General features: G+C 33.3%; 9 protein-coding genes across 24 annotated transcripts; 3 read left to right on the forward strand and 6 right to left on the reverse strand.

Annotated features, from left to right (window-relative positions):
- Window positions 1–880: 880 nt before the first annotated feature.
- On the reverse strand, window positions 881–4069 carry LOC118029951 (dehydrodolichyl diphosphate synthase 6). Of its 10 annotated transcripts, none has more exons than XM_073408995.1 (3): window positions 3907–4069; window positions 3712–3783; window positions 881–2310 (listed from the first exon to the last, which is right to left on the reverse strand). In XM_073408995.1, exon 3 carries the CDS (start codon window positions 2303–2305, stop codon window positions 1190–1192), a length of 1116 nt encoding a protein of 371 aa, XP_073265096.1. In that variant the 5' UTR covers window positions 2306–2310; window positions 3712–3783; window positions 3907–4069; the 3' UTR covers window positions 881–1189. The 10 variants fall into 10 exon arrangements, with proteins under 10 accessions (XP_073265096.1, XP_034889843.1, XP_073265099.1 ...); XM_035033952.2 differs by having other exon boundaries at window positions 881–2335; XM_073408998.1 differs by having other exon boundaries at window positions 3888–4069.
- Window positions 4070–6586: 2517 nt separating this feature from the next.
- On the reverse strand, window positions 6587–10067 carry LOC118029949 (probable serine/threonine-protein kinase CST). Its single transcript, XM_035033947.2, has 6 exons — window positions 9771–10067; window positions 9282–9643; window positions 8654–8789; window positions 8414–8556; window positions 7422–7545; window positions 6587–7288 (listed from the first exon to the last, which is right to left on the reverse strand). The coding sequence occupies exons 1-6, from the start codon at window positions 9844–9846 to the stop codon at window positions 6810–6812; spliced, it is 1320 nt and encodes a 439-aa protein (XP_034889838.1). The 5' UTR covers window positions 9847–10067; the 3' UTR covers window positions 6587–6809.
- Window positions 10068–16517: 6450 nt separating this feature from the next.
- On the reverse strand, window positions 16518–20459 carry LOC118029948 (protein RKD5). The gene is made up of 5 exons (XM_035033944.2): window positions 20261–20459; window positions 19668–19917; window positions 18219–18466; window positions 17679–17896; window positions 16518–17434 (listed from the first exon to the last, which is right to left on the reverse strand). The coding sequence occupies exons 1-5, from the start codon at window positions 20310–20312 to the stop codon at window positions 17237–17239; spliced, it is 966 nt and encodes a 321-aa protein (XP_034889835.1). The 5' UTR covers window positions 20313–20459; the 3' UTR covers window positions 16518–17236.
- An 8213-nt stretch (window positions 20460–28672) lies between these two features.
- On the reverse strand, window positions 28673–30707 carry LOC118029946 (uncharacterized). Of its 3 annotated transcripts, none has more exons than XM_035033943.2 (2): window positions 30513–30707; window positions 28673–29539 (listed from the first exon to the last, which is right to left on the reverse strand). In XM_035033943.2, exon 2 carries the CDS (start codon window positions 29325–29327, stop codon window positions 28851–28853), a length of 477 nt encoding a protein of 158 aa, XP_034889834.1. In that variant the 5' UTR covers window positions 29328–29539; window positions 30513–30707; the 3' UTR covers window positions 28673–28850. The 3 variants fall into 3 exon arrangements, with proteins under 3 accessions (XP_034889834.1, XP_034889833.1, XP_073265675.1); XM_035033942.2 differs by having other exon boundaries at window positions 28673–29628; XM_073409574.1 differs by having other exon boundaries at window positions 28673–29791.
- Window positions 30708–32346: 1639 nt separating this feature from the next.
- Window positions 32347–35691, reverse strand: LOC118029945 (protein GET1). 2 transcript variants are annotated; one of them, XM_035033941.2, is made up of 7 exons: window positions 35496–35690; window positions 35287–35366; window positions 34498–34568; window positions 33845–33915; window positions 33681–33762; window positions 33385–33434; window positions 32347–32774 (listed from the first exon to the last, which is right to left on the reverse strand). In XM_035033941.2, the coding sequence occupies exons 1-7, from the start codon at window positions 35613–35615 to the stop codon at window positions 32703–32705; spliced, it is 546 nt and encodes a 181-aa protein (XP_034889832.1). In that variant the 5' UTR covers window positions 35616–35690; the 3' UTR covers window positions 32347–32702. The 2 variants fall into 2 exon arrangements, with proteins under 2 accessions (XP_034889832.1, XP_073265205.1); XM_073409104.1 differs by lacking the exon at window positions 33385–33434 and having other exon boundaries at window positions 35496–35691.
- Window positions 35692–41610: 5919 nt separating this feature from the next.
- On the forward strand, window positions 41611–43307 carry LOC118029944 (high mobility group B protein 3). The gene is made up of 8 exons (XM_035033940.2): window positions 41611–41734; window positions 41832–41886; window positions 42012–42113; window positions 42190–42247; window positions 42541–42585; window positions 42673–42753; window positions 42860–42943; window positions 43040–43307. Exons 2-8 carry the CDS (start codon window positions 41840–41842, stop codon window positions 43058–43060), a joined length of 438 nt encoding a protein of 145 aa, XP_034889831.1. The 5' UTR covers window positions 41611–41734; window positions 41832–41839; the 3' UTR covers window positions 43061–43307.
- A 2720-nt stretch (window positions 43308–46027) lies between these two features.
- On the forward strand, window positions 46028–48251 carry LOC118029943 (uncharacterized). Of its 2 annotated transcripts, none has more exons than XM_035033939.2 (6): window positions 46028–46224; window positions 46337–46424; window positions 46526–46616; window positions 47065–47149; window positions 47296–47452; window positions 47541–47795. In XM_035033939.2, exons 1-6 carry the CDS (start codon window positions 46177–46179, stop codon window positions 47549–47551), a joined length of 480 nt encoding a protein of 159 aa, XP_034889830.1. In that variant the 5' UTR covers window positions 46028–46176; the 3' UTR covers window positions 47552–47795. The 2 variants fall into 2 exon arrangements, with proteins under 2 accessions (XP_034889830.1, XP_034889829.1); XM_035033938.2 differs by lacking the exon at window positions 47541–47795 and adding an exon at window positions 47802–48251 and having other exon boundaries at window positions 46039–46224.
- Window positions 48252–48322: 71 nt separating this feature from the next.
- LOC118029942 (uncharacterized) lies at window positions 48323–58678 on the reverse strand. Its single transcript, XM_035033936.2, has 24 exons — window positions 58381–58678; window positions 56042–56172; window positions 55872–55956; window positions 55709–55762; window positions 55487–55578; window positions 55283–55386; window positions 54970–55042; window positions 54272–54665; window positions 53627–53950; window positions 53274–53471; window positions 53015–53110; window positions 52838–52898; window positions 52337–52461; window positions 51974–52220; window positions 51696–51847; window positions 51478–51602; window positions 50826–50949; window positions 50678–50736; window positions 50277–50373; window positions 50015–50198; window positions 49377–49478; window positions 49098–49213; window positions 48931–48990; window positions 48323–48635 (listed from the first exon to the last, which is right to left on the reverse strand). The coding sequence occupies exons 1-24, from the start codon at window positions 58420–58422 to the stop codon at window positions 48531–48533; spliced, it is 3150 nt and encodes a 1049-aa protein (XP_034889827.1). The 5' UTR covers window positions 58423–58678; the 3' UTR covers window positions 48323–48530.
- A 3896-nt stretch (window positions 58679–62574) lies between these two features.
- Window positions 62575–68341, forward strand: LOC118029941 (uncharacterized). 3 transcript variants are annotated; one of them, XM_035033935.2, is made up of 6 exons: window positions 62575–62930; window positions 63603–63801; window positions 64388–64464; window positions 64878–66605; window positions 66706–66874; window positions 67381–68341. In XM_035033935.2, the coding sequence occupies exons 2-6, from the start codon at window positions 63720–63722 to the stop codon at window positions 68019–68021; spliced, it is 2697 nt and encodes an 898-aa protein (XP_034889826.1). In that variant the 5' UTR covers window positions 62575–62930; window positions 63603–63719; the 3' UTR covers window positions 68022–68341. The 3 variants fall into 3 exon arrangements, with proteins under 3 accessions (XP_034889826.1, XP_073265202.1, XP_073265203.1); XM_073409101.1 differs by lacking the exon at window positions 62575–62930 and adding an exon at window positions 62965–63368; XM_073409102.1 differs by lacking the exon at window positions 62575–62930 and adding an exon at window positions 63386–63406.
- The last annotated feature ends 1009 nt before the right edge of the window (window positions 68342–69350 follow it).

Genomic DNA, 69350 nt, shown 5'->3' on the forward strand with positions numbered 1-69350 from the left:
AAGGTATAGCGGGAATAACAAAATTCTAAGTGATTTTAGCAGCACCCTTGAAACAACATAGAAGAAGAGTTGGATGTAACAGTCAAAAGGGGTCTTGCAAAGCATGTATAAGATGCCAAAAGGTCCTGTGCTTTGAGTTAGACCTGGCCCACTTTCGTTCAAGGTGTCATGTTGGTACAAAGTAAAGGGATTTGAGCACACGCTGGCTTTGGAGGGAGTTCGAGGTACCCTTAAACTTACGACAGACTAATGTAGCAAGAATATATAGGTGTAAATAATGAGCTATGTCCGTCTCTGTTGCCAGAAGCATGCAAGAAGACCAGGGGATTTATAGGACTCTGATTCATATACCTAGCTAGTATAGTGGGTAATCGAGCAGAGAGGTTAAAGGCTTTTATCTGTTTGAGACGGGGGAGATGCGTGCCAGACACATGCAACTATAACCAGTGGCAAATTAATGAACACATATTCAGTCTAAATTGATCTATCGCCAACTCCATTGCATCTGAGTGGGGAATGACACAACTTATATGAATGCAAGACTGAGTTATCTGATATATAGATCTTGCTGGTGTCACTTAGGAAAATGACTGTGCCTTTATGAACAATGAAAAATATATGAAATAAGATAAGGATAATCTTATGCAAAGATCCATCATACAAACACCATAATAATCAATGCCCAGATTATCTCAGACAAGAAAAGTATGCTCGATAGAATCAAGTACCCTGAGAAGAAAAAAAAATCCATGCTCTTCCAAATGCCTTGAAAAATCTTTGCTACCAAGGAAGATACAATTGCTATATAACAGATTCAAAGTACCTGACTCTGACTCTTGTACACAGCTTTATGTAGTCATCAAGTAAAGTTGGTGTTGAGTACTCTTGAACAGAATACAGATTTATTTCCATTTAGTATTCTCTCCCCTGCATATTCAAATGATAATGTCCATTGCAATTACATGATATAATCAGTAAACCCCCGGCTAAGAGATCATAGCTAATATTCAAGATATAATCAGTGTAATTTGGATGTGCCCAGGCATGGAAAATAAACTCTTTAGATTACAACAAAAGGGTGAGGCATCTGACTCTTGAGCTTCCCAGTTTCCCATAGAATTCAATCGCAGATGCACAACTACTGTAATATGAGAGAGAAGAGAGAATCTTCTGTAGTGCCAAAATTTGGTTAAAACTGCTTCTTTTTCTTCTCAAAATAAGAATAATTGCGCTGGAAGTCTAAGACTGCCCACACCAAGTGCCACAACCTCATATCTGGCCATAGTGCATTTGGAGAATACAGCAGGCAGTTACTAGTTTGCCAAAGTAGGAAGTTACTGAGGCGGGTCTCCCCAGAACTTCGGATCACAATGTCAGGATTGGGAGCTACTGACATATACATGTGGCTCTCAATGTCAACCACCTTTAATATCGAAAGATCCACCAGCAATTTCTCACTCTTTACATTTGGAATCACACCATCTCTGGTTCCACTTGCCTCCAATGATTGAACTTCACCCCATTTATCACAGGATCCATGGACACCATGCCCAACCACACCACTTTTTTTATCAGTCCTTTCTACTCCTTCAGCCACATCATTACAGAATGTGCTTGCCCTTGTTGCTCGTAATTCATTTGTTTGAACTCCAAACAATTCTTGAACACTGTGGCCAATGTCATCATCTATGCTTTTTCCATCTACTTCTTCAACCCTACCACTGAAACTTCTATGTGAGTTACAAGGTTGAATTTCCTCCAACTTATTTTTACAGGATTCATGGACAGCTTGCACAATCTCATCACATGAAGTATAGGCTATGCAGATCAAAAGCACACACTTGGTGTTGTTAGTAGTAGCCTTCATAACCTTTTCTGCTGCCACCCTGACAGGCTTGCTCAAAAGTTTCAAATTACCTATAAAATACACCCTGATACCATATTTGTTCACAAGGCTTTCTTCCTTGAGCAACCCTTCAATCTTCTCCAGAATAAGATCCATCAGGTTCTGAACCTCATCAGGCTTCCTTTTGAAATTCTCAATGCTGAAGGCATAAATAGTGACATAAGTTACTCCCAACTCATAGCAGTACTTAAGCATGGACATAAGAACTGAAAATCCTGCTCTGTGACCAGCACCTTCTTCCAATTTTTCCTTCTTAGCATATCTTCTATTTCCATCCATTATGAATGCAAAATGTTTGGGGATGGGACCCATAGATAGAATGCAAAACATGCATTTTCTGAAGAAACTACCCAAACTACCAAACAACTCACTTAATCTACTACCACGGTGTTTGTCCATTGAATCTAAAACAAGAATTGCAAGTGTCAACTGACCTATGCAAGAGAGAATGAAAATTAGTTGACTTTGGTGGAGTTGACCCCTCCAGAATCAGTAGAGAATTAGTGCAATATATAAAGAGAAGTTGCTCAAGTAAAAATACATAAATAGCAATGAGATTTAGCAAGCAGAAATGTATGTTTCATTCATTCTGCACAGCTCAAAAACATGGATTCCAAGTTCCAACACTTACATATAATGAACATCTTTGATGAGCTATGACAGGATAAATCACACCCATATGATTATTCTCTATGCTAAGTCAGTGCTTCAAATCCACAATATTAATGCAGAGACTACTATGATTCAGAGGTCACAAGACTAGCTACTGTGTTAGTAGCAAGTGGATTGGTCCTTTAGGCAATTTTGATATACAAGTAGAAAAGCAATACAAACAATTCATGCAACAACAAAGAAAACTAGGTTGAGGCCAATGCTAAATATGGCATCTTGAGTAACTCTTAAAGGCTAATTAGTCAAGAGAAAGAAACAGTTAACACTAAGTCAGATCCAGCAATCAATTGTAACCATAGAATCCCATGCACTTGTACTAAAAATAAGATAATTCACCACAAAAATAAAAGAAACCAATGAACTTCAGCATTTTAATAATGAGAACATCCAAAGTAACACAATCCTTATCCCTGAGGATATAACCACACCGCTTGAAAGCAAAAACCCAATTCCCCAATATACCAACAATAATATTTCCTAGTTCAAGCTAGCCATTTACATCCTTGCTTGAATAATCTAAAACAAAAATACTCATCTTGACACTTCATTTAACAGAAATAAAATTAAAGCCAACTAATCTTCTCCCAAAACAAGTTAGATTCTTAATTAAATGAAAATAAACGCAATTTTATATGGGCAACAACACCCGTAAAGTTGCAAACTTTAGATCAAAGTCTCAATCTTTAACATTACTATTCAAATCCCACATCAGCTTATCTCATTTAAGACCACCATGCCAACCTCAAAGTTCTAACACCATCGAAACAAGGAACATCCATAACGCATCAAAAACAACAGGATTACTTACTTCAATCTAACCTCTATATTCTTCCTTACATTAAGAAAATCCAAACTCGACTGAGCCCTAGTCCCTAACCAACTAATTAGAAAGAGAAAAAAAAAAAAAAAGGAGAGACAAATTGAATGCAATCAGACAAGCAAAGATAGAAACTTTGAATCAAAATCTCAATCTTTAACATTATTAGAGTAAACCCACTTCGAATGAACTCAATTAAGACCAACAAAACTACTTAAACAACAGTCACGCAAAGATTAAAGCACCAAATTAGACAACTTTAAATCACGAATATCAAAAAAAAAAAAAAGAAATATATATATATATAGGTTCTTACCTATGATCCGTGCAGATCAATATTGCAACCAGAGAAAATCAATCATGAATCTCCACGAACAGAACTTGGAGCCTGCGAATCCAATCAAACTAATATTAAAAACCTTAAAAACGGAGAGTAAAAAATAATTAATGTTATTTTAGTTTATTTGTGTGCACCGACAAGGAGAAACGGACAGGGACAAAAACAGGACACCTGGTAGTTAGCAACAGAGAAGAGAGAACCATTCGAATTATTATAGTGAAATTTTTGTAAAGACCACCTCTCGTCGATTCTCGGGAATTTCTCTCTCTGTGATGGTTGTGTGGAAGCGGGAAATTTCTTAATGGTTTATAATGTAAAGACTATAGAGTAGCCATGTTGTTGGCCAACGTAAATTTATAGATCGAAGGTTTTTTATTGTTATTATACTATAACATTTTTTTTTTCTTCATTCTTTCAAAAAATTATAAATTACATTTTAGATCAATATAATTTTAAAATTTATATAAAAAGATAAATCAACTCTTTTATTTATATATATATATATATATATATATAAACGCCCACAAATCAGTTAAATAAAATTTCTCTATATTCATACCCAATTTCTCTCTCAACAAAAAATAATTTTTTAACCCAAATAAAAATCTCATAACAATATATAATATTCATTTTCAAATTCCATGAAAGCACATATTCACTTTGAAGTAATTTGACATTTACTAGGAAAATACAAGCTCATAAACTATTTATTTTATCAAAAAAAAAATTCAATTCATAATCAAATAGGTCACATCATGTAGTACTTGTAATTTTGATTATCACAGACCATAAAGTTTTTCTACTAGGTATACAAAATGTAGGGTAAAATTTCTTGATGAAAAATAATTGAGCTTAAATATATATGATCTATTACCGAGTCCAAAAGATACTCATCTTTAGTTTAGCATATACTATATTGTGATGTTTGTAGATATTATAAAAATAATATAAATTATATTTTATAATTTTACTTAATAAATTGGGTTAAAATATGTTTTTTGATATGATATTAAAATTTAAATAACCTAGCGATTACAAGTTCGAATTTCACCATTCTTATTTATTTGATAAAAATTAAAAATAATATAATATGAATTTTTTATTTGAGAAATTATGTTAAAAAATAATATAAATTATATTTTTATATCTTATCTAATAATTTAAATTTTTAGATGAAATGATTCTTGAATAACATGTGTATATAGGTTGTCATGTGATGGTGGGAGATATGCATTTTTTTTCTTCATAGCTCAAATAGTTTCCTCACGTTTAATATAGTTTCTTGCTTGAAATGTTGTATGATCTCTTCACAATATAAAGATGTAATTGAGTTATTTTATTATTGTATCACTATTTTAAAATTGCTAAAAACAGAATGTTCATTTCATGGAAGGCTATATACACTTTTATCTTTGTAAATCAATTGGTTTCTCCAAAATTTAAACTTTTTTTGTCAGTATTTTTTTATAAATTACCAGTGACTAGAGGAGATAAGTTTTTTTGCCAATTAGGTATTTATTGATCTATTATGTCATACCCTCAATATTTATTTTTTGTTCCAAAAAAATATATAATATTTTATAAAAAAATTGTAAGATATGAATCTCTTTCGCACACCAAATTCTGCTCAGATTCACTCAATTTTGCTTCACCTAAACAGCTTTTTTAGCTTCATGCAACTTTGCTTCCATCACACTTTCAATTGCTTTTATGTATCAAACATTGCTTTTGTGTTACTTTATGTCTTCTTCTTTTTGTCATTTGTATTAATCTTGATATTTTTGTGTCAATCCGATTATATCAATTACTAACAGTGATCTCGTCTATTCTTTTAATTTTAATTAATAATAATCTCAGCATTAAATGTCAATGGACTTTGAGAAATTTTGACCAAACTAAAAGCTAGGTATTAGCTTTATGCAAGTTGTAGGGTTTGCTTTTATGTATCTTGTGCTTCTTTAGGTATTAAAGAAATGTATATTTAGAAGTGTGGTTGTTTTTTGTTTTATAAAATATTTTTTATTTAGAAATATATTAAAATAATATTTTTTTATTTAAAAGAAAATATATTTTTGATATTAGCACATCAAAATGATATAAAAACACCAAAAATATTAATTTAAAATAAAAATCAATAAAAAAAATTTCAAAAATATTTTTAGCCAATATCCTTTCCAAATACTTTAAAAAATGGACCACCATAACCTTGTATCATGTTTAATCACACTTGTTACCACCTCTGGACAGAGAAATCATGATAAAATAAACTTAACTTATTGATCTACTAGATGTTTGTTATAGAGTCATAGTCATTCAACTCTTTTTGGTGTGGATCCAGCTAACAGCTAAGAGATCAAGTTTCAAGGGTTGATATGGATCAATTTGAAAAAATAAAAATAAAAAAAATATATATTTGAAATTTTAATCTCCCATATTAAATGGTTTTGAAACAATACATGTAAATGCAAGTTATAAAAAAATAAGATATGCAGTGTAGTTAATAAACAATTCAGGTCAATGCAAGCTATAAATAAAAATTTGAAATATAATATACTTATCTCACATTAAAATTTTTAAAAACAATCCATATAAATATAAACTATATCTAATTACTCTAAATCGAAAAATTAAAAAACAATCCATATAAAAATAGATTATAAAAAATAAATGTGAAGTGTAATATCGGGTTTAATTATGTCAATTATAAATTTGAATTTTTATAATTTGAAACCTGACTAAGGTCTCAGGTTATACAAATCCCAGGTCAACCTATGCCTATGAATCTTATAGAGAACACTTCCCACTGAAATTATGAGTGAGATGGGTCATATTTTCCCCAAGAAAAACCGCATAAAAACACCAGTATTTTTTTTTCCCACTCTATTTTCATTACATTAAAGAATCACACTTGCTGTTTTTCAAGTTGCAACATCATCATCTCACTGAATACAAACGGCAACTACAACAACAGAATCTGCTTTCCTCTAAAAGGAATCACTTAAAAAATCATGACTTTTGAGTTAAAGGAGTAATTGATTTTGTGTGCACAGAGAATTTGCTGGGTCCAATTCTGCTTACTTTACCTTCTTTTTCGTTATTTTACGAATGTTCACTTCGCGCTCGTATTTAGGCACCCTGCGCCCTGGAATGAAGAGGGGACGGTGCTGAGTTGGTTGTTGGCCACGGCGATGGGGTTTAGAAAGTGAGGAAACGAGAGTGCTTTTGGTCGCCTTTGGTTTCTCCTTCATTGCCTCTATCTGTTCCAACACCTCCACAACTTCTTTCATGGAGGGGCGGTTTTTAGGATCTGCTTTCAGGCACTTTAAAGTAAGTTGTGCTGCTTGTACCATCGCCTTGGACGAATATTGGCCCTCAATCCTTGAATCCATAATGGTGGTTTTGAGCTTCTTTTTGTGTGAGAGCAATGGCTTCAGCCATTCAACCAAATTTCGCTGACCAGTTGGTCGCTTCCAATCGAGCGCCCTTTGGCCTGACAGCATTTCAAGTAGCACGACACCAAAACCATACACATCACTTTTTACATACAAATGACCTGTTCATCACGAAGTTTCACATTAGATGATTTATTTATATGCCAAGAGTTACGTATACATGTTTATCGTCTAAACTATTGCTTTAACAGCCTGTTTCAGTAGCATTTCAGACATCCTGGAAGGCACACGTACCTGTTGCAATGTACTCAGGAGCAGCATAACCATAGGTTCCCATGACCCTGGTTGTCACATGTGACTCTCCACCAGAAGGTCCCAACTTCGCCAGGCCAAAATCTGATATTTTGGCATTGTATTTCTGTACAATGCAGTTGAGATGAAAAGGGTTGAATATTAGTGATGATAAATGATGGTTCATAAATCCTACATCCTCAAAAAACAAGCCGTTTATCTGTTTAGTGTTTCAAGAAGCAGGGGACGTAGGCAGGGCCTTGGCCCCAAAGCTCCATCAGCTCTCCCATGATGTTATTCTACCTTGTATGCATGTCTATTTTTAAGTTTTCAGTGAGATGACCCACCCAAAACCTATTAATGCCTTCTTGCAACACATGCTACAATATCATTTCTCCATTGACGATTGATAGCTCCACCATAACTTCTAGACATATTAAGAGGGTCTAGTTGTCTTTCTTAGAGAAACCAGCCAAAGTTTTGCTAATGATATTATTAACACATCAAAACTAAAGCAACCGACTAGAGGGATAGATTTGGATCTCCAGCTCTCCCCTGTGTAATCAAACGCATCTTAACAGAGTGTTCTTGGTATAACATCGGCGTCCCGTACTCTGAACTATTTTGCATCATCTTCAAATTTTTATAATCAATTAAATTTAGCATAAGGCTCCATTTTCTAGCTGTAGAGAATCATTAATGAGGGGAAAGGAAAGGGAAAGTACAGAAGCTTAAGTTCGCAAACTGACATTCCTTTCCGCTGCAAAATAACTAATCTGATATTGCATTGTCAATCACATTTTAGCAATGTGCACATATGTTAGTGTAAAAATTAATCTAAGGAAACTTAGAATCACAAAAGGCAATTCCCGTCCACCATCATATTTCTTACTGGTTTTCAATTTATTTGTTCTTTCAACAACAAATTATAGGGAGTATCCTAAGAAAATTAAGCCTCAAATATAAAATACATAAATCATAATAAATAAACTAACCTCATCAAGCAGGATATTAGAGGCCTTGAAATCTCTATAAATGACTTTCTTCTCTGAGGTATGTAGAAAAGCTAGACCTCGAGCTGCTCCAATGGCTATCTTTAGCCGTATATCCCAAGAGAAGGGTTCAATATTAGGATTCCCTGCACAAACAACCAAACCAATTCATCTAGAAATTAGCTAATTCCTTACACTTTTTTCTTCTTCATACTCCTCTTTCTATTTTTCAGCAACTCTTACTTCTAAACAGATGGTTCTCCAAGCTTCCCTTCGGCATAAATTCATACACAAGGAGTAGCTCTTTATCCTCCCAACAAAAGCCCAATAACTTAACCAAGTTGGGATGCGATAGCCTTCCTAGAAAGTTCACCTCTGACTGCATACCCAATGAAAAATGGAACAGATGTTTAGCATCAACAATAGGGGCTAAATTTCAATAAACACCATGCCAAAATGTGGCCAATGAAGCATTGGTCTGTGGCTAAGAACTAGAGGCTTGTGCCCCAAACCACACCCTCAATGCAAGGAGGTGTATTTCCTAGTATTTTGATCTAAAGACAGCTCGTAATTGTAATGATTGGACCGCAATTGCTACCTTATGACAAGGGCATCTTCTACCAACTATCATGCCATTGAAATTCTATTCGATAGCATACACAAAGTCATGCGAGGTGGGACCCGTTATAGAAAAATATTTAAAGCCAACACTAAAAACTATAGTTGCTTTCCCATTATCCTTCTCCCCATCCATTCATGGATTGGTCACAAACTCAACAAAAACAAGAAACTTGATAACGGAATGGCTATTAAATGTCCAAATATAACTTTCTTGAGTATTAAGACAGTTGAAATTTAGAATTGAAAATACCTGCCACTCTGCAAGTCCTTGCATACTTCCTGAGTTCAATTTCTTTATAGCAACCACCATGCCACTGCCGGACTTAGAGGGCGCATAAGTCTTCTGATCAATCCAACCTTTATAGACTTTACCAAAACCTCCCTCGCCCAACAAAGTATCTGATTTAAAATTCTTTGTTGCCCTCTTCAAATCTGCAAAAGTGAACTTCTCCAAATTTGATGATTCCAATATTTGCCCATTTGCATTACTTATCACTTCATTTCTTTCATCATGACTCGCTGCCTCAGAGAATTGACTCTTGCAAACAATACTACTACTAGTGGCTGAGACATCTATGGTGGAGGTGCTGCTGTAAGTACTATTGGATGTCCCTGTATATTAGCATCCGAAAAATGGGAAAAGATCATTAGACGATCAGTTAAAAAGGAAAAACAAGAAGCAACATATAACATATGAACTCTTAAGATATCCACAAACAAGCTAAAGCAAGAAGGATACCTGGGGTGGAAGGATTGTTGTTGGCTATGGAGCTAGGACTAGGATCACAAAAGAAAGATCTTAGGCAGCTACCCATGTTGCCCTTTCAGTAACTTATCAAAGCTAAGTAATCTTCAGACCACCTTAGCAAGATGGTAGCAGCACTCTTCATGGTTTATGTAGAATTTGAAATTTTGATGCAAAAACCAAGAAAGAGCCAAGAAAGAAAAGGGAGAGAAATTCAGAATGTTTTTTTTTTCTTTTATTGTTGAATGGAGACCAGGCAATTACCATGTCTTCACTTTGCTGGCTGTTTCTTGAGTTGTCTTGTTTGGCCAAACACTTGTTATTTTGTCGGAGGATTGTTCGCTGTCTCGGGGATAAAAAAAAATACAAATACATTTTAGAATGGGGTTAATTAGTGATAATTTTAAAATAGTTTTTATTTAAAAAAATATGTTAATAATATTTTTTTTATTTTTAAAAAATTATTTTTAAATTCAGCATATCAAAATAATTTGAAAACATCAAAAACATATTAATTCAAAATAATAATAAAAAATTAGAAATATTTTTGAAAAACACTTTCAAATAACCGCTTAATCATGGAGACAAAGTGTGTGTGTAAAGTTTTTATTTTTGTCTTAGATAATTATGTTTGTTCCTTTAAAATAAAAAATAAAAATCTGAAACCAAGTGTTTTTTTCTAAAATTGTATTTTAAAACATTTTATAATTTTAATATTTAACCTCAGGTTGAATCATTGGTCTTAATTAACTTAGTTTCCACCATTAAATTTAAAAAAATATAAAATATAAAAGCAAAATTCATTAAAAAGAAATGAGAAATATAAGCAAGAGAAAAGGAGAGGAAATTATTTAAATTATTTAATAATCTATAACAATTGAAAAATAAATAAATTAGAGTAAATTTTTTTTTTTTTATGAATTGAATAAAATTAAATAATTAAAGAGTTATTTATATTAAAAAGTATAAGATGAAAAACAAATTACCGAATGAATGTGTTTTTTTTTAATATTATGAAAAATAATGAGCACTGTTATTGAAAAAGTAATACAATAATGAAAATATACATAATATAGCAAAATGAAAATACATTATGTTTTTTAAAAAATAAAATTTAATGATAAAGACTTGGGATTAAACAATAAAAAAAAAATGTGAATTTATGATGAATTTATCATCTTGCATTTCATCCATCTTAGATTTTAATTTTAGATTGATACAAATATTTTATTCAATATATGATGCAAGAGGTTATAAACTATCAAATATAAATATCATGTAATTAAGCCAATTGATAATCTAATAAATATATTTATAAATCAAATAAATAAGTACAAGCCTATAAAAATATATGGTCATATCACATAACATGTCCAATCAAATCATTCATAATTTTTAATCTGAATATTGGATCATATTCAAATATTTTCTTGAAGGTTTTATAAATTAGATAGCAATAAGCTGTTAAGATTGGAAAGGTCTTCAAAGATTTTTTTTATTTTTTTATTTTTGTATTTCTTTAATTTTAGCTTTTATTTTTTCTAGGATTCAAATTCCTTTATAGTTAAGATAGGTTTTACACTTATTTTAACACATGTAGACTTGTAGTGCTTTGTTGAGAGAGGGAGATTTTGGAAAAAATAATTATTTAAACAATAATAAAACGGATAGGGTTCTTGGTTGAACTTTTTCATGATTTCTTTTTTGTCTTGTTATTCTATTCCTGATATAATTACTTTTAGTTGCATCAATGTATGGTTGGTTTAATTATTTGTTTTATTATTAAATATATTTGAAAATAAGATTTGATGAATGATTAAATCATAATTTAATTATATATTTTTTTAGCAATTATTTTTTTTATAATGATTACACAAAAAGATTTTTGCATGATTTGACAAGTGGAGAAATTAATATTTTAAATTAGTTTAAAAAAGTTAATGTTTATTATAAACTAAAATGAAAAATAATAATTTTTATTTATTGTTTTAAATATTGAAAGTTTGATGGTAATATATATTAAGGATAAAATAGAATTTTGTGCATTTTATAATGTCTTGTTCATATTTAAAACGTGACTTGTAGGTCAACGAGGAACAAGACTCAAGTCATATATTGAAAGGCCGACTCAGGTCGATCTCAAAAAATAATCAAAATGATATTATTTTGACAAAAAAAATTAAAAAAAACAATAGTTAATAGGTTTATGACCAGGTTTTGTCAAGGTCAGTTAGGTCATCTATTCAACTCGAGTTTTTAAGCAGGTCAGATAAGTTTTTTTATTTTTTTTATTTTGCCTTCAACTTGAATTGAGACACTTATTATGTTTTGTTGCAATACCAAACACAACTCCATCTCTATCTCTTATGCTATCTAGTATTTTCTAACATCTAAACACAAGGAAGAATAAAACAATACTCTAACATCATAACATGCAATAGCTAAAATTATAATAAAAAATTTTATTTAATTTTTTATTTTTTTAATGAGAGAAAATAATATAGAAACCAATGATTTGGTTCAATATAGATTGGAATTTAAGATGGCACTTGATCATTGTAGCATCATCCTTATGGGAATAATCGATCAATCAATTATTGCTAATATGAAACAACAGTGTAGTGATAAGCAAAATAGTACAAACTTTATAGTTAAAAATTTTAAGGTATTTTTATTATTCACTAAAGTGTTATTACATCTTATTCAACCAATTGATGTAGTTTAGAATAAAAATGTTAGGCCAAGTTGTGATGAATGTACTCCATATATTAAGATTCACATAATTTTCCTGAAAAGAAAATTTCTTTAATCTTTTTTAAGAGGAAATTTCTTGAGGGATATGTTATTATGAAATTAGATGCTTTATGGAAAAGATGAAAAATGGATGTTGATTGAAGAATTGGTAGAAGTTGTAACCTAATTTTGCAATCTAAAATTTAGAACACGTTTCATTTAAAATAAATTTATTAGCTGACATATTATACATTTAAAACTAGTATTGACGTTTTCATCAAACAATACTTATTTAGCCATGTCATTAATGGTCGATTCCTTTGATCAATTTTAATATTAATATGATGGAGAAATAATTCTTTATTTATTCTATAAATTAAAGAATATATAAGTATTGTTTATCCTATAAATGAAGATTCACATGTCAGTTTGATAAGAATAATAATTGTTCACAACCAAACAAGAAAAATGAATTTTGGAATCAATTATAAATAGTAAAGTTAACAAGGCTTAAAAAGTCTAAATAGATCAAACGACCATGAGTCGTGATCGACTAGGAAAAAATAATTGATTGTAAAAGTTTCAATTCTCAAAATCAATCAAAAGGTTCAATCTTACTCATAATAAAAGTTCTCGACATATTAAATTAATGAGAGTTATAATTTAGTTATGATTCATGTTATTATTGGCAATGAGAAGTTTAGATTATATTTGGATTCAATGTACAAGCTCCTTATCTAATATGAATAAATCTATATAGGAGTAAAGTTACATGCTATGTAAAACTCAAACAAGATATCGATAATTAGGTACATCGAGCTACTAGGAAAAATGATTAGTTCCACCTATGCAAAGTTGTTTATGTGATTTATTCAATTTGCTTTTATTTACAATTTTCATTTATTTTCTTACTTTATTTGTCCATTTGCCTTTAACTCTTGTTTCTGACTATATGTTCTTACATGGTATAGATACACCTAAATTAAGGTTTAAAATACTTAAAGGTCACATTCCATTTGATTTTGCAAGGAAACCTATCTCCACTCATTATTTAGTTATTAGTTATAAATTTTCCATATTAGAAGAAAGAAATGAAGAATAAATATCGTAATTGATCTAGAAAATATCTGAGTGACCAACAACCCCTTAGTGATATAAATATAAATACAAATCATCAAATCTAATTTTATTAATAAATTAGAAAAACTCAATATTTATTTTAAATATTGGTATTAATTCTTCTAATTTGATTTAACTTACTCATAGGCATATAAACTGATAAAAATCTTTTAATATCTATTTCCTTATTTTACAATCTTCTTCTTTTCTTATCTGTCTATTATCTTATTCTAGCTTGAGGCTTGATTATCTTAAAATAAGGAAATAGATAGTGCAACATTTTAAGGAGGTGGTGTTGGAGTTCTAAGAAACTATTTGTGTTGGGATCATTTAATTGGCAATTTAACCTTAAAGATGGATGATATATTATGTGATAATTATCGCACTTGACATCGCGACAGCTCAAAAAAAAAAAAACTAGTATTTTGGTGTTCTTTTATGGAGAGGTCCAAATTTGTATATAAAAAAAATTGATATATAATATTATGGTCACTAAAAATTCTAATTGTTATTCAAATATTTGTGATAAGGGACTGGATATACTACATGAAATATATTATCATTCCTAAAACATCCTACCTAAGATAGACTACATTATTTTTCTTGTCCTAAATTAATATGTTTAAACTATTTGTGGTTTACCTATTTAATGCATACAAATTTATTGTAAAGAGTTAAATCCCAGTCAAAAGCTCAACAATTATCCATTAAAAAGGTCTGGTTGGTTTTTGTCACTCTTAGTTATATGATGAGTTGAAAACTCTAAGTTGGTCATCCTAGATCACAACTCAAGTTAGGCCTATGAATATATTATAGGCCCAGCTCCAAATCATAGACCTATGTTAGATTTATGAGACCCAGCTCACAATCAAAAGAAAAGTTCAAAAGAAGAGCTTCAATGAGGTTCACCTAGCTTATGGTACCTTAATATTTCTATCTCTAACGTCAATGAATATTGGTTTGGAGATAATACTCTGAATTTTAGCATTGGTAAGTATTACCAGAAAACTTCAAACTCCAAACTTTGTCTGCAATGAAGATTAAACTTAGAATTTTATTGTTTAAAAAAGATTAAAAGGATATGTTAATCCTTGTTAATCTTTAAAATAATAGCTCAATGTGAGTCAAACATATTAAATATTACGAGTGACTAATAAAATAAATTTTTTAATGATTTTTAACATAGAATATTTTTGAAGGATTTTGAAATGAGTAGTGGATCCATATGAATGACGGAAGTAGACTCAAATATATTCATAGATTATTATAATTAAAGCTCGCAAATTAATCAATCATTTATACAGATTAAACAACTTATCGTACACATTTATAGATCTAACAAATTTAAATTCAAAATAATAATATTCTTTTATATTTTCCAATCCTTTCATGTATGGGTTTTCAAAATCAATTAAGTTGTCATGATTCATCTTCTCAAAACATATATTCACATCTTTTTTGTTTCACCAACAATCAAGATTTTATCTTCAATTTAAATCACCAAAAGATATTACCCACAAACTTAAAATACAGTTTCCATACCCTAAATCTCAATCAATTCAATAATTAAATCAAGTTGGATAACTATCCTAACCAAATAATTCTCTAATCTAATCTTATCGGCACACATCCAAATCATAAAACAATTTCACAATCTAACATCAATAATTTTTCTCAATCATCCACACATCATCCAACAAATCGAACGATCACAAAATAAAATATACATTTGCATGATTATACTTCTAATAATCACGTGACAACCCAATCAATTCCAACAATTTCTAATCTCATCATCGCCAATAATCCCATGTAATTCACACATCATCAACCAAGCCACATCACCATAAAACAATATGTACTCAATTTAATAGAATGATATCACTCCCAATATTTATCATCAAATGACACAAATTAACCAATAAACCAAACATTTCACCACAAAAAGAATCCAATCAATTAGACATACTAAAAGATATTATGAGTTTAAAATCAATCTTCCTGAAAGTTGAGTAGAGGCTAGATGGCGAGAAAATAGCGTTTAATTTTTTTTATTTAAAATTTTATTTTTATCTAAAAACACTTTAAAAATCATAATAAACTCATTTATAACTCAAACATTATCTAATTACTCTAAAAATAAAAAATATAAATGAATAAAAAAATCTTTGTAGATCCCAATTTGTTTTTTTATCTTAATTAAAAGGGAAACACGACATCTATTGAACTATTATTATAAAGATAAATTCATTGACATCAAGATTCATTTTTTTGGTAGTCAAAATATGATCATCTAATTATTATTTTTATCTTCAATATTTTTCAATAATTTTTTTTTCAAACTCAATAACTAAAATATAAAGAAAAAAAAAGTTTAAGACCGAAGTATAAAATCCTAAAATATTAAGGACCAAACAATATATAAAATCAAACTTAAAGGACTAAAATTAAATTATCCACGCCTTTTCAACTTTGGGGTCTTTTTTCTTTTCTTTTTGATCTTTGCTCTTTAAATTTCTTTTTTAACTCAACCTAAGATTTTATGTTTAATTTAACGATGAAACATTCCTCGACACTCCGTTATATGTGAAGCATGCAAAGATAACAATAAATAAAAACTCGCTAATATAACTTGAAATTATGAAATAAAATAGGAAGACCAAAAAAAAATACAGTTTTCATGTGCATAGTGAACTAACTTTGGACCTAGTAATGTTTACATGGTATTTCTTTTTAAAGAAAAAAACAACATTGTAATATTAACAAAATCTTCACAAATATAGCAAGTAAGATATAGTCAACCCCCCAAGCATTTCCTTTTCAATGGTACTTCCATTACTTAAATGGACATCTCTAGGACCTTACAAATTAAGGATGGAAATTAGAGTGTTCTGATGAAATCGTGTTTAGTCTGTCGTTTGATATTATTCTCGGTTTCTTTTCTATTCATGAGCAGAAGTACATAATAAAAAGCCATTGCAGTGAAAATGTTCAAGACCTGGTTTCACCACGGCATGTTCCACGAGGACATTCTAATGGTGGAAGACAAAAACATGATGCATGAAGTTCAAAGGGTGAAGAAAACCCAGAGGATATGTGCCTGCAAGGAAATTCAATGCCTGTAAAAACCGAGACCATACAATGGAACACGAAGTTGACCTTGTATATTGGTGGCTGCCATGCCATGCGCAGTGCAAGTAGTAGACTCCTAAAAGGGTCGACAAAAACACCAGACAGATGCGGAGAATTCAGGCATGAAACCGTTTGGAGTGATGGGGTTTATTTTAATAAAATGAAGAGGCAGAAGAAATTCAAAAAAAAAAAAAAAACAAAAGGAAAACCTTCTTTTTGAGGATATTTTGACCAATTTCCAATCCAGTTCCTGTTATGCCAACATGAAGTGCATGGGGCGCATTCAGTAAACTGAAGACCCAAAAAACTATTGAGCTCCAATAACCCGAAAAGATGCCCTGAATGTACTGGCAGTACAACACGAAATCACAAAGTTGTTGAAGGTAAATCATTAGCATTAGAAAGCACAACTGTACATATAGGGCTTTGAGAGTTCTTTCTGTAATTTAATTTTTTTTCTCAGGACTGGGGAAGATTTATAGACCTTGGTTTCCAAGAGCTCTGGCTCTGTGCCTTCTTTTGAAAACATCTTGCCTGAATCTTTTGGTCTCACTTTGTATTTCCACGAATGGCTTCCTCTCTATAGTTTCCTTTTCCCTCTCCAGCATCCTTCGCCTCTTGGCCACTGCCATAGTTGTATCCTCGCTATCTTGTTTATGCCTTTCTGCCTCTTCCTACAAAAAATTATTTATTAAAAACCATGTATATAGAGAAGCAAGCATGGAACTGATCGCAATCTCACATTACTTACAAAGATGCATAATCTTTCAGCAACATCTACCGGTTGCAGATGTGATGTAGTTCATTCAGTCACTGTGATTTTCTATGCTATATAATATTCTGACAATCCTAAATGATGTTATTTATATGTGGTGGCAGTGGAATAAAATATTCTGAAACAAGGAATAGAGAGGTAACCTGGAGACTACGAATGAGACTGTCAAGTGATTTGATCTTCCTATGCGGCCAGCGAGGGATGCCTAATTCCCTGCACTTTCTCTTCAGTACTGTGAGACCAACTTTTAAATTTCTTGAAGCTTCTACAATTGGTAGACCAAAGCATTTAACGACATCTTCTAAAGCAATTCTAGCAATGTCTTCACTAGCTGCTCTTTTTTTCTTCTTTTCCATAACACCTGCAGTTTTCTGGTTAGTAAGCCATGGTGATGAATTACAGAAATCCTTAGAAGTCAAGAAGAAATATAAATATTCTTATATAGCCAATGACTAGCAAGTTCTGTGCAATTTGTTGGACTGAAGCATCAATATTTCAGCAAAATGACTTTGTTCTCAAATTAAAACTAGTATTTTTCTTTGTTGCAACTCAGGTCAGGAATCAGGAAAGGCAGTTGCTTGAAGAAGTAATCAGTCTTGGAATGTTAAATTGTTAATATACAAAAGGATTCAAGAATATCTTCTCTTTTTTCTAATTCCATAAAGAGGAAGCTCAAATAAAACCTGCTGCGCACAGTTCAATTTGTTCGCTTTTTGATAATTCAGATGGAGAAACTGAATAAGGAAGGCAGTTAAGATCCTGGTCTAATACAGGCAGACTTTTCTTTGACTGATGGCAATTATCTCTGTCCAGTTCACATATTTCTTTGGATGAAAACCTTGATGGCTCTTCATTGTCAGTTTTGCAGCTCAACTTCAAAATGAAATGGATATCTTTGGCCAGTGTTGGAATTGACTTCAGCTTGGGGTTTCTGAACATTAAAAATTATAAAGCAACAGAAAAAGGAGGAGTTAGGAACATGTCAGATTATATTGAAAGAGTAATTACCACATGTTGGTAACAGAGTCTGCACAAATTACCTTAAAACATCAAAGACAAGGAATGGGATCATCTATCTAGCTTTCCAAAGTATCCCCAAACTTAAGAATTTGGAGATGTATAGAGATTCATTTAGATTTTTTTGATAATAGATTTATTTAGATTTTAGATACATCTAAAGCGTGATACTTTCATCTGAAACCAAACTGAGACACAATTTATTCTACTTCCATGGGGCATCTAGAGTCTAGATATGCATGAGTAATCAAAGAACCATTAATGTTCCATCACTAAGCAGGGAGTATGAATCTAAATAGACATCATGAGAATTCTATTCAAGCATGATTCTTGATAGAAGAAGCATAAGCTTGAAAATACATGAATAGATGGCAAGTATGACACATCAATAAGAAGAATAGTCTGGCATAAAAACATCTTTACTCGGAAAAGTTTTCGAAATTTGAGCACCCTTAATTACTGTTACAAGGCAAGTACCTTCACATCAATTGCCGCATGCTGCATTTTTAAAGAAAAAAAAAAAAACCTGCAGAATATACAATCTCTTACTGAAAGATGATTAGTTCTAGGGGTTACATCGAGTGGTGAGTCATTCTTATGCTTACTTCCCTTGCCAAGCTGGAAAGAGGCTTCTAAGGCAGGTGAGTGAGTGTAGTTTCATGTGAGCTAAAAGCAAAATAAAATTCGTTGGATAATTCAACAAGAACAGCAGCTACTGTTAGAGGTTGAGCCTATAATTTTATTCTGCTGCTTCATTTAGCCACTGAACCCAACATATCTATGATGCTATCTGGGAAAACCCAAATCCTACCTTTTTCAACGACAATTATGATGAAAGCACTTCTGCAACAGTAATATTAACCCAGTCAAGTTAGCGACTTTCAGTCCTTCTAAATTGTACAGAAAGTTCTTGCATTCCAAGATTAATGATTCACCACACTTACATAAATGACAAGACATGAACTCCCTAGCAGTCACTCGGGAAACTCTATTGGTAACATATAAATGCTCAAGTCAAGAGATGCAAATACGGATCTAATAAAAAATCTGGAGTTTAGGGGGATAGAATTGGACTAATAAATAACAAGATAAAAAGAATGGGAAGAGGAAAGTACCTAGAAACTGACAGTAGAAAAGAACTGTGACTCAAATGAGGAGGATTATTGACATGAAATGCAAATATGCAACGCCACAAACCAATCACTAGCCCTTCAAAGAGCTCCAAGACCTGAAATCTCCTCAATCTAAGAATTGGGCCTGCTTTCATTTCAACATATGGACCATCCACAGAGAAAACAAACTCCCTCTCAACTTCCTTTTCCTTCCCATCCTTCAATCTGTAAACATGCAAGCTTCTTACCAACTCTGCAAAACCACACAACATACCAACATGAACCAAAAACCAACCCCTTATGGAAATGGTACCTCTATCCAAAAATAATCAACAATAACAGAGATGCAAGCTGAAATCTCCGCAAACTACATGAAACAACAATAAAAAAAAAAAAAAAAAAACTTTGCCAGTAAAAACCAACCCCATTTTGGAATTCTATCTAAAACTCACTAATATCATAAATGCAAGCTCCTAACAGCAAGTAAATACCAAAAAGAAGCAACCTTTTCAAATAAAAATCTAAAACACATCTAAATATCAACAAAAACTGCAATTACATGCAATGGGATAGAAAGAGGGATTGAGTGAGAGTACCTTTATTGATATTGTTCTCAAAGACTAATAGAGCTATCAAAGAAGAGGCCATGAAGAAGAAGAAGAAGAATAACAAGAGGTCATGCTTTGGAGGTGAGAAACGGAGGGAACTAGCAAACAGAAATACAGTGGGCACTGGGCAGAAGATATTAGCGAATTGAATGGGGCAGCAGAATCAAGGTTTTTTAAAGAATATTTTGCATGATTCTCTTTTAAGTACTTTGGCCTTTGCTTTTTCACTCCCTGATTTTGTAATTTTTCTTGTTATTTTAGGATAATTATAATTATTTTTTATTTTAAAATATATTAAAATAATATTTTTTATTTTTAAAAATTATTTTTAAAATTAGAATGTTAAACTATCTAAAAATATTAAAAAAATATTTTTAAAACATAAAAATATATAAAATTTTAGTGTTGTCTCCCACACTTCTGCTCTACCAGGGCATAAGTTCTTGGATGTTGGCTGGCTCTGTCCACTACCAAAATCCAAACAATTTTTTGAATATGTAATTGAAGGTATTTACAATAACCGAGTTTAGCAAATCCAATGGTTTAGTTAAGCTGGGGGCAGAGATTTAGTGAAAATTACTTCATGATAATTTTATTTTTATTTTAGGCAAAAATCTAAAGGGCGAGTCATTAAAATATATATTTATTAAACTCCATTTAATAATTGTTAAACTGAGTTTAAAAAATAATCCAATAAAAAAGAAAGTTATGAATTAAATAATTTAAATCATTTCATTTTATATTGTAACTTTTTAAGTGTTCATATTAAATCATATCATAAAAATTGAATGATAACATTAAATGACATTAATTGGTTATCTGAAGGCACTAATCAACTAACCATCTATTTTAAGGGTTCAAGCATGGTTGTTAAAAATATTTTTTTTGACACGATAAAAATACCACAATGTAAACTTGAATTATAAAATTATAAATATTTTGTTAGTTAATTATGTATTGACAATTTCAGTTAAGTAGTAAATAACAATATAATACAATAAAAATAAATAATAAAAAAATTCAAGCACCTTTATCTAATTATATATTAATAATTTCTAATAAATAACATTATAACACAATTAAAACAAAAATAAAATAAATAATAAAAAAATTCAAGCATTTTAAAATATATATATATATAAAGCAAAAAATAACAAGGTAATCGGTTGATTGAATTTCTAGATAATCCAGAACCAATTGATCAATTATTCATATAAAATCAAAAAAACCACTCATCTTACATAGCATTTATACTTCCTATAAATCTTCTTAGGTATAATGACTTGGGCAATGAAGCAATGAATTGAATACATTTAGCTAATTTTTTTCTTCATAAAACTAAATAAATTATTTCATTGAGTAGTTTTTCTTCAAGAAACTATATAAAGTATTTGGAGTCATTTATATACTAATAAAAACTAAGTTTATTCTCTAAAAAATATTAAAAAGTATTTACACCAGTGCATTCAAATAAAATTATATTTACAATCATAATCATAATTTTGATAAAATAATCCAGTAAACATAAGATTTATAATAAAAATAAATAAATAAATTAGGTCATTAAAAGGGACATTAGTTAGTTTTCTTGGTGGGAGTAAGAATCCTAGGTTTTAACCTTTCTGTCTTGTATCACTAAAATCCATGAAGACCAACACCTCTTCCTTTTGGACTCTTCATCTACCACAAATTGACACTAATCTCCATGATTACTTCACAAAATTACACATTACCCCTGTGAAGTTACATTCTCCAAAATGCCCACGCTCAATCCCCATAAGCTCATGAAAACCTCACCAAAACTACCGTGGATGCATGCTGGAAAAGTGGCAAAAGAAGTTCAGGGAGAAGTATTTTAGACCTTGGAATGATACAGAATTTAACGAAAATGCCATTAGACTGCCTCGATTGAAGAGCTTGGACCGCTGGCGCTGGAACCGTTGGTCTTTCATGAGATTTTGGAAGTTCTCATGTTCTTGTCTTGTAGCAAAAAGCTTTGATTCGAACAGAGACGGGCATGGAAGTGTCCAGGCCCCATTAAAGACTTGAGCAGAGCTTATGATATATTATGGAGCTCTGCCTAGCCCAAGAAACAAAACAGAACCAGCATGCCGAAGCTCCATTCCAGCACTCTTCACCCTTTTTTACCCGAGCATGATCATGATGTTAGCAGACAAGTGGTGTCTTCTCCGTTGAGCTATTGAGATCGAGCCATATGCCAAGACTCGATTCTTTCGCAAAGCCACATACGTCAATGGATTGGAGAACATAGATAATGCACGAGGAAAATTAAATGATTATTGAAAATAAAGAGATTTTAACTTGGAGAACATAGATAATGCACGAGGAAAATTAAATGATTATTGAAAATAAAGAGATTTTAACTTCTTACAATCAAAGTCTTGTCATCAAGTGCTGCATCCGACAATGATCTCGAGCTCTGATCAGATCAGCACTTTTCATGCAATGCAACAAAATGGAGGCTTTGCTTTTCCAAACACTTTTAATGCAATCGTCCCTTGTGTTTCTGAATTCGCATTCAAGTTCAGGAAATCATAACGCGTCCAGTAGACCACCTGATATGCTACCGCGTATCCAACGCTCAGTGCAGAAAATTGCTGCAGGATGATTGGAAGCAGCATCAGAAGTTGACTGGTGGAGTTATCTGAGGGAATTCCTTGTTCATCTGGATACATCTCCAGAAAGAGCTGTCGAGAAACGAAACCAGTAGCCAAGCATAGAACTCTCAGTCAACAGAGTATAAAATGAAAACTTACTGCCACAAGCAAATGATATCTGATGCGTAAGCAAAGGAGATCAAGACATAACATATACAGATTGATGAAGCAACAGCATGCACTTCGAAAAATTGGAGTCCATTTTCCTCTTGCAAGATGTTGAACGGTGCTTGTGAGGGGAAAAAGCCGGTGGTGGGAGAACATTACGGTGACAGCATGTAGAAATCAAGAGTTTTGGCATGATGGATCGTGAAGCGTTATGATAGAGAAACTAAAGATGAAATACCTCCACAGATTCATCTAGAATATTGTTGTATAGCAGTACAGACTTCCATTAGGCATGGAAGCCAAGCTAACAGTAGAATTAAACTGACCCTGAAACAAAACGAGATGGCATCAACTGTAAAATTAATATCAACTGAAATGCTCGCACATCTATATCACCTCATCTTGGGTTTCATACATCCAAAACCCACATCATCTCTTGTTCGATCAATAAAAACAGATGTATCATGCACAGGTTTCTAGTTTTAACAACTCTTCCCAACAGCCTAAACTTTTTCTTCTTGGATAGATTAATTAAGGTGAGCTACAATGGATAATGGAACTATCAGATTTATGCAGGGACTGAGGCTGGTTTGTAACCTGAGCGTTAGGGATTGACTCAACTGACGATGCTGATACAAAAATGAAAAAAGAAGCAGAGGTGATCGATGTCTAACAGCTGATAATTGAACAAAAGAGACTTTTCAAGTGTAGTGACAAGTACACTTGAAATGGAACGATCGAGTGCTACTCACTTCATTCCATCTCTTCTTCCTCTACTGCATAAACTCTCCCCACTAATCCTAGCTAGCGAGCTTTCTCTTATTAACATTAAACACATTACTAGTGAAGGGCCTAGCTTGGACCTACTTCTCCTTACTAATACGAGCCTCGTAATACAAAAATTCAAAACCCATAAGTTAATTTGCACACAATTCTAAAAAGCTAAAAAAAAGCTAAAATTTCCTTAGTACCAATATTATTAGAATTCAAACCCCCATCTAAAATTAATTAATCATAAATAAAAAGTATAAAAAAAAAACATTATAAAAACAGTTACTCATTAAAAAGTCAATTTTAGTTCTTTCAAAAACTAAAAAATATGAGTTTTCCTCACACACATAAACACAAATATTATTTTGAAATCAAATTCTATGTGTGAAAGTTTGTTTTTACTCTTGGTTCTTGTAGAACTACTCTTGTTTAAGAATTAATCAAGTTTCGTTTCATTTTCTATACTTCTCGTTTGTGTTTCTTTATAGACATTCGATGGGGGTTTGGTCTCTATAATCTTAGTGTTTTAGTACAGGTTATTGCTGTATCAAACTCAATCGCAAGCCTGAATTTAGTTTTCTTGAAAAATTGTTAATTTAATTATGAATTTCTGGATCTTTACATCTACAAGGTTCGCATCAATTGGTATTAGAGTAAAACTCGAAAATCAATATATATCGCTTTATCTTTTATTTTTCATGTTATTTCACTGTTGTCTTTATCTAGCACCTAGTTACAACAAAAGTAAAAATATATATATATCAAAGAAATTGCAGAGTTGAGTTAATATATATTTCTTCCAAAAATAAGTTAACATCCAAACAAAGTGATGGTTAGAGGTTGTATTCTTTTAAGAAGAGCGGAGATTATGTAATCTAAACTATATCAAATGATCAAATTACATGCGCTGTTTGGATCTATTACAATGTCAAAAACTAAGAAAGTTAAAGAGACATTCAATGGGTTAATTTAATATATTTGAGCTTTATTTTCTAAAAAACTTTTGGATTCAACTTATTTTCCTGCTTATATGTGGATTGGATTTATTTTTTCTAATGTTAGTTTTATGTTAACAATTATAATTTTTAATTTGACCATTAGATTAGACAGAAACTTTATAAAAAGTGTTTAGAGGTCTTGTTTTATATTATGTTAAATTTTCAAGTCAATTGGACATCGGGAAGATCATAAGATGAAGTCCAGAATATAATGTGCGGAAATTGCATTAATTTCCTATTTTATTTAATATTTTTATTTTTATTTTATTTAGAACTCTTTTACTATTTTTCTAGCAATGCTTAGGGTGTTTTTACCTAATTTAAGTAGGATTTTTTAGCTTGAATTTAGATTTTAAAAAAATAATTAAATAAATAAGAGATATATTGATTATTCAGAAATAACACTTGTGTGAGAAAGTTTGCTGTCACTCTTAATTTCCAATGGAACTATTTTTATTTATAAAAAATTTAATCAAGTTTTGTGACATCTTTTATACTTCTCACTCATGGTTTTTATAGGTATTAGATGAGGATTCAGTTTCTATAATTTTAGTATCTCAATATAGATTATTGTTATATTAAATTCAATAATAAACCTGAATTTAGCTTTTCTTGGAAATAGTTGATTTAACTCTAGGTTTTCAAATCTTTATATTTAAGAGTTTTGCATCACTTCAACTCCTCTTGTGGATGTTTCATTACTTGTGTAATTCTAGCTATTATCTTTTCCATCTTGAATGCCCTATGACTTGCATTCTTCCTCGCAATCTTCTCTATTTCTATAATTGATCTGCATGCTGTTCTATCTTTTGTTTCTCGGTTTTCATCCCAAGCAGAATCTGTAAAGCATTGGCTGGATATTATCCTAAACCTCAAAAACCTTCTGGCTGAAGAGGGTACCCTCAGGACTTCATAGGATAAGTAGAAACAGCATCAAAAGCTTCAAAAGTCACAACCATTTTTGGATAAATTCCTACTAGCTGTCTTTCCAACTTCTCACAGTTATTTCTAAATGCACCATTTATTTTGAACTCTTTCCAAAGGAGTACACATAAATCTAGGAATGGGTGGAGCAAGGAGAAGGCCTCCCTTATATTTTTCATGTAAATTTTGTATGATTATTTATGTTGCAAAAGTTAAAAGTGCATAGTCCTAACATATGGTCAACAGTAGAATCAGAAAGTAGGTACAGAAATGAAACTATATGCCCATCTTACATCGAGGGGGGTGTAAAACCAGAAAAGTTGACATACCTGGCTTCAAGGAGCTTCTTGTGGTGCATATCCCTCCGGCCACCTTTCATTTAACATCTCTAATGCTCAAAAAGTTAAAACTTTCAAGCAGAAGATGTGGCGGAGAGGCTGACAGTGTGATCAGTGTAAAGGATGGATCCAGAACCAGCTTCTTCTGGCTACATATGTCCTGATCAGAAGGCAATCGTACACCTTTGTAACTCCCGCTATCCAGAAAAATGAAATAAAAGAAAAGATAATTCATCTGAACCTTACAGCTTGGCTATATTCATTTGCTATCCATGTAACAAATTATAAGCGTATTCTAGCACCTTTTCCATAAGCATCGCCATCACCGGCATTCGCAAAACCTGTATCACAGAAGTTTCAGGTGCAGGTGAGCGTATTGACTTGACAGAGTAGCAACTGTTTATGTCCACTTTATAACAAGTTTTATGGCCTCACAGGTAAGCATTATTTGCAAATTTGTTAAGATCCCGCTAAACACAAGGAAAAAATAACACAAGCAGACGTGACCATTCTCATGAAAATCAAGCAACACTCAAGTATCTAAGCAGAATAGATCAGACAGTGTCAGTCCCATTTAGGAGCAATGTTATTTGCACAACACATGGACAGCAACGGAAACGTTAGATTCTCAGTAGTCAAAAGAGAACTAGAACCGAAGACGTCTTTTCCATTACATCTTTAGTCCAGAGCAAATCTCGACAAGCCTCCATGTCCTCTTGATCATAATCCTGCAGACAAGCAGAGATGAACAAAATCAAGTAAACTTCAGACCAATCACGGGAAAAGACGCACAAAAACAATAATATTACTCTCTTCAACTGATACAGCAGGGTGACAGCAGTCTGTACGATTTAATATCTGGAGGCGACCACATTTTCGACAAGTTGTCAACAAACGGCCTCTCCAAATCCTCCTCTGAAATCTTCGCCTTCCCTTCCTCTCATCATTCTCATTCCCATTTCCATCCCCATCCCCAGCTTGAAAAAACTCATCAACTGATTCTTTTCCATCAGAGTCAAACTCTTATCCTTAATTATGGCAGCTCTAGAATCAGGAACGTTCCCTAACTTTCCATTTCCATCACCAACAGAACTGGCATCAACACTATTGAACTCCACATACTGACTTGCTTCTGATTTTAACACAAGATCAATTGATTTTTCTGCGCAAAATAATGTCCTCAGCCCACATTAATCCAAATTAAACTTGCGCGAGTTTTTTTTTTTTTTTTTTGCAACAATTCGGGACAAAAACATAAAACAAGACCCTATTTCCAACACAAATTCTCCCAACTTGGGTTTTAACGCTGTAAATCTTGATTTGAGAGAGATGGGTTCTATAGGCAATTTCGCGTGTTCTTGTTGCGTTAGGATTTTAGTTTCACTTTGAAAGATGTTTGATTTTGTAGTCTTTTGTTTTGAAGGTTTTACCGTGACTTTCTTAGCGGCCAAAGCCTAAATTGCCCGCACAGTTTTCATTTCGAACATTTTAGCCTTTTTACTAAAATTGTGGTTTCACCACTCCTAACCCTTCCAATTTGTGGCTATCTAGTAGCAAAGGGACGAACAGGGTCCAAAATTATATCAGTAGCGTACGGGCTTCGTATAAATTGGGATTCGGCAGCTAAAACAGCGATAGCTCAATTATGATAGGTACTCCTCATGAAGAATTTCAAGTTCGAAACTTCTAAATAAAAAATGCTGTACAAAATTAAATTTAAATGGATTTAATAGCATAGAAGAACGCACAAAAAAAAATGGAAAGGAAAAGGAAATACCTACCTTCTTTCCGAGGAAAATCGAAGCAATACATTAATCCGAGCAATTTATGTGGAGGCTAATGCAAATCCCATAATTAGAATCCACAGGTATCATTTTCCATCAACAGTAACTTTTTTCACACAACATTATCCTCCATTCATGGGGCAAATTCTAATGCTCGGTTCTATTACATATAAATCATGGCGCCAGGCTGTTGCCTTTCTTAGAGGCTATATTTTACCCTTGAAGAGTTCGAGCACGCTATTGATGCATGCATGCAAGGCATTCATTCTACACTGCTAGAAGCCGATGCTAATCTTGCTGAAAGAATTACTGCCGAGCAACACTCACAGACTGATGTTGATAACGTAAAGTTAAAAGACACATACAAGTTCTAGCAAGTGCAGGGAAGAAAATGCAGAAACTTCTATGGATTAGGGAAAAGCTAGCTACAGCTAGAAAAATTGATTAGTGAATAAGTAATAACTAAGAACATCTTATTAATTATTATTTTAACTCATTTTTAATATAAAAAATATGAGTAGAAAAAAAAAAATTCTACATCAAAATATTCTTATCACTTTTGTACATCATGATTTCATTCTCTCTTTTCTTTTTGTGCATCTCTGATAGGGTATCTTTAGTCAACTCCCTGAGCACTACACATTGTATAAAATTTGTTGTATCCAAGAGTAAATAAAACCATGCTCCAAAAACTAATTAGTCTTCATAATCCACTATTTCCATGCAAACAATTAAGTACCTGAACCAGAAAACTGGGAACAAATTTGACCTATGGCAGAATGACACTAAACATAACATCTTCACAAGAAGCAAAATTTAGATCATTAAAAAGACAGGTATCTCGTATCTGAGCATTATAAGCATATAACAATAACCACATTGAACTTTATTTGAGTCAGATGTGAACTAAACAGATGGCCAGAATACAAACAGTAAACCTAAGGTCGGCTTTAAATCCCATGCCAGTCGGCTTCTTTTCACTGCCTTGATCTCGACTCTGCCCGTCTAGCTTCATCTTGTGTTGAAGGAAACAGCTCAACATACCTCGATCCAATTGTCATCTTGTCCTTGCTCATAGCTCTTTTGGCCTCCTCAGCAGAAATGAACTCTACATATGCCTCTCCAGTAGCTTTCCCATCTGGGCGGCATGCAATGTGTATCCTTTCATCAATGAGCTTAAAGTCTTTGAAGAATTCAATTATTTCAGCTTTTTTTGCAGAAAAGGGGAGACCCCGCATCTTCAAGATCTCTGTGTATTCCATTTGATCCTTATCACTGAACCTCTTTGCTCTAGATGGAGGAGGACTTCCATGGTAATCATTGTCATAGATTCCTTCATAATTCACCTCCGCAGCAACAGCGTTGTAATAATCCTGCCTCTTGCACCTAAAAACTTCCACATACCTCCGTCCCATGTTTTGTCGATCCCTCTGTAAAGCAAACTCAACCTGCATAGGTCCAGCAAAGACAACAAAAGCTTCTCCAGTGAACCGCCCACTCTTGTTGACCAGCAAGACATCCACAATATCCAATCCAGCAAAGAACTTGAGAATCTCAACATCTGAGCAGTTGAAAGGAAGCCCCCTCAGACGAACCACAGGAAAGGGTGGGGGCTGAAATCCACCACCGTATCCATAAGGTTGAAAGCCACTCGCACCACTGCTCACTGCGAAGTAGGGATTTGATTCCATCATTCTTTGTCTCTTTGAGCCGACCTCGTACCCATCCGAAACCCCCCCGCTTCCCAACATTGCCCTTCAATTATCCAAACCCAAAAAGAAAAAAAGGAAAAAATCCCCACTAAACCTGTTAATAAAACCAATCCCAACCCACACTTCCCTGACACCCAAATATTCCTAAAACTTTAACTCTTAAACAAAATGCACCGTATTTAACACCATCCATCCTAAAAATAGAGCTACACATAAACCCCGAATGCAAAAGCAAATTTTATAATCACAAATTGCAGTAAAAACATTTAAACTAACTAATGCAACAGGCAACAGGAAGGAGTTAACATACAAAAACAAAACAGTGACCACATCCTTAAGGCTTAGTTCATATAAGACACTAACTCACAAAGACACTCTCAGCTTTTGGTCATATAAAACATAATAACTTAATTAGATAGAGGTTTCAAAATAAACGCATTAAATATCACCTTTTCAATACTATTCTCATCTCTATAGCCAACCTTAATGCTTAAAACAAATTCTTTCTTCAAGAAACACAAACCCTTCAGTTTATTATCTTTCTCTTTCTTTTCCTTGTATTGAAAAATTACAAAACCCTTATCAACGACAGCAAATCAATGACTTATTTAAAAGTTTTCCGTAACTTATTTCCCAATTCAGTTAATTATTATTAAACCTAAATTCAACGCCAAACAGCACATGCCAGTAATCAATGGTACCACACTTTAAATCTCGATTTTTCCTTCTGATTCCTAATATTCCACAAAAATAAAACCACTATTGATACATTCAAAGCAACAAAAACACTAAACTTTCAAGAAATCAACACACACCATCAGCAAATTCCACAACACTGTTTTCTTATCCTTAATTACATATTCCAAATATCATAAAGACAAGCAACAGAATCAATAAGAAAGCAAAAAACGCTTAACTTATACATACCCTCTGGATCCGTACATGGTTTCCGAGTCTTTGAAATCCTTACAGGTCTTGAAAATTTGAGTCTGTAGAATGAATTTACTTGTCTGTGCCAGAATTGAAAACCCCTAATTCGAGTTTTGCGAAAGAGAGGAGAAAAGAGATCAAGAACCCTAGATAGGGTCAAAAAAGTGATAGCCTTCGATGATCTGTTTAGTGTCTTTTAATTTTCTGCTTCGGCTATGGCTTTATTAAGTACTATGGTAAGTTTATGCATTTACTGAAATGCCCTTGGGATTTCCACGGGCAATAAAGTGGACTACTAGGACCACGGACTGTTGCTTTTGTGTATTAATTTTATTTTTTTTAAATCAATTTTTTTATTTGTTTATATAATATGTTGATGTTAAAAATAAATTTTAAAAAATAAAAATATATTATTATAATTTATTTTTAAATAATAAATACTTTAAAAAGTAATTACCACCACAATATCAAACAGGTTTTTACACCATAGTTATCTAAAACGATCCACTTTAAAAATTAAATTCGATAATTTTATTGAAATGAAAAACCAGATCCATGTTGGATTTGACACTAGATTGGTTAAGATATCATCCCTTTCAATTCATCTACTTAAATCAGGTTTTAGTAATTAGATTAATTTAGCTCAACCTAATATAAACTAAACAAATTAATTATGATAATTTCTCCTTAAAAAAGATTATATTTGAGAATGTATAAAATATTTTTTAGTTTATCTAAGATTATGAATCTTTTTTTATTGCTTAAATATCATTATCGCACGCAATATCGTAACATCAACCCTCTCTTTCTAAGTGTTTTATGTTGAGAGAGGGTAAAAGTTCTAAAACATGTTTAAGATGTTAAAGAATTATCATTTAGTATTATAGTTATTAAGAATTTTAGTTGGTTTTTCAGAGTTCTAAATAAAAAACCAGTTATGCTAAAAAAAAATTATTATCACTCTAAAGCATTTTATCTTGGATAACCTACATTATTACTTGTGTTTTATTCCTAACGTTTTTAATACGATTTATTTGTACAGTACATGAAATCTTATGGCTAATGAGTAATCTTAAAACAGGAGACCAATCTTAAAGGTAAAAAAGGTGGCTGAAGTCTATCGTATATGAAGTTCAGATTGTGTCACAACTCCTGACTATTTCCGGAACAATGCAATGGCTCATTTATTTTATAACAATTAGTGAATGAGCACTCTTGCAATGGCTAATGGCAAGTATTGGTCTTTCAAACATCGTCGATGAATAAAATGGTGGGCCTATATAGGGTTATATTAACCCGACCTTACACTTTGTTCAAAATAATAGGATAACGACTTGTGATGATTCATTTATCCTGGTTATGATTAGGATTTTACTATTTCTATGTAATTTATCCAAGTGTTAGACAACTTATTAATGAATTAAACAAAAATAGAGTTGCAATTCTCCTTCTCCTACCCCCTCTCCCTTCTATCCTCGTCTCTCTCCACTTCTTCTTTTCTTTTTTTCCTTCACTTCTCCCTCTACTCATCAAATCTCTCTAAAAGTGTCGAAGTATAACAAAACAACAGATGTACACTGCCATTTACATGCAGACAGCTAGCAATGCCCTGGCCTTCATGTGAAGTCAAGATGGCAAACTTTAAGGCCAGGATTAGAAACATACCCAACATTCCAAGGAGTCGGGTGTGATGTTATTATATACACACATGAGGGTCGGAAATGAAGAAAATGACCCAAATTTTCAAAAACATTTTTTGAACACAAAAATAAACACTCTTGGATTGGGGACTAGATACAATTTTGTTGCTCATTTTTCTTTTAAAAGAAAATCCAGCCAAACAAATTAAAGTATTTATATTTCAAAAAATGGAATGGTAACATCACTTGAGATCCATAAACATGTTGAGGATGAAAAGCTATTTGTTTCAGAAATAGGAATCACCCTCTCGCTTTGTCTCTTCTTTTTTCCGTCTTGTCAAGTGTTTTCCATAACGTACAAGAATATCAAACAGAGGCCCATATCCCGCCGTTGCACCAGAACTGAATTTTACACTGCTAAATAAATATTAAAAGCATAGCTCAATATACAGGGAAAATATGTTGCTGGTTAAATCCCAAGCCCTCTCATTTCCAACAAAAATCAGAACTGATGATTACTTCTTTTTTGCCTTCAGATGAATGCTCCTCAATACTTGATAAGTCTACAAACAAACTTGCTGACCCTGGTAGATAATATCAACCAAGGTATAATTCCAACCTGCAGTTAAAGGGACCAATCAAAATCATATTTGAAAATCACCAAGGTCCGTCTTGTTATATGTTCAAAATTTCCCTATATTTTGAAAATAATATAGTCCTAACTTTAGTAAAGTTGGTCTTTCATGCACCTACGCATTCACATATAGCACAGAAGGAACAAGGAAGCTCATGCCTAGCATTTGACTTTTATTTGTCGCACCAAAAAAGAAAAGAAAATATTTAGCTGAGCTAGATTCCCATGGAATCCACAAATTTTCAAAATAGTCTAGGGCTGAAAAGTTACCAAACACTTCCATGATCAGAACTCGACGTTAATGGAAAACAGGCATACTAGGATTAATAATCCCAAAGAAAAAATCAAGGGAGATAGCTGTCCGAGATGAGTATCTAAACAGAAAGTGCATTACTGAAGGAAAGACCTAGAAACTAAACACAGCATCCCTCGCTAAACATTCGGAGTCAAAAGCAGGAAAATAAAATAAAAACCTTCTAAATTGAAAAAGGTATATTAATATGAATTAGATAAATAGGATAGGAGTAATCTCCATCCTCAAGAAAATTTTAACCACAATATGAAGAACAAGTAAAAAAGGTTCAAAATTCACTACCATGACATTGTTATTTAAACGACCTCCAGCCCTCCAAGATAGAAACCTTCCTGTAAACAGGCAGACGTATCAAATCAGGACAACAAAGAAGGTATTGATCACTTCCTGTCTATTCTTTCTTTTTCAAACAAATCACTCCTGTAGTCCTATTGTGTACAGATAACAACCCCCCACCCCACCTTTTTCGCAATCAGCATATTAAGTAGACTGACAAAAACTCAAGATGATGGATCCACAAAACTAGAAAGGGAAAAGGCAACAAAACTCAGTATGAATGAGTGAAAAGGAAGTGTTACCAAAGGGCTGCACAAGTTGCTGAGATATTTCAGCAACAGGAGCCCTCCAAAACCAGCAAATGAGCACAAAGTACGTAACAACCTGTGCACCAAGTTAGTTTGTAGGTGATCTCGCTGAAGAAAACAAATAAACTTCTAAACAATATCGATGAATGAACTGAGACCTTTGAAATAAATAGAATTTTCGGGTATGAATCAGAAGAAAGTTTCATCTCCTTGTCATGCGCTTCTTTATCTGAGTGAAAAACAAAGCAGCAATCAGGCATGAAACCATAAGAACCTCTGCAGCAGATTGAATCAGTCTCTCCATCTCTCAAGATTTCTGGGACATTCCATTTTGGTTTGGTGATTTGATCATTAAATAGTTTTTTAACTACAAAATTGGAAGTACATAAATAATGCCCCTAAATTAACTCTGGAAATTGGCATTTCAAATCAGTAACATTTAGGCGATGATAATAGAAAGCAACGGTTGATATGAATATGATAATCCTCAGCGGGCAATCATTCAAGTTGAGAGGGGAATATTATGACAGATCACCACTTAACCTACAATTCCCACAGTGATCATGAGGTGTATTTTACAAGCTACAGCAAGGGCCCACCTCCAAACTCCAACTCACCACACACCAAAATAAATAAAAAATAAAAAAAGAGGGTTTGCAATATTGCATTGATTCCAGCAACCAGAAATGGCTCCAGAAAATACTTAGTTGTTCCATACACAGCCAAGATGGCTTAAGAAATCATAATTACTCAAATACATGCAACAAAAATTTATTCAAATAAAAGGGATTGCAACAGCAAACAGACTTACAATTTGCAAGTTCTTTCTCCTTTGCAGCTGCCAACCTTCTAAGTTTTGCTGCCTGAGCAAATGTTGATGGCCTGTAACCAAGAAAGATACCAATCAAAAATTGCATAACTGACATTCTTAGATAGTACAGCCTCACTTCAATAAAACAAAACTATCTAGAAATACTTTTGGAACTCAAACTTCATGAAATGTTAAGCATACTCATAAAACCTGGCAAGCTTTAAATGTACTAGATTATAAGAAGTACTCTGCCTGCATTGAGTTCCAGTTGCTTCCTATAATTTAATCCAACTTTAGAACAGCAATGTTACACCTTTTTTTTCCCTTCCAGCTACAGAAAAACTAGAAAATCTTTTAGAAAGAAAAATACAACGAAAAAACAAGGCGCAGCAAATACTGTGACAGTTTTAAACACCACACTTTCTTATCATAAATTGCCATATCTAGATTCTCGAATACAACAAGTTGCCATTGCCAAAAGTCAAAAAAAGGCTTAACATTAGAGCTCTTCTTAGCCCAATTGCTTCTTCTAGTTGTAGTGACGAATTCTAGGACAATTGGACAATAATCAACAAGGCAAATTCTTCCTATCTAATGTCAAGTGAACGAAGATTTTGTATTAGCAAAATCCAATCATGTCGAATTACAGCCTACATGTCGAAGCAAATCAAATTAAAACCCATTGCCATTGACATATCATGACATAATTGTACATATCAAAGCTATATTATTGCGTAGAGTTAGCATCGAAAACTTTTTTAACAAAAATAATAATAATATAACACGCACTGAGACAAGGCGCTGGCATCTTTCAATAATTGCTTAATTTCTGCACGTAATTGAATCTCTGCAGCACTCTTTGATCCCTTCTGAAAAAATACAAAAGAAAACAAAAGTCCCTTCAAAACTCAACATTTAGACGTCGACCCATATATCCCAAACCCGCAATTCATTGCTAAAACCCAGTTTCAAGAAACCCATCATAGAGGGTGAGTTACCTTCTTTAATTGATGGAGGTATATAGAGACGAATTGGAAGGCAACGACAATGAAGAAGATAAGAGGTGCTGCGAGAGACCTCCTTGGTTGCTCTCCGATTAGAATTTCGTCTTCTCCCATGATTTATTCCCTGATATGATGTCTGTCTATTTTATTTTAGGTCTATTTGTTTTCTTGAATTTGAAGAGCTATTCTTAATTCCGGATTGCTGTATTTATATTTACGATTCCCGACCACATTGGTTGGGCTCCAAAAGATGAATGGTCCAAGTCTTGCAAGTGTGGGCTTTGGCTATAAATCATAAATTGCGAGCACCTGTGGGCTCCATTAGGACTTTTATGGCCTTTTTAATAATTAATAATTAAATTAAACACATGAAAAATATATTTATTATATTAAAAATCGAAACTTTCCTCGATTTTTCCAAGGGTGGATGCTTTTAATGCTGATTCTTTTGATCTTTGACTTTTCATTATAATTTGGATCCGATGGCAAAAGGAATGTGCATCTGTGATAATTTTATTAGGTACCCTTCGACTTTACGTTCAATAAAATTAATTAAGGAAAACAATAATTCCACTAGGTGTTTCAATGTTTCTCTTTCATAGTTTGCCTTTTTTTCATTCAGTGCCGTAGTTTTTTTTTTTTAATTCGATCCTATTGCATTATGTTTAATTGAGATTAGATTATGTTGTTTAATGATTAGGCTTTATAGTTTGATTTGGTCCATTCTATTGGCTTGATATGAGGTCTCACAATATAAAAACAAAACATTAAGTTAGCGCTAAATTTTGTGGAAAATAATTTAGATTTTTTGTTTTACAAAGAACTATAAATTGAGGGACTATAATTAAAATTGAGGACAAAATGCAGCCTTATTTTTTGACAAATAAGAAACTGTGCATGGAAATCAAGAGGAAAGGAGAGGAAAAAAATAAGAGAACAAGGAGAAGAAGAACTAGTCATCATAGCTACATTGAATCTCTATCTCTATCACCACTAGGTGTTACCTTAGAAGGAAATCCCTGTTGAGACAATTCCAACAACACTAAAGAAAGTTGTCATCAAATATTAGAGGAATCACATGCTCTTCTCTAGTGTGACGAATCCTCTCACATACTAGCATGGGTGATACACAAGCTAGACATTTTTTTACCCTCTTCATTCAATTTAATCCTTGATTCTTTAGTAACTTTTTAATTAAGTCCTAAATTTCATCTCACTCAGGCATAATAAAGGCCCATTCTAGAGAGAGAAAAAAGGAGGGGGGAAAAAAAGACAAGCGGCTAGCCAAGTAGCTCATTCTAGTCATGTCCATGCTCCAAGTCAAGAATTGACTGGTTAAATCGAGTTGATTATGATCAATCCAATATATCATTATCCTGATTCTTTTTAAGATAAACTATATTTTTATCATTTTTTTATGATGCATTTGAACTCACCAAATTGAATAGGTGACTTCATAGCAACTCCAGTGCTATTTAATTTGAAGCTTAGGCCAAGCAAGGAATCAATTTGGGAGGTTTTAATATTGCATGTTAGAATAGGTTTTAGTAACACTATCAATGAGTTCTAAATGGTTTACATTTTTTTACGTTAAAATCAACGTCGTTTAACTTTTCTTAAAAAAAAAAAGGTTGGATAACATTATTTTATAATTATTTTTTATCAAGTCAAGTTTCAATCGCGGTATGCTATGAGTTTCCATTTAAAAAAAGAATGTTCATATAAACTTTATTATCACTTTGAATCCATACATGTAGAATGTTTTTGTTTTTATAACAGTTGTTGCATTTTTGCCTAACCACCAAAATTAAGTGTTTGGTTGCAATATAAAACATAGTTTTAGAGTGTGGGACCCAGTGAAAAATATGGTCCAATAACAGATTCATGTAAAGCAAAAGCATTGAGCTTTTACTAAGTTTCAACTTTAGGTTTCTTCTCTCTCCCTACCGATAACTTTCCTCAAAATATATTGTTTAAAACCATTATGATAAACATATTAAAATACCCTCATCGTTCACAAAACACCCTCATTTTCTCTTTGTAATCATCAAGGGATCATCTGAATTGTCCACCTTGTTTCTTTGCTTTTTCTAATGTGAAGATTTAAATTTTGAAGTCACGCCTCAATTTCTCCCAACCAAACCAAATTGCCCTCATCTTCTTACAAGAAACATCTTCTCCTTATTGTAAATCTCCTTTTATTTTCTCTTATTCTCTTATGTTTTGATAAATTGGTGTTGTTTACATCAAAAAATTTTGATGACACACCTCAATCTCTTATTCACTTATGGATGATTACAATGTCGTTTTCAAAGTTTTTATTTCATATTCATAAGTTAAACATTTAGAGGTCTTAGTATGATATTTTATTTTTTTAGCAAGAAAGTTTGCCTTTATTTAGTGAATTATAATTAATATTATAGTTATTGAATAATACAAGTTTATTGCATCACTTATATTTTTTTCATAGATGGTCTAATATCTATTGACTTATATTGGTACAAGACATTCTTTTCTCAATTATGTGAGGTAGTATAAAGGTGGTTCATTTATTCTAGAACATTTTATATAGGACTCTCTTCTTTTGTTTTCTTTAACTTTTGAGTTGTAATTTTGAATTATCTTGATTTGTAATTCATTTTGGTTATCAGTTGTAATGCCAATGAAACACTTCTTTTAACTTACACATACATTTTAATTAAAAAAAAAAAAAACATAAGATCGTTGTTTTAACAATAATCGCATTGATAAGGTTAATCCAAACATTTTAAATTAGTACTTAAGATCATTTAATTTTTGGATTTAAATTAATAAAAACACAAGGAAAAACAACAAGAGTACTAGATAAATAAGTATAATGAACAAACATAGATTATTGCTTAATGTGCTTCTTAGATCATTACTAGTATTGATTGAAGGATTTAAAATATATTTTATTGGAAATTAATGATTGTTATCGTGACGTGCATGATGTCAAATGACAGAGTTGTCTCCTGGATTGGAGGGGTTTGGTTTTAATCAGAAAGTTATGATTAAAGGGAGTTGTCATCCTACAATGATATGTAGGGTGTTGAATGATGGATTGCCTCCTGGAATTTAGATAATGAGTTTTGGGTTTAATCATAAAGTTATGATCGAGGGAGTTGTCATATAGTATCATGGTCACTAAAAAACCTATAGTCTACAAGAGTCTAGATAAGAGGACTATTTGCGCAATGGGAAGATGTATCACCCCTATTGCACCCTATATATAGTAAGTTGTATTGTTGATGTTATTATAAGTTGTGTTTTTATTTGTTGGTCTCATATAAAGTTCAAGACAGATCTCCCTTCGTAAGGAAGCCTTTACCTTGTCAGGTTAAATCCTAACTGTCATAAAGCTTAAATTTTAGCATTGCATCAAGAATCAAGATAAAAATTTAAAAATATACAAAACCTAAAAAAATCCTGAGATCAAACATTAATAAAAAATCAAGATCATCATCAATGTTAATAAAAAACAACATGAACCCTGACTATTAGCTTATTACAATGATTGATATGTTAGAAATGGAGCAACAAAAACCTAAAATATAAAATAAATAACTCAACCAACAACACCTCAAGTTTCAATTTCATGTAATTAAAATAGTGATTCAATTAACAATTTTTAAATAAACAACTATATTACCTTTTGTACTTATTTTTTGCAGTTTTCATGTTGTTCTTCATGTTTTGCCTCCACAAAACAACATAGAGCTATAAATAGCTTTTGTAACAACAAACATTCATATGTCATAAACAAACAAACTCAGTTAAAATTTTGGTTGATTTTGAAATGATAGAAAAAGGAGGTGACAAATCTAGGTTTTAATTTTGAAGAGAACAAATTGTTCTTGATGTAGGAATAAGAACAAAAACTAATTCAAAATATTTTTTCCACACCCTAACAAACAACGACATGGTTCTTTACTTGCCAAAATTTGGCAATCAATTAATGAGTTTTCCAATAGAGTTGTGATTTTTGGAAATAAAAAGGTGATGAATAAGTGATTTTAAGAGAAGTGTGTAGTGTTGCAAACATATCTATGGTAGAAAGATGAGGGTTATTTTGGAATTGTATTTTTGCAACGATTACTTCTCTCTCATCATGATGGTGTGGTTGTAGATGAAGAGAAAAAAAATGGGGGTGAGAACTTGGTCTAGGGTGCTTCTCTTGAAATTGAGGTTCAATCTTGATTTTTGGTGGGTTCCACCCCTTACAAATGCTGGTTCAAATTTAACCAAACATACATTTTTATAATTCCTCCAAAACTTAACCATCGTCTCAATAACGAACACCATTTAAGAACTTGTTTGGCAATGCAGTTAGCTGTGTGTTTGTAAAATAATTGATTTTTTTTGCTTAAAATTTATTTGTTATGTTTTTTGGATTATTTTGACATGCTGATGTCCAAAATAAATTTTAAAAAAATAAAATAAAAAATATTATTTTGATGTATTTTCAAGTAAATAAATATCTTAAAAAACAACCGCTACCACAATAAAAAATATTACCTAAATCTATCATATGATATTTTTTAATTTCAATAAAAGTAAAGCAAGGGGTTTAAAAGAATGAATGAGCACACATACATACAACCTTACATGTTTTAAAAAATGTGGTAGTAGTTGCTTTTTAAAATATTTTACTCGGAAATATATTAAAATAATATTATTTTATTTTTAAAAAATTATTTTTAATATTAGCATATTGAAACAAATGAAAAATTAAAAAAAATTAAATTTTAAATAAGAAAAATAATTTTTTTATAAAATATTACTTGGAAAAAGTCGCAGCCATGGTCTAGAACAAAATATCTGTCCATGATAGGAAATATCTAGTAAGTTGAGTTTACATATTTGGCCTCGTATACCTTAGAGTCAATGGCATGGCATCGCTCTTTCCTTTTTATATTCTCGGCTTTTGATATGTTCCCAACCACCAGCCTGCCCAAAGAGTCACTATACAGGGCTAAGATCGTCATTTTACCCTTGTAGAAAACACACGTGTACGCGGCATTACTGCTGAGCAGTAGGTGATTGATTAGCTGGCAAATATTACTATGGTCTGAAACCGGTTGTATAGCTCGTTAGGTTTGCTTTATTTTTATTTTATTTGTTTTTAAAAAAGCATTCTAATATATAATAATAATATGACTAGTCTACAATCCCCGAAGAGTATTTAGACGTGATTCTAATATATATCTTCGTATCGTTGTGCGGTGATTTAAAGAAAATTAATTTTTTTCATTATTTAGACATGTTAATATTAAAAATAATATTATTTTAATATATTTACAAATAAAAAATATTTTAATACATACTAATTAATTACCGGTAAATAATGAATGGAAGAAATGATATACGATGGGCGCAAAATCCTCCCGCTGCTTTAAATAACAGATTTGTAATCGATTCCCCTTATTTTAGGTGTTTACAGGTATTTGGAAGATCAAAAGAAATAAAACGCCACATTCAGGATCGTTTCATGTTCCCCGTTCAATACTTGTTTTCAGCAGTGTATTAACCTTTATTTTTAAATATATTTCGTTTGAAAAAGAAATTACATTTATATTTGTTTAATTATTTTTTTATAGTTTTTAAAAAAGAAATTTGATATCCCTCGCACTTATTTTCACTTGTCTTCCCAATTTAGTTTTTGTGAAACATGGACTATAAAACTATACAACAAAGAATAAATTTGAACCAACCATATGTTATAAATGAAATATAATTGGACATTTTAAATCTTACTCATACGACAATATCGATATAAATAATTAATTTTTTTAATAATTCTCAATAAAATCTATTAGTTGTGCAGATGTAACCCTATTAGAATCAACAAAAAGGAGCACTAAAATTTAAATGAAAGTATACTCAAAAGAATTGGATTTCTATACACACAACATTACACAAAATAGAGGAACTGAAACACAAAAAACTAAAATGCCTATTGATAGCCCAACTGAGAAAAAGCACAAGGATTGCCAGCATGGCAAAAAAAAAAAAAAAAAAATTTGAAATCCCGCCCAAACCCGCGGGCAAGCCAAGGCAAGGCAAGGGCAGTGATTAATTCAATTTTAATAACTTCTTTTGTTTCCTAAAAACCCCTTCCCCTATCCCTCTCTTTAAGCCACACACAAACCCGCACCCAAAATTACCAAATCTCCTCATCTCCTCAAACAAACCCTAGAAACTCTCTCTCTAAGGTAAACTCGCCCCCCTTTGCCGCTGACTCACCCCGAGTCGCACCGTTTTTCAAAGTTTTTCCTCCGTTCTCACCGGTTTTCAACGTTTTATTTGCAGAAATCATCATGAAAGGCGGTAGATCAAAGGCTGATTCCAGAAACAATGACGCCAAGTGAGCTTTCGCTTTCTTAATTGTGTTTACATAATATTAATTAGATCTGAGATCTCCTTGTGTTTTTATGATCTTTGTTCGTGGTTTTTTGCTGCTTTTTGATCGTGATATTGTCTGTTGATTAGGCTAAAGAGAAAAGGAGCAGGAGCTGGAACCAAAGCGTCGAAGAAGGCGGCGAAGGATCCAAACAAGCCTAAAAGACCTGCTAGTGCTTTCTTCGTTTTCATGTAAGCAACTCTGTAATGAATTTTTTTCTTGGCCTTAGAGTTATTGTGTACTGATTTTTTTTTTTTAATATTGAAGGGAGGATTTTAGGAAGCAGTATAAGGAGTCTCATCCAAACAATAAATCTGTTGCTGCTGTAAGCTATCTAAACAGATATTGAATATGTTTACTTTTATACTGAGATTCTTGTCTATTTGTTCGATTTTAATAGCTAAATAGAGAGTGAATTTATTGATTTATGATACTTGCAATTATTTTAAAAAATTTGATTTCCGAACAAAGTTATCTGTTTTTTTTTTTGCTAATCATGTAATTGCAATGGATGATATCGCTAATTATGTAATTGAAATATATATTTATTTTTTGTTGATTTTGTAAATATTTTGGTTGGTAGATGCAAATTTAATTATTTGTTTTGCTGCGAATCAGGTTGGTAAAGCAGGTGGAGACAAGTGGAAATCCATGAGTGAAGCTGTGAGTATTTATAATGATTAATATATCACCGATTTGGTTTTTGAACCGGTCATTTGTTTATGGGTTTCAATTTGTTAATAATATTAGGAGAAAGCTCCTTTTGCGGCTAAGGCCGAGAAGAGAAAGTTTGAATACAATAAGGACATGGCTGCTTACAACAAAAGACTGGTACCCCTTTTGTCCTTGATTGCCTTTTATTTTTTGAAATTGTGCTTCTATGTGGAGTGATTGTTGTTCACTGTCAAAACGATTGGTTTCTTCTGGGTGATGTTAGGCTGGAGGAAACGCTGATGAAGAATCTGACAAGTCCAAGTCGGAAGTGAATGATGAAGATGAGGAAGAAGAGAGTGATGGAGAGGTGGTTTTCAAATCCAAACTTGATCTAACATGTATTATTTTTTCTGAGATTCCTGAGAGTTTTGTGCTGATAATATGTTTGGTGGTTGTTTTGTAGGAGGAAGACGACGATGAGTAAGTTGATGACAAGGAGCGGCTGAGGATGCGAGGATGAAGTGATGTGCAATTTGCTGTAGAATTGCTTAGATTGTTGTAATCGCTTGCATTTCTAGCTTTTAAATAGTAGCTCCCTTTTTAGCTGTTGTTTAGATCTAGCCTAGGATAAAACCAAAGGAATAGTTTCAGGAGCAGCAGCCCTGGAGCTCATATGGTGGTATGTACTTATCAAATATTTTCATGCTCAATGAAGTGATTTCTTCCCCTAATGCCTGTGCTGTGATGGCTGTTCATTTACCTATCATTTATTAGGATGGTGTTTGTTCATTTGACCACAGAAAAGATTTTGTGGTCCTCTGGCATCTTGTTTATACTCCCGCATGCTTTTCTTGCAGCGCCACTGAGGTTATTAGCTTTTGACTAATAGAGGAGGTATTTGGAGAATAATTCTCCATGCTTTTTTGTGTGGTTTGACTCTACTCCCTGGTCTCTTCTTGCCCTTGTAATTTTGACTTTCCCATGACGTGTTTCTTGCTGCTAATCATTGTGTTCCGCCTTCTTGAGTGGCTCGAGTCAAAAGTGCTGTTTTGATCTCCGATTGCTTTCTCAAATGATTATAATAAGAGTGATGATGCAGACCCTGGCAGGTACTCTCTCGAAACTCTTCGTCTGAACAATTTATTTCACTCCAAAAAGTGGTCTCTTGGGAAGAATCTTGCGATGACTAGATCAGCACTATGCCATGTTCATGTAACTGCTCGTATGATCATGTGTTTGTACGGTAGCAAATGATGGGGGATTTCATCTTTTTGGCAGCTCTCACGGGCTGTCAGTGTGGGTGATCGATGCTGACATTCCGTTTGGATTGTTCACCAAACAAACTTCTGAGAGGTGGTTTCTACGTTTGCTTGCCGGCCATTGGAGAATATTGCAAGGTCGTATAGCTCCCGCTGGGTTGGGAAATGGTTGCGCAGACAGGCACTTCTGACGTTGACTGATAAGTTGATAATACCGTATTGCCGTGATGGCCGTTCTGGACTTTCCTTTGCTATCAAAAGTTTTTATATGGTATTATTTCAGCCTTGCATTTTGGACTCCTTTTTTGGTTGTTTGCAATATAGTCTTTATATATCTAATATCAAAATAATACAAAACTATTCATTCAATTTTACTTAATAGATTAAGTTTTATAGCTGGAGTGATTATTATGACGTGCCGCCCCTTAATTTGCTAATTTGATACCATCTCTTAATTGTTTTTAAGAGATATTAAAAAAATAAGTAGAAAAAAGAAAGTTAAAATAACCAGGCTCAAATGCATCTAGATCTAGAACACAACCTAGACACATCTAGAATTATAAGGTTAGGCCCGCATGTGCCTGATATTTATAAATAAAATCCACACAAACGCGTCTCTTTGATTTTTTGAAGTCAATGGACACCACCTTGTCTACTTGGAAAGATTACGCATCTTCCTATGGATGAAAATCATGTTTGAGTTTTGGGAACAAAAAACTCCAATCTCAACTTTTTTATTCCTTAAAAAACATAAGAAAAAAATTCATGGAGACCTCTAATCTTTTTGTAAAAGTATGAGATAAACATCATTGCAATTATCTATTTAAATAGAGGATTTTATTTGAAGATAATAAAAAAAAACAATTTTAAAATAAAATAAAAAAGCGCTAAGAGAACCAAGCTTGAACATGTCTGGGTTGGAAAGAACAATCCAGATGCACCTAGGCTTGCAAGGTCATGTCCTTACACCTACCCTTTAAAAATAAATACTGGGCACACTTGGATTTTTGAGAAAACCCGGACATCTTGGGTTTTAAGGCTATGTATTTTTTTTATTTGTTTTGTTTTGTTTTGTTTTGCTTTTGTTTTTTTTTTTGAAGAACACATCATTTACTTGAGAAGACAACACATCATTTAATGCAATTGTTTCCGGACATCTTTGATGGCTAGAAAACTAAGATTCGAGTTTCGAGGCCCTAAGAAACTCAATTTCAAATTATTTTTAACTAAAAACACACATAAGAGAAAAAATATCGTAGAAACTTTTAAAACCATATTTCTAATTACAAAGCACATTTGCTTAGCATAAAAACTCAAAATTAAATCATAATAAATTTTTTAGGTTCAGTCTAATTTTTTCTATATCATTGAATGCTGGAATTATTTCTATTGAGCTTGAATCTTAAAAATAAATCCATTAACACTAAAATCAAAGTTATTAGTTGTCAAAAATGATTGGATTAAAGTTATTTCCTCTCTCTGTTTCCCCATTTCCTTTCTCAAATGTAAGGGATTGAAATGTAATAGAAATGAGGTTTTATGTATGAAATGTAAACTTTAAAAACAATAGGGATTAAAGTGTAAAAAGACATGCCTTCCTTTTATTTATTTATTTATTTTTTAATTTCAATCATTTTCTTTTTAATTTTTTTAACCGAATCCTATACTTTCATTTTGTAATAAAAATAGGTAATGTAATTCTTGAATAATCTTTTCCACAATGCATATGCAATAACATGCATAACAAATCAAATATCAACATATACAATCATGCTAACATAACTTGTGAACGAAAATTTTTAAAAAATGAAATTTAATATTCAAAGAAAAAAAAAGAATCTAAAAAGGAAAAAAAACCATAAATAGTGACATGAATTGTAAAAATAGTTTACATATTAAAACACGAAATTTTTTTTATTGTGTTTAAAAAATAACTAATAACATCTTGGTTCTATTTTAAAGAAATAAAGAGATATAAATAGCACAAAAAATTATAAGTTGATATATTTTTATTATTTTTTATGAGCTATTAAATTTTATTATTATTATTTAAAGTGGATCCACAAAGTAATTAATAATAGGAAGATATTAATTAGTGATGGAGCACCATGAAACTGATGTTAAAACACCTAGGACCTCTCCTGGGTCCTCGAGGCTTCCTAAATATGCTTTGTGCATATTTATCCACATGAAATATCCATCATCAACCAACCAATCAGGCTTAATTATCTAAACACTGTTGCTCCAAATCCCTCCATCTTTACCTGTTAATCAAAGGGCTTGTGCCTGCCCCTTGGCATGGGGGTGTGACCAATTAGAGAGACGGGGAAAATAAAATAAAATGATGGCAACAGCTCCTGGAAAATGCTTCCTGGTCACCGGCCCTCCGGTAAGTAACATCAAAATCACTCTTTTTACATACAGTTTTCAATGAATTTCTAAGTGGAAAATGTTTCCACTCTCTTGCAAAGTCTCAAAGAAATGCGCTGTGTAAATGGCAGGGTGTAGGTAAAACCACACTGATAATGAGAGTGTTTGAAACCCTCAAAACCTCAAATCCAACCTTGAAAATTCAAGGTTTTTACACTAGTAATGCCTCTCTCACTCTTTGCTTATCATCTCTTGTTAATTAGACTTTTTTTTAAAGTAGAAAACACATGTTAATAATACTTGTTTTATGTGATAATTAGGGGAGATTAGAGAAGGGATTGAGAGGGTTGGCTTTGAAGTTGTCACTTTAGATGGACGCAAAGCCCCTCTTGCCTCCACCACCATTTCTACGTAATTTCTCTCTCTTTTATAATCATTTATGTAGAATTCAAGTGCAAGCAGTTAAAAAGCAAGGATCTCTGTTATATACCTGGGATTACATAAAATTATCTCTACAGTGGATGATTGTCCCTGGCTTTTTTTTTTAATTCGATGCATTTGAACTTCAAATCATGAAAAAATCAATTAAAGAAATGCAATTGTTACTTTTAGGAAAAAAATCAAACAGGGTTTTTTTCTTGTTTTTGAATTCTTTTTTAACAGTAGCTACTGAATTGTGTCCCGTGTATAAGGTAGATGTGGTGATTTCATTTGATTTAGAATTACTGTCTCTATATCGGTATTTGCCGGAAGATTCTGTATTGGTTCAACTAGGATGGTTTAATTTCCTGTCATGAGTTATTTTGTTGTTTTACTTGTCTTGTTAGTTATCTCCAGCTGAAGTATCTCATAATTTCAGCCCAGAGTCTATCAGATGGCCCACAGTTGGGAAGTATAAAGTAGACATTGCATCATTTGAGGCTCTGGCATTGCCTGAGTTGCAGGTCAGTTGATTTATTTGAACAATCTATTGGTAAATAATGCAAATCTCTTCATGGCTCTAGTAAATGGCCCTTCAAGAAATGCACAGTTTTTGATCAATTTTTATCAGCAATTATTTGGTTGCATAAAGACTTGTGTTTCACTGCAGATTAAAGAAGATACCGATCTATTCATCATCGATGAAGTTGGCAAAATGGAGTTGTTTAGCTCACCATTCTTTCCTGCTGTTCTAAAAGTTCTTGAATCAAATATCCCACTTTTGGCTTCTGTACCTATTCCAAAATTTGGCCGTGATATACCTGCAGGTATGTCAGCCGAACACACTTCTCAAAAATGCAAATATCTGCAATCACTTTCACAATCAGTAGACTGAATCTTCTCTTATTGTTATAGATTTCTGTTGATACAACAGTGCTTAGAGATGAGGTAGAAAGGGATAAATGCACAACATTCTAGCAAAAGTAGCTTGAAAAATATTTAAAATGCTCTTATAAATGGCGTCATTTTTATTCTCCTTTGAGAACTTAAAGGAGGATTATTGTCTCATTAGGCTCAAAATTGAGCTAACATATAGCACGAGACCCTGTACTTTTGGGAAGTTGTTGCATTTCTTCTGCTGTACTCGCATATGATTGAATACGTAAATTGCTGCAGTTGCAAGGTTGAGGGATCATCCAGGGGCTAAAATCTTCACTTTACGCCCGAGTAACAGGGATGCTGTCAAAGAACAAATTTACACCCAACTTGTAGATTCTGAGTAAACAGTAGATGCAGCATGGATTATGGAGCTATAACTTATTCAATGTCCCCGACTCTTGCATGCTGCACACGGTTGTGATCAAACTTTATGTAGCTGAAAATATATCCTTTACAAGAGGTGGCAAACTGCATCTGGTGACCGGGAGAAGCATTAGAGTTGCAAAAATTTAATTTGCAAAAAATTGACATTGTCAAGATGTTTCTTGTGAAAACTGTGCTTTCATTTTGTCTCATGTTGCGACTATCTGGTTTCGTGTAGATGAGCTCTATTTCAATCATTACACCAGCTATTGGATGTGTAATCTCCTACACTCTACCATGAATGTGGGTGTTTTAGTTTGTACACATGCTTGTTAAACTGAACTTCCTCTTGCATGTTTCTCTAAAGGATATCATTTCATGGTTAAACGGATGGGTGAAAAAAGATCCCTGTTTTACAAAGTGCTTATATTGGAATCAGAACAGAACCCCTTTACACAACTGTTCAAATCAATACCTTCAAAAACACTGCAAACTATAGAGTTGAATATACAGAACCGAAAAGGTTGGAAGAAATGAAGGAAAAAAGAAACAAAGCAATGGATGTGTATTGTTATATACTTCTTGTAAACAATCCGAGACGGTTTATGAGCTTTGTTTATCCTTTTCTGAAATTCGCAGGACCTCTTTTGCCATTGCAGAGAATGAACTGGCTGTTTCTTGCATTTCAGTAGCTCTTAGATTGATTCCCTGCACAATTAACCAAAAACATTTTTCAGGAAAGTAAAAAGGATTATAACCCTTTTGCTCCTGTCTACATTCAAACAGAAATTGAAGACTTAGTGCCACAATAATCTGCTGCCCATTCAAGTGGTGGTCAGCATTGGCTTGATTCAAAGCCTAACCTATTTTTAGTTACCCAACTTGATCACGACTAGTAATCAAGCAACTTATTATTTGGCAGAAGAAATGTTTATTAGGACTTCACTCCCTGAACCTGGCAAATATCTGAGAAGGAAGAGGAAAGCAGCTCTTAAAATTATACCTGCAACTTTCTTATATTCTCATGCAACTTGTTTTGGGCTATTTTAGCAGCACTTGATTCCTGCAAACAAAAACAAAAGAATGACACTCCTTTAGTTTAAAGCATCCCAACATGACTAAAATTATGATCGTAAGCATCAAACAAGACATAAAAAGAGAAATACTTACACCAGACAAAGAAAAGCCATATTTCTTCTTGATTTGATCGACTGCACCAGTCTTCTCATCCTTTACCTCTTCCTTGATATTTTTCTCATTCTTAACATTCATCTGTTTTATTCTACCTGCAAATGACACAGTACATGTTGCAGCTTTCAAAGATTTTCCGGAGACTTGTAGTCTCAAAATTTCACTGTTAGCGACCCCATGAATGGGCAGTTCAGTTCATCTACACTAGTTAATTTCCACCAACCAATGTAATCACTAAAAACATTGTCTCGTAATGACCTGTAAAAGCCTGAAACTTGCTCGCCAATTTCTTCTTGTTAAGAGCTGCCAACAGGTTCTGATCTTTGGTTTTCTCTACAGGATCGTCTAGATCGATGTCATCTAGACATACCAAATAATGAAAAAGAGAAGATAAATCAAAATATTGGACCTCTCAGTATAAAAACTGAAAAACCAAACAAAGGAAATAGAAAAGAGATTGAGAGCCAACCAGCCTGCCTAAAAGATTCAATCATACTTAAAGCCTATTTGTTTTTGCATTTCAAAAGCACTTTTTAAAAAAATTAATTTTTATTTATTTTTTTCTTTGCTTAAATTTTTTTTTTTTTGTGTTTTCAGATTGTTTTGATGTAATGATGTTAAAAATAAATTTTAAAAAATAAAAAAAATAAAAAGTATTTTGAAAAATAACCAATACCAAACATGCTTTTAAGCTTACTTGGATAGTGCGGCCAACTGTGCGGGTGGCCGTACTACCAAACAAGCACTTAAAATTTGGCTTTCCTATCTACCAGTTTCAGCACTCCAAAACATAGCCTTTAGCATGTCATATAAAAGGATGGAAGCATCCCGATCAAATGATCCCCTACGAGTCAAACATATTTAACTATAATCAGTAAACTTATGCACATACATACCTATGTCCAAGTCAATCCCATCATCATCCATAGCCATGCTATCTTTATTCTCATCATGATGACACTCAAAGTTGACAGTTGAAAAGATTTTTGACAGTTCTTCAATACTTTCTCTCGTATCCTCAGTTTCCACCTCAGGAACTTGCTTTGGCTTACTTCCTTTCATTACTGAACTAAATATTCCCTAGAATGCCGAACAAGAAACCAGATTATCATCATTACTAGACCAGTGACAAAGTTCCACAGCTCTAAAAAAACATACCCTTTTCTTTTCCTTTTGGATGATAGATCCAGTGGGAAGCCCTTCTTGTGAAAACATCAGTTCTTTGCTGTAGACTTGACTGACAAAATCAACAAGCCTGACAAGAAAGTATGGCCGAAGTTTAACCAACAAGGTGCTCGAATGAGCTCACAAATGATTGTATTCACTAAGAAAATGGAAATTTAGCAAATGGCGCTGGCCCTTTGAATTTCAGTTAGAAAGACAGAATGTTATTTCAACATCACAAACAAGTAGCTGCACCAACAGAAACCATATTGCTACTGCCAGAAAAGGAAAATGTTGGCACAGGTACTACACTATATTAGTATCTTGTCTGAGCGCTCCAAAAAAAAAAAAGAAAAAAGAGTGAGTGATTGCAAAAGATAGCCGGAAGCATATACCTGAAGTTTTCCTTTTGAGACAACACAGACACGATAAACATTTCCTGATCACCATTCATCTACAGAAGATTTTGATAGAAGTTCAAGTAAATATTTCCAGAACTCTCTCAAGCAAAAGATTTGAAGAAGGCAAGTAAAGCTGCTGTACCATAATAAGTTCCCCATCCCATGAACAGCATATCGATCTGGCAGAGAAAGAGTTCAGCTTTGGTGCAGAATAAGTGAAACCTCTGATTGAAGATTCTCTTATCAACGACAGCTCTGGCAGGGATCTTAAATTTCCACAAACAATTGATAGGTAATGCATTAGATGACTTTAAAATCTAGCAGTAATAATGTCAATAATAAATAAGAAAATACAACCGCTGAAGTTCAGCTTCCACCTCAGTATTGATGCATGACTAGCATAACTTTTTCCTTAATAGTCATTTCTTCTAACGGAAAAGACAATGGTAGCAGACACCATCCTAAAATATATAATGTCAATAATTGCATATTATGCCGACTGTGTCCAGCACAGAATGATATTTCCAAAGTCTCACAATCAATTTAATATCAAATTCTTGGCAAGACTGCAGTTTTCATATGCCAGACAACACAAGCACATTGTATAAAGAAGTCATGATGATGGTCCTAGCCATGGACAAATAGGAAGATACCAGTTAAAAATCATTGTTAGACCAGCATTCTGCGCATGGTAAAGTTCAAAACCTTAATTTTCTAACTAAAAGAACATTAATAATAGGAGAGTAAAGGAAGGCTGTGTATAGAATGGGCGCAAAAAAAATCCAATAAACCACCTTATTTCAATTTTTCCAGTTGAAAGAAGAAGTGCAAGGCCAGCATCAGATGCACCACAGAATGTTGAAGCCCAGCAACAAGAAGAAGACTGGAACTTCTTCTTGTAAAGAACCTTCTTGATACCCTGACACAGAAGAAAAAGGAAAAGGGAATGGTCATACAAAGTACTACTTTTTCTGCGAAGAACAAGTGGATGTATAAATAAAGCAGTGATTACCTGAGCAACATGATTTAATGAATAGACATACACTGCTTTCTCAGAGCATATCAGCAGGGAAGACTGCTTTGGTCCATCCTCATCAGATTTTCTTTTACTAGGATCTTGATTATTTGACATTTTAGATCCTCTAGCTAACATGTCCTGCCCATCTGTGAACCATGAAAAGAAAATTCTTTCAGTCCAATTGATTATTATTGTGACAAACTAATCCTCCAAAGTTCATTGCATTGTCCCTTCTCCAAATAATATGAAACCCTGAAGAAGCCAGTACCTACCTAGAATCTGCATAAATAGAGCTCTATAAGGTTTCTTTGGATGAACACTACTGGAACTCAGCAAGTTACCAGTGTCAGCATCAAGTGCCAAAACTGAAGAATCCTTTGTCGCCACTACTAAAGTATTTTTCTCAAATCCATGAAGAAAGCAGGTATCAAACTGCAGAGAGATGATGCCAGTGGATATTTCACTTGCAATGTGTTCTTGATATAGTAGTGTTGGCCCTTCAATATCAAAAACTGAAACCTGAACATTCATATGACAGTTCAAACCCCAGTTATAAATTTTTCCTTTGAGCTTGGAAAACGAAGATAAACTAGAAAAAGAGCCATGGAAAAATAAAGAAAAGAGAAAAAGCTTACATATCCTTGATCAGACCCAACAGCAAGATGTACCATGCTTGGGCTTATGTTGATAGATAGCACAGAACCATTCACTTTCATAAGTTTAACGCTATGGACGTAATTGCTTCCCTTTTTCAAACTTCCTGGAAAGAAAAGAATGTTTACTTTTGGATTTCAGTGCATGAAGACGTGAAAATATCACTGGAAGTGAATTATGCATGATAGAAATCCTAGCTGAAGGTCCATATAATGAGTAACAGACATAGACTGATTGTATTCAACTAGATACAAAATTAATTCTGGTCCCAAAGTCAAAGGGGGCCATGGAATTACACATGCAGGAAGTTTGATTAGATGCAGTTCACATATAGGAAGGCTATATTGTGGCACATCATCAAGAAGCATGAACTTTACCTAACATAGAGCAGTCATGTTACTACAGCACAACAACAATCAACCACAGTATCCATTTATCCAAAAAAATAAAATCAAAACATAGCATCATGGGTTTAGTCATACCTTGGAAAGACATAAAACTGTTCTCAGCATATGGCTCAGGTTTAAATTTAAAGATGCGAACCTGCAGATAGAAAATATGGTAAGAAAACCATAAATGTTCAGAGCATAGACAAATGCATCTACCAAAGGATATATTTGCTTGTGCATGTGTTGTGCGCTTTCTGAATGACATTTTACCATTCCACTCTGATCCCCCGAGATAAGAAGTCGAGAATCGGTGTGAAAATACAATGCTGTCAGTGCTATACCACTTAAAGAAAAATCATCTTCACTCTGCGTGTAAGAGAGGAAAACAATAAATCAGGGACCAAAGGGAGAAAAATAAGCTACTAGTTTCATCTAAATTCTTTGAGTGTAGAATTCTTCCTTTTTTTTTTTCTTTTTGTTCTTTAATCCTCTGCTACATAAAACATTTCAAAGGTATCATGAAAATCACCTGTTGCTTAAGTGATAGCATTGGGATGGGAAATGGACAAGACGCATCCCAAAAATTTATGGCTCCATCACTGTGTCCAGTTATGTACAGGTTTTTAACCTTTGTAAATCCATTAAACTGGAATGAATGAGTGCCATCCTTGGGTCTTGGCTCAAAAGGAAAAGGTGATGGAATGTTTTTAGCCAACCGAATGTAATCCTACAACAGCATAAAAATCATCAAAAAATTGAATATTTTTGGCCAACAAAATGTAATTCTAAGTCAACTAGAAAATCATAAAAAAGAGGAACCTAATAGTGACAATACCCCATATTGTTAGACAGTTGCATATTAGAACCTTTTCATTATATTACCTCATCTCCATAAGTCAACAAATTTGGGGTATTTGTGATGAACTTTGCCACAGTTATGCTTGAGTCAGCAAATGGCATCTTCACCATGACCTCCTTTGGCAGTGAGGGTGAACTTTTGGATTGGGATTGTAGAAGATACTTCTCAATCAAACAATCATCGTAGACATAAATGTGCCCTGATTTTCCAATCAGGACAAGAATATCCTGTTTATGCTTGCTTTGATCAAACGAGCTAGAAATGATCTCGATGTCAATACAAGGCTCAGGCAAATAAAGCCCCAACTTGATCATGCGAGTTTCAATATGCTCATTCAATAAGATTACCTGCCCATCCAGATTCAAAATGCCATATGCATTAACGAATTAGCATCAAAATATTATAACGAGTTTTGTTATATCCTAATCAGAAAAGAGCCTAAATTTTTTTAACAGCAAGCTTCAAAATAACTGGTACTCAAGCAAGTAAAAAAGCAACCAGCTGAGATTTTGCAACTCAAGAAGCATGGCAAAGTTTCACCTATACTTGGAATTAAAACTAAGTGTGTTTGTTTCAAATGCATGCATATGACATGAAATTATATTATCATTAACATAAGAGATGAAAAACATTAATTTACCCAAAAAAAGAAGTAAAACATCATTTACCTGCAAAGTGTTTGTAGATGCAAGGTCAGAGGCACCCATAGCATAGAGTCGACTTGCCTTCCCATCTGCATAAAGCCATTTCAATAATGCTATAGGAATCTTATCCACCTTATATCCAAGATTAAGTTTCAATATAGGAGCATTTTGTGTGGCTCTATCCAAGTTTAACTCGGTTCTTGAATTTGTGATAGCTGGGATGCTCCAGATTAAAATCTCTCCATTACTATACCCAACAGCAACTTTACTTCCAAAAGGGCATGCCCAGCATGCAGTGGTTACTTTCTTCATTTCGTGATGTTGTGATTGCAGCAAACCTCCACCAGTTGTGAAGATGGATTTACTCTCTCGAATATCCCACAATGCAAGCAGGCCATCTCTAAATACTATAAGAACTCTGCATTATAGAAAATGATGAATAAAAGAATGACACCTTCAACTATCATGCCATAAAAGAATTTACACAGAATATTTGTTCAAAAAGTGTGACAAATAAAGCCTTCAAGGCTTTTCCAATCCCTTCACTTGGGTTGTTTACACAAAGGAAAATGCAGTTGCCTCAAGTAATTTGAGTCATTTTATCTGCTTAAACATTGTATACGAGCTGCAGGGCTAGGCTATCACTACAATTACTCTTAGGTTTAAAACAATGAAAGCTACTTAAACAGACAGTTGATGAGGGAACAGGAGAACGAGGCAACCTCTTGCTTTCAGCAGCTGGTTGGGGCAGTGTGTGCAATACAGCAGTATCACCAGAAACTTCAGCTGGACTCCCTGGACGAAATTATCAATTGCATTAACTATTATATCAGCTGGTTTTGGTACAATAGAAAGCTTAGAGAAGAACAAACATGCATATTACAAGAGAAACAAAAAATGCATTCCTCTCTTCCTAAAACAAACAAGGTATTTCAAATAGGCACATGATTCAAAACCAGCGCAAATTAAAGATTCTTCGTTCATGACCATTAATAATGGGCAAAATACATCCCAAGGCACAGAAATGTGTCTCACCGTGAGAAGCAGATAGGGGTATGGTATATTTCATTAGTTCAAAGTGACATGATTCTTGATCAAGCTTCAAAACCTTGACATTACCAAGATAATCTCCAACGTAACTGCCAAAAGAGATCTTTCAACCATAATTACAAGTAACCAATCAATGAATATAAGCACCTTCCTTCTTGCTGCGGAACAATGAAGTCCAGAAACACTTACATGTACAGATTACTTTGCATAACTGTAAATGAGGTGATGTCTTCTTTAGAAACATGTACATTAGACAACACTTTGCTGTCTAAATCCCAAACCTAAGAAAATTGAACAGTTCCATGTTGTGAACGAAAGCAAAATATCCACGCAGTCAAACAGAGCTAGAAATAGAATAAAAAATAAAAATAAAAACATAGAACAGAATTTACTCGAATGGGGGTTACTTGCCTCAATTTGGTTCTTGGATGTTACATTTACAAGGATCCCTTTGTTTTGAATGAACTGAAGATCAAAAAAGAAAGAAAGAAAGAGAGCATGCTTATGTGAAAACTATCTAAAACTCCAATATATTAAAAGAAATGCAGGGAAGAAAAAGGAAGGCAGCATGAACCTGTAAAAACTTGCTTGGTACTGCCTCAGGAGATTCAAGCAGAGCTTGAGTGTTATCTCTTCCAAACAATTTGATTCTTCCATCTCTTAAGGGACCAAAAAGAAACATCGATTAAACGGTCATACATTGAAATTATGTGATGCGAGTCAAAATGGCCGAGGAGTACTCACTGCGTAGAGATGGCAAGTATCTTTTGAATAGTGTGATATGCAAACTTCGTTGCTCCATGTGGTATCCCATAATGGAATACCAATCGTGGTTCTACATCACTGGGTTTCAAGCCATCAGAATCCCCTCCAGTCTACAGCAAATGGCAAAAAGCAGTGACAAGCAATTGAGAATCAAGATTCTACCAGAATAATATACAGGATGAAGTTTGCTTAGGTAATGCTTTCCATTCCATTGTCAAGATCCGTTCTTTCTTGGTAGCCCTTTGACTTTATTATTCATTGAGGTTTGTTTTTGTAATAATTTTAACATCACCATCAGTATATCAAAATTATTATATATATAATCCTTTTAAAATAGCAAAACATTTTGAGAAAACATATAACCTTATTACGAGGTTAAAGTTGATGAACAGGAATGGGGTGCGAGAAATTCCAAAGAAGATGTTCGGGTCCGTTTGGAAATGAGATTATACTTGCGGTGAACCTGTATTATCCAATCTCAAAACCAAACAGACAAATAAATTATTCTTCTTGATCATAAAATTGGACAGAGACTCGGGGAAAAATAAAAAATCTTAAGACATAAGCCAACCCGTTTGTATCCGTGGCACAGATTCATGGGTCCCACACCACCGCCCATGACATGAACAGGCTGGTTACTCGAACGTAGTATTCTTTCCTGGGGTTGACCATTTTCACCATTCTAACATTTGTTTTTGAAAAACCAACCGACACTTCTGCTTGATTACATCAATAGCCTCAATATTTAGTTTTGATTGGTCACTTTCTAAAAACAAAAAAAAAAAGGAAATCAAACTCAAAAGTTGAAAGATCCGTTATTGGTGCATTCATTGTTTATCTGTTACTGTTTTTAATATAGTGGATTAGACGGTTCCTTTTTAGGATTAGACAGTTTCTTTTTAGTTTATAGAGTTGCTTGCAGTGTTTTAAGGTTAATTTTAATTTTTTTTAAAAAAATATTATATTTTTTTAAAAATATTATGTTTAATATTAACATATTTAAAAATAAAAAATAAAAAAATTAAGTAAAAAAATCATGAAAAGTGAATTATACCCAACCCCAAACAATCCTTTACCTCTCTCACACGTACACGTGGCAGCTATTTGGGCTTCCCTGGTTATGTTTAAATCTTAATTAAAGTTTTTGTGGGATCCAAAGTTTCATAATGTAGTTTTCTTAAGTAAAAAAGTTAGGGCAGTTGGCCTAAACCCAAACCAACCACGTTAACAATGGTAAATGTTTTTGCAGAGCATCTAAAATTTTTATTTTATTTAATTGTTTTTAGATCATTAGATCATTTTAATATATTCATATTAAAAATAAATTTTAAAAAATAAAAAATATTATTTTACTATATTTTTAAATAAAAAATATTTTTAAAAATAACTCACCTTAATTCATCTACATGGAATGTTAATTTACACGGTACATATATATTTTATATAAAACAAACAAAGAAAAGAAAAGAAGAAAGAGAAAAATAAAAATCATTTGAATAAATTTTTTTTAAGAATATACGGAGAATAACACATGAATCACAATTAAACATGATTTTTTAAAATTAAATAAATTATAAAAGTGAACAATTAATGATCATTTATATTAGAAAATGAACTTATTTATAAATTTTCCAAAATTCTTAATGGTAACTTTAAAAAAAATTGATGTAGACAGCTGGCACATCCTCTTTTAAGGGAAAGCATGATAAAGTGGATTTAGTAAGTGAAAACTATGTTTAGTATCATCTTCCACCTCATTAAAATCTATACCTTTATGACCAAAAACACCATAATATGGAGATTACTATCCTCATTCTTATCCTAATTGACCCCAATAAGTTTTATATTTTTAAAAAAATTTAAAAAATATATTTTAAAATCATTTTAACTTTTAAATAAAAAAATAAATTTTAAAAAAATAAAATTTTTTCCACAAAACCAATGTAGCTGAGGTTCTTTAAATTTAAGGTGACAAAATCAATTAAGGATCACATTCACATGGAGACCCTCTTGCATTCACACCAATATTGCTAATGTCCACAGGAGAAATGCAGCTACGAAAACCCAAGAAGCCAACTTCTTTTTCCCAAAATACTCTATTTATCTTGAAGAGCATGATCATAGAATTCTATATACATAAATTAATCTCGGGAACAACAAATCAATCCAATCCATGAACATTTGATGGCTATTTTATCTACTTTCACTACCCACAACATTTAAGAAGAAGAAACCGGTGTATAGAGAAGCAAAGCAATTCTTATATTCATCAAAGAAAGAAACAGATCAGGAAATGAAGAACAGTTTCACTTCCTTACCTTCTTTATTGAAGCCTTCTCCACAAGCTTCTTGACAAACATAACTCCAAGTTCGAAATCTTCTTCAAGAACCAGCGTTGATTTAGTCAAAATGGGTTCAGCAGAGGAGAGAGAGAGAGAGAGAGAGAGAGAGAGAGAGAGAGAGAGTGAGTTTTGCCTATGCGTTACTAGCGAGTGAGCAGAGGACGGTTGATTTCAGTTTCTTTGGAAGAGAGAGCGGTTTTTTTATAGCCAATAACAGCAATAACAACAATAACAAAATTAGAAGATTTTGATTTGATGTGATGATGACACGTGGGAGGCTGATTAGGCTGTCCACTTGTAAACATCGGTGAGACAGACGAGAAGAGGAAAGAACAAATCTTGAATTGGTTCTGTGTATTTATTTAATGTTTAATACTCTACTGAAGGACAAAAGATGAAGGAAAGGCAGATACAGATCCAAAGCAAAGATTTTTGGATGTCAGTTTCTGACGACCAAGTTAACAAAGACACGTCGCAGGACCATGATGTTGATGCTTCGACGGACGTTAGTTTTGGAAGATTTGGGTGACGTGATTATTTTTTCAATTATTTTTAATTTAAAATAATATTTTTTATTTTTATCATCAAAACAAATTAAAAATAAATTAATCTTAAAAAAAAATCAATTCAAACATCGTTTTCGTTCCTATCACAAAAGTAAACAATGTCTTGCCATTAATTACACTTGAGGAATATCCTTGATGGGCCGCTCACCAATGAAGAACGAAAAGCTTACAGCATCCACAGAGACGGGCCAAGATCAGATAGGCCCGTAGGTATTGGGCTTGGACGGAGGTAATGACAAATGGAAACTCTTGCTATGGTGGGAAGGGACTGGGCTCCGTAGTTTATAGGCCCAATGGAAAGACCAGGGCTGAGCCTTCCTTACTAAGTTGGGCTCGAAATGTACAAAGCCCACAATCGAGTTGTCTCCATATCCCATAAAGTCATTGGGTGCAATCAAAAGAGGTGGCCCACCAAGCTCCCTACCAGCCGAGAAGCCGCCCCAAAAAATAATAAGACCGCAACTTTAGCGAACCCCCGAAGTCCCCAACCACGTGCCCCAGTGACATAAAAGTTGCCCTAGAAGACCTTTGGTCCCCATTGATGAAGACCCAGGAGCTCCACCATCGCTACATTCGTTGCATCCACTCATCTCCCTTTATGGTCTCTCCAAACCTTCAAGTTGATGACTCCAATGGGTAAGTAGATTTAGTATCCAAACTAGTTTATTGCCCGTGTTATCATTATGAGTCAACCAAAGTTTTTTGAAATATAAAAAAATAATATTTAAATTGTACGAAATTTTTTGTTATTATCATTAAATTTAATATAATAATTTAAATTTAAAAACTATCCACTCAAATCTTTATCTAGCCTGGATTTTAAAATAAATCACTTTAGAATTGCCCTGACATAATCCTTTTCGCTTCATATATATATATATATATAAAATAAATCAGGTTAACCTACATAACTCACAAAATTTATAACTTGAATTGAGTTTATTAAAACTCTTTGTTATAAAATAAAATTAAAGAAATGCAAAAATCATATTACAACAAAGCTCATGGAATACAATTGCCCCATAATAAATTTGTTAAAGAATAACATATTAATTTATTTTTTATATGATCAATTAATCTATTTTTTGATATGCTGATTTAAAAAATAATTTTTAAAAAATAAAAAATATTATTTTAATATATTTTAAAATAAAAAATACTTTAAATTGTAATAGGTTTGTAAATCAAATCCACTGTTATTTAGTTGTTTAGTTAATTAAAATATAATATGCGATTCGAATCCAAAAAAGAGTTAAGAGAAATAAAATCTTATAATATGTGAGTTAAGCATTATAATACGAACTATGTGCGCCAAAAGCGGTACAGAGGAATATAAGTAATCTCAAGATCTTATGAAACTGATAAAGCAAGCACATGAGAAAAGGCTCTGAAGGGTGGTAAAGTTGACACGTAGAGCATCGTCTTCAGGGCTCTTGTTGTCGCCTGTCCTTTTTCATTGGGAACCACGCCTTCACAGGAGAAAGAAAAAGCGAAAAACTGGAATCCCGCCGCTAGAATTCCACCGTGCAGAGTAGTGGTGCCATATGGTTTTTATTTGTTTTACAATCATGCATTTTTGGGGCAACAATTCTTTAATCGCTTTGCAATTTTCCATCTATGCATCTCTTTCGCACAATCAACTAGTATGTATGTTTCATATTTTGCAAGCTAATGACCAAAATAAAAGAGAGGTAAAGGTTTGGAATTCCAATTGAGTATTGCAGAGAAAAATTTGAGTTTAGAACAAAACTGGCCAAAATTTCATGAATTAGAGGGCCAAGGACCAAATCTAAAAATCAGCCAAAGTTGAGGACCAAATCAAAGTGAATTGTGGATGAAATCATAGAAATTTTGAGGTTAAAAGTCCAATTGAGAGTCAAATTGAAAATCTATAAAGCCAAGGACTAAAATTTTAAAAAGAGAGCTTAAATTCTAGGACCAAGTTATGAACGCGCAAAACAATGTCATTTCAATTAATTCAACGAGAAAAATGATACGTCATTCAGGTGCTAAGAGGAGAAATGATGTTCCACTCGCTTTTTTTTCTTTTTCTTTTTCTGTAAAATTCAAGCTTTTCATCGATACTGTAAGATAAACAAACCTAAAGAGTTTGTATCCGCGAGTCATTGTTGCATAAACAAAATGTTTAACGACAACTCGTCCTAAGACCTATGTTGAGTTAATGAGCTAAACATGGATCCACCTAATTATTAATTAACATGATTTGATAGGCTATTAATAATAATAGGTTGTGATCAATAACAAGTGATTATAGGCATGTTAATTCACCCAAAAATTAAGAGCAACAAAAATGACTTGGCTGTTAGAAAGGACATGCTTAAACCTATTTGTCCACCTTGTATTTAATTCCCTGAACTAGAACGATTCTAACCCATGTAGATAAGATCATTGGTAGATTACACACAACAAATCATTAAAAATAAAAGACAATAAGAGATGCAACTCATCTTAGATCAGATGTTTTAGGGTTATAACATCTTTTTTTTAGTATAGTCAGTCTATTATCTTAGATCTTTGAAGACTAATCAAGATTTTAAAGTAACATTCTTTTTATGAAACACATTTCTAGCGATGTAGTTACTTCAAATAGTAACAAGATTGTCGGGGCAGATTTGATGCAACATAGAAGGTTACTTGTGCAAATGAAACACCTAAATCAAAGCTATTCAACTTTATCCACCAAATTATCTAAAGTGTAAACCTTTGTCCCTGTTTAATATTGCATTTTAAATGAGAGTTAGGTAAATTTTTAAAATTTTTGTACCTTATAATTAATTTTTTTATATTTTTAGATCATTTTAATATATTAATATCAAGAATATTTTTTTAAAAAAATATTATTTAAATACATTTTTAAATAAAAAAATATTTTAAAAGATAAATATTACAACGCAACGCTCGAAATCACCACAGACAATTACATGAATACTTCGTTATGGTAGTTACAAAAGAGAAGGCCAAACACAGGCAGGCAAACCCTAAGATTCTATTGCATCATGGTCAAGTCAACAAGCCATCATAGCACGCAGCCCTCTAATTAATAATCAATTACTGACACCCACGGACCTGGCCCAGTGATTGAAATAACTTGTTTTTTTTCTTTGTATTCTGGGTTCAAACCTCACCGTACAAGCTTGTTATTCCTGCGGTGCTTTACATGCTCACTGGGTTTACAGGATGTTTAGTGAGCTGTGAGATTAGTCGTGGTGCGCGCAAGCTAGCCCGAACACCCAAGTAAATTAAAAAAAAATCAATTACTGACACATTCTCTGTCAAATAAAAATATCGCAGCAAACAAAGAAATAAAATGAAACTTCACATTCTTTATGGTTTGTTTAATATGGCGCCAAATGGAGGGTTCGTGCGCATAATTTAACTGTCCATGAGCTGTTAGCTGTGTGATACACCAAATCATGATCTTTATGGTTTTAATTAATTAATCAATTTAGGTTTTCTTTAAAGAGTCATAATTCTTTTTTATCTTCTTTTTTATCTGAAGGTGGACTATAATCCACCCAATAATTAGACTGTAAGGGAATACACACACACTCACATAATTAACAAAATAATGAATTAAAAACAGAAAAAGAGTAATAATGGGAATAAAGTACACCACCACATGGATTGGAAGCTTCATTTTCTGCTGCTCTATCATTCCAGCCATGAATGATCAACTTAACTTCTCTCTACAACTAAAAAGTATATCTTTTTTTCATCCTCATCATTACAACAATAGTCATTATCGTTAATTTATTGTTCTCTCCTTTTGGCCTCCTACATTACACAAATCCCATCTTTGAATTCCCACTTTTTGCTTCAAATTTCATCTCCACTGTTCAAGATCCTCTGTTCCTTGTACTTTCAGCCAAAAAACCCGGTCGTTTTTTGGTTTCTTTGACTCCAAAGTTTGCATTTTTGCTTCAGTGTTTTCTCATAGAGGTATGTTTGTATTTCATTATACTCTTTCTGGTAGTTTTGGTAATTGCAGAAGGAGAGGAAAGGCCATATTTTTGTGTTTTTCATGTTTGGTCAAGGTTTGCTTTGTTTAAACAGTGAAACAATGATTGATTACGATTGAAATTTAGCCAATTTAGTATTGTGTATAACTTCTATAACCAGAGCAGAATTTTTTCTTGCTACTTTTATTGGTGGCCATTTTTTTGTGGAATACCAGGAACATACTCCTCCTCCTCCTCCTCTTTTTTTTTTTTTTTTGTAACCAAGTGGATGTTAATATTCTTCTTGTTTTGAGTTCATTTTCTTACATCAAGATTCTGGATTGACGTGGGGTGTTGACTTAAGGAGATCTACTTTCATTAATTTTGTTGCGAAATACAATGAGCTTCATTTATCTCAATTTCTTGGCGTGCTGATTATGTAAAGTTCCAATCTTTTGCTTTTGAAGTTAAGATAAGGTTGCCCCCCAAGCTGTAATACGAAGAAAACATTTGTTTTGTTGGTTCATTATAATCCTCATGGGCTACAAAAAAATGGATCTTATTTTTACTGGATCTGTTATGTTTTCATCTCATTGTTCAGTCTTTGAAAAGTCTTGATTCAATTATTCTAGTTTTCTGTCAATAATGTTGGGAAGAATTTGTGGGCTCGCAGGGTTTCCAGCTGCAGGATTGTATAATTTGTGGATAAGAGCAATCATTTTACGCCTGAATGTGTGAGGCAGATGCATTGCTGAGGAAATGACAGCTTTTTGGTAGACCATCTAGCTGCATGGGAGGATTTTTGCACCTTTTTGACTTTAATCAAGACAACATGGCCAGGAAAATTCTTGCTCCTAAGCGACATGTTGATGGTAAGTATTGCCATAATTTTCTTTTCTTTTCTTTTTCTATGCAAAGGTAGAAACTTTTTATATATGGTTTTTCAGTGCCTGTTTAACAGAGACATGTACTTTAGATTATTAGTAATCTTTCCATCCCTAACTGCAAGAACGGGTTAGTCTATGTTCGATGGCACTTTTCTAAGACTACAGTTGATTTCCTAAGCAGTTAACAGTTTTAATTTGAAACCGCTGTCTTGGGTTTTATCACGCCACAATCCACATAGTCTAAGCTGATGAAAGATGCTCAGGTGGTACACATCAAGACTGAATTGGAATTTTAATATATTCATTTGTAGGAAATATTAGCTGACTCTTCTCCCCCGTTGATATGCCTGTTCCTGAATTGTTAGCCTGTGTTGAGGGGTTGATCTGCTTTTTTAATGTTAAATGAGGGTATGGTCAATTTGGCACTGGTGGGTGGTGAACTTTCACATTTCTCCATGATGAAATTAAAGCATCTCTCTCACAAATAGATGAGAGATTGACTGCTATTCTGTTGTAGCTTGCTGAATCTGTATTTCCTTCAATAAACTGACTTGATCAAACTGATCTACAGGACTGGAAGCTCCCCGGAATAGCTTGGAGCTGCAAGTAGAATCTTCTCAGAGCTGCTGTGCTGCAGGAGATGCACTGGTAAATTTTCTTCATCACTCGCCTAGCATATCTTCTAACATTATCACGAGAGTTGCTGTTCAAGCGTACGCCTCTGCATTTGTATACCACAACAGTGTTTTACATTTGATATGGAAATATGGCTTGCATTCTGGTGGATTGAAAATCATAATTTAATGGGAGATCTTGAGGTTCAGGATTGAATCATTTCTGAGTTTCAGGAAATGACCCCAATTTGGAGTTTCGCGTGCAACTGTCTTAATTTATATGATACCAGCCTACTCATACCCACTCTCCTATCACAGGATATTTTACAGAGTGTCGATTTCCAATCTGCTATGTTCTTCTAAGAATTCTCACTGTCTTATTTGTATTTCAGATAAATATTGTTTTCTTTGTTTACATATTCACTTAATCTTTTCTGTAAGTTTCAGTACTCTTATGAGGTCGAAGAAAACTGGTCTCAAAAGAATTGTTATCCAATTGAGGCTTCAATGAAGAGATTGATTAACGAGGAAATTTCCCAGCAATCAAGTGCAAAGAAAAATGTACCAAGCATTGTTGCCCGACTGATGGGGGTGGACATGTTGCCACTAGAAACGAAATCTGCAGTTCAGACGATTGATAACAAGAAAGCAATCACAGAAACCAAGATCTCGAAAAAGGAGAAGAATGAAAGAAGGTCAGCTGCTCATCTCTCTTCCAACTCAAATTCTTATAGGCAGATGGAACTCGATTCACTTTATGATGTTAAAGAGCAAGATGTTTATAGATGGAGTAAAGGCCAAAAGTTAGGGAAACCGAGCCCTCGAGAACATCCTCAAGAGGAGGAACTTCAAAATTTTAAAAAGGAATTTGAAGCATGGCAAACTGCTAGGTTTAAGGAATATTCTAAGATAGTTGAACATGACAGCAGTCCCGGTCAGTTACTTGTTCCAGAAAAAATCAACAAGAAAAAAATGGCACTTGATGTAGATACCAGGATACCAGCAAGCGAGAGGCATGCAGAACCTAAGGGTCTTACATCAAAAGCAAGGTCACATGAAAGAAGTGGGTTACTACATCCTAGACATAAAGTGGAACTATTTCCAGATGAACAGGAGGATTTTTTTCCTGCAAGAAACAGAACTGTAAGTAGAAACACCGAGCACTCCTTGATAAATTATGGTGAGAAACTGGATAACTCTTCTGCTCACACACGGATAGTGATCTTGAAGCCTGGTCCTGATAGGATTTGTGACCACGATGAGTCCTGGACTAGCTCCTCAGGAACTTTTGAGGACAGAGGTAGCATTGAAGATTTCCTTGAGGAGGTCAAAGAACGGCTGAAATGTGAATTGCAAGGGAAAACTCAAAGAAGGAGTTCCGTGGTCAGAGGAAGTGGAATTGAAACCCCCTTTAGTGAAAGGCCATCAGATCCAAAACAAATTGCTCAGCATATAGCAAAGCAAGTCAGGGATAGTGTAACTCGGGACCTTGGGATGAGTTTGCTCAGATCAGAATCAACAAGATCGTATAGAAGTGAAATTCAGTTTAATGAGCCAGGTTCTCCTGAGTTCATCAACAGAGATACTAGAAGATTCTTGTCAGAGAGATTGAGGAATGTTCTAAGGAGAGAGACGCATCTAGATGATCCCATAGTTATCAGTGGCATTTCTGGATCATCTCTATTGGAAAATGAAAGGGCCAGACTAAAGCATGTGGGAGATTCATTGAAAGCTGGAAACGAGCCGAACTATTGGGAAATCATGAAAGATGAACAAGAAATGCAAACTAGATCATTCAGGCATGGGGATGAAAATGGAGCACCTCACCACAAATTATCTCCAAGGAACCTAATCAGGTCTTTGTCAGCTCCTGTGCCAGGAACATCTTTTGGGAAGCTTCTTCTTGAGGACCGACACATTTTAACCGGTGCCCATATCAGGAGGAAGCATGAATCCCATGAAAATGTGACCTTGGAGTTGAAGAAACGGAAGAAAGAAAGATTTAACATAAAAGAAAAGGTTTCCAATTTCAGATACAGCTTCTCTCTTAGGGGTAAGCTGTTTGGCAAGAAGATCCAATCAATGATGGAATCACATAATGCTGAACAGGAGCTTGTAAAGGATATCATGAACGGGCCAACAGTTATTAGGAACTTTGGCGAGAGAAACATAATGGTACTATTTTCTTTCCCTCTACTACAATAAATGAAAGAAAAGGTTCATATTCTGTCCACTTCTGTTGTCTAACCAGCTTATCATTGAACTTTGCTCCTAGGAAAACTCGACTGAGGTGCCTCCAAGCCCTGCATCTGTGTGTAGTAGTGCTCAAGAAGAGTTCTGGAGGGCAACAGATTACCTCAGCCCAGCATCAACACCTGATATGACTATGGGAGAAGATGATGCCATGCCACAAGTTTTTAAGGAGATCAGTTCTAATCTGAATGGTATGGAAACACTTGTTTCCTCTTGGTGATGCCTATAACATGCCTGTTGCCATGCTTTTAATATTTTTATTGATTTCAAGGCTAGTGTTTGGGTGAAAAGTAAAAAAGAAAAGTCAGCCTCAATGAATTTGGCCCATGTTTGCTGATTTTAGATGATCTATTATTTTTCATATGCTACAAGATATGGAGGGAAAGGATCCCTAGGTAATTTAGTTTAAGGAACTTCTCTATCATCACATGCTCATTTTCTGGCTAAGTGACCATGCCATAAATCTTGATGACTGGTCATGATATTCATGTTCTCTTACCGTTTTCCTCTAATTTCTGGCTTTTTATGGTTGTACCATGAAACGTAGTTCTTCTAGTTCATATCAAACTCTCAGCATTTTGAACAACTTGAAATATTATTCTGAAAACCAAGACACTACTAATACAAGGCCCTTCCATTGAAAATATGAATGTGAAGTTGTTTTCTGATAGCTTCTTTTATCCTGTTGATTATGCAGAGCTGCGACGGCAACTAAATCAACTCGGGTCCGTTAAACCTGAAGAGACAACAATTGAACATGAGAGCAACGAGTTCAAACTAGATGATCTAGAGGACAAAGCAGAAGCTTACGTAAGAGATTTGCTTATTGCTTCTGGTTTCTATGATGGATCATCTGATAAATGTTTATTGAGATGGGACCCATTTGCGAAGCCTATCAGCAATTCAGTGTTTGAAGACGTTGAAAAATCTTGTAAAAAATTCTTGCCCGTGGATGATGGAGCTACTGCAACGCATCACAATGAGACGAATGCAGAACACAGAATGTTATTTGATTTGTCGAATGAGGCGCTTTCAACTGTACTTGGACCACCCGTGACCATGTCTAGATTCAGAAGAAAGGTCATCGATTGGTCCATGCTGCCACATCTACACGGAAGGAAATTATTGGATTCTGTGTGGGAGATCATCCGTGAGAATTTATACCCTTTCAACGACAAACCCTTCTACTCTCTAGATAATATGGTGAACAAGTATTTAGAATCCAGTCCCTGGTCTGGCTTGATAGATGATGAGGTAAATAATTTCGAAGGAGAGATAGAATGTCTTATCATGGGAGATCTTATAGAGGAAATGCTGAAGGATTTATGCATGGATTAGTCCCTTCTCTGCTGTGATAAAATATCAAAATCATCAGGCAAATAACCTGTAGATGGAGAGAAAAAGAAAGCGAAGATGGCCAATCATCAGGCAAAACTGGGAACACCAAGTTTTCTTGCTTGCTACAAGTTTAAGTGTGGAGTTAGAGATTTTGCATGTGCATGAATGTATATAGGTTCCTTGAAGGAGTTGAGTTCAGAAACCATATCCTTACTGTAAATGAGTTGATTTGCATGGATTAGCAGGTATTTTTCTTGACAGACTGGGTATATTATTCATAATTTATCTAACCTGGAATCTTAATACATTTCTTTTATTCACTGGCATAAAATCCAGTTTTTAAGAGCTTGCCTTGCTTCAATTCTTCAACTTCTCTAGCCCATTTTCTTCCATGGCCCAGGCTGGTTCAAAAAACGAAGAAGAGGTACGAGTAAAGTGCAAGAAAGAAAATATTCAAAAGAGAGGCCATTAAAAGATCTCCCACTAAACTAAGAATCTCGTGGAAAGCACAGGGAAAGGGACTGGGAAAAAGAAACCGAAAGAAGAAAATGATTCTTACAAATATATTGATTCTGATGACAAATAGAATGCTTCAGACATGATTTGATGATAATAGTCTCAATGTCCCAAAATCACTCGAAACAAAAGTGAAGGATTAATTAAAGAAAAAACCACTTGGGAATAAAATCTTAGTGCATAGGTATTACAAATTCATATATTTATTTTGTAAGGATTTTTTTCGGTTCAATTTGTTTTCCGAGAAAAACATTCAATTAATAATTTTTTAAGTAGTTTTTTATGATTTTAATATATTGATATTAAAAATAAAAAAAATATTTTATATATTTTTAATTAAAAAATACCGTAAATAAATCAGGATAAGGATGGAAAAACTGAATTTTTTCAGTGAAAAAAAACGTTAGGTGCACCAAATATTTATGCTCAAGTAAGAATCCAATAAAGATTTAGACGATAAAAGAGAGTCAATCTCCAACATGATATCTTTTATGAGTCAAGTTAGGCTAATAACAGTGTGAAGAGTGGACACGGTTGGTAGAAGAGTCCCACGTTGCCTTCAATGTTCGATCTTTTCTTCTTCTTTTTTAATTAAATTATTTATTAAGTGCATTGCCCCCAGGCCACTCAAGTTGTTTTCACAACATTTATTCACATCAACTTGTTTGATCTTTTCGGTCTCTTCAGTCCTCATGCGTCAACTTCTGGTTTTTTTTTTTTAATTAACATAGGTGTTCGGATAACTTATACACGTATTAACTAATCTTACAAGCCCTAAAGTTAACGATCATGCAAGTCTTTAATGACCTTGAT

The sequence above is a fragment of the Populus alba genome, chromosome 5 (genome assembly GCF_005239225.2).
Source record: "Populus alba chromosome 5, ASM523922v2, whole genome shotgun sequence".
Classification (NCBI taxonomy): domain Eukaryota; kingdom Viridiplantae; phylum Streptophyta; class Magnoliopsida; order Malpighiales; family Salicaceae; genus Populus; species Populus alba.

Excerpts from the sequence above, each read along its gene's own strand:
- LOC118029942 (XM_035033936.2), bottom strand. The coding sequence starts at position 58,422 with ATGTTTGTCAAGAAGCTTGTGGAGAAGGCTTCAATAAAGAAG. Across the intron at positions 54,666-54,969 it reads CCAGCTGCTGAAAGCAAGAG|AGTTCTTATAGTATTTAGAG; the intron begins GTTGCCTCGTTC and ends TCTATAATGCAG. Across the intron at positions 51,603-51,695 it reads CATTAAATCATGTTGCTCAG|GGTATCAAGAAGGTTCTTTA; the intron begins GTAATCACTGCT and ends CTTCTGTGTCAG.
- LOC118029951 (XM_073408995.1), bottom strand. The coding sequence starts at position 2,305 with ATGGACAAACACCGTGGTAGTAGATTAAGTGAGTTGTTTGGTAGTTTG.
- LOC118029941 (XM_035033935.2), top strand. The coding sequence starts at position 63,720 with ATGGGAGGATTTTTGCACCTTTTTGACTTTAATCAAGACAACATGGCC. Across the intron at positions 63,802-64,387 it reads TCCTAAGCGACATGTTGATG|GACTGGAAGCTCCCCGGAAT; the intron begins GTAAGTATTGCC and ends ACTGATCTACAG. Across the intron at positions 64,465-64,877 it reads GTGCTGCAGGAGATGCACTG|TACTCTTATGAGGTCGAAGA; the intron begins GTAAATTTTCTT and ends TGTAAGTTTCAG.
- LOC118029944 (XM_035033940.2), top strand. The coding sequence starts at position 41,840 with ATGAAAGGCGGTAGATCAAAGGCTGATTCCAGAAACAATGACGCCAA. Across the intron at positions 42,248-42,540 it reads ACAATAAATCTGTTGCTGCT|GTTGGTAAAGCAGGTGGAGA; the intron begins GTAAGCTATCTA and ends GCTGCGAATCAG. Across the intron at positions 42,944-43,039 it reads AAGAAGAGAGTGATGGAGAG|GAGGAAGACGACGATGAGTA; the intron begins GTGGTTTTCAAA and ends GTTGTTTTGTAG.
- LOC118029943 (XM_035033938.2), top strand. The coding sequence starts at position 46,177 with ATGATGGCAACAGCTCCTGGAAAATGCTTCCTGGTCACCGGCCCTCCG. Across the intron at positions 46,617-47,064 it reads GCCTCCACCACCATTTCTAC|CCCAGAGTCTATCAGATGGC; the intron begins GTAATTTCTCTC and ends TCATAATTTCAG. Across the intron at positions 47,453-47,801 it reads TGGCCGTGATATACCTGCAG|TTGCAAGGTTGAGGGATCAT; the intron begins GTATGTCAGCCG and ends AAATTGCTGCAG.
- LOC118029945 (XM_035033941.2), bottom strand. The coding sequence starts at position 35,615 with ATGGGAGAAGACGAAATTCTAATCGGAGAGCAACCAAGGAGGTCTCTC. Across the intron at positions 35,367-35,495 it reads ACCTCCATCAATTAAAGAAG|AAGGGATCAAAGAGTGCTGC; the intron begins GTAACTCACCCT and ends GTATTTTTTCAG. Across the intron at positions 33,435-33,680 it reads GCAACTTGTGCAGCCCTTTG|GAAGGTTTCTATCTTGGAGG; the intron begins GTAACACTTCCT and ends GCCTGTTTACAG.
- LOC118029949 (XM_035033947.2), bottom strand. The coding sequence starts at position 9,846 with ATGGGTAGCTGCCTAAGATCTTTCTTTTGTGATCCTAGTCCTAGCTCC. Across the intron at positions 8,557-8,653 it reads GGAGAACCATCTGTTTAGAA|GGAATCCTAATATTGAACCC; the intron begins GTAAGAGTTGCT and ends TTGTTTGTGCAG. Across the intron at positions 7,289-7,421 it reads TCCTGAGTACATTGCAACAG|GTCATTTGTATGTAAAAAGT; the intron begins GTACGTGTGCCT and ends CGTGATGAACAG.
- LOC118029948 (XM_035033944.2), bottom strand. The coding sequence starts at position 20,312 with ATGGCCTCTTCTTTGATAGCTCTATTAGTCTTTGAGAACAATATCAAT. Across the intron at positions 19,918-20,260 it reads TGAGAACAATATCAATAAAG|AGTTGGTAAGAAGCTTGCAT; the intron begins GTACTCTCACTC and ends GTGGTTTTGCAG. Across the intron at positions 18,467-19,667 it reads TTTCTACTGTCAGTTTCTAG|AAACCCCAAGCTGAAGTCAA; the intron begins GTACTTTCCTCT and ends TTTAATGTTCAG.